The sequence below is a fragment of the Adiantum capillus-veneris genome, chromosome 18 (genome assembly GCF_014529385.1).
Source record: "Adiantum capillus-veneris isolate H3 chromosome 18, ASM1452938v2, whole genome shotgun sequence".
Classification (NCBI taxonomy): Eukaryota; Viridiplantae; Streptophyta; class Polypodiopsida; order Polypodiales; family Pteridaceae; genus Adiantum; species Adiantum capillus-veneris.
The window spans coordinates 97,494,466-97,566,554 of NC_140948.1; positions in this window are offsets into that span (position 1 = coordinate 97,494,466).

Genomic DNA, 72,089 nt, shown 5'->3' on the forward strand with positions numbered 1-72,089 from the left:
GCACTGCGGGACTTGCTATGAGACTGATCCCTCTTTCCACCTTTGTACTTTTCTTTGGTCCTTCCCCTGACAACTAAGGCTGTTCCTTTGCCTTTGTCCATTGTCTTTCTGTTGGTTTCTTTAGTAAGCAGACTGCCTTCTACACCTGCTATGGTCAAACCATCTGGAGGTGCAAAATTACTCAAAGTTGTGCGAAAAGTGTCCCAACTTTCCGGCAATGTGATCAACAGGAACATAGCTCTAACAGGTTCATCAAACTTGACACCTTGAGCTGACAACTGACTGTAGATGGTGTTGAATTCATTCAGATGATTGGACATAGGTGTCCCTTCTTTCATCTTCAAGTCAACAAGCTTCTTAAGCCAGTATACCTGTGAAGCTGCACTCTACTTCTCATAAAGATCACTCAGCTTTGTCCATGCTTGATAAGCCGACATCTCGTCTGCTACATTGAAGTAAACGCTTTCTACCAAAGTCAGCATAATGGTAGAAAGTGCCAATTCATCCATTTTGCTCCATTCATCTTCGTCCATATCTTGTGGTTTTATCCCCTTGAGCTTTATAGGTTTTATCTGCTTCTTTTGTACCAACACATGCCAAATCTGCTTCTTCCACAATGGGAAATTGGTTCCATCCAGCTTCTTGATATTGTAAAGAGCAGTGTCCTGTGATCCAGCCATAGCTACGCTTCACAGTAGTTTACTTTCCTGGGAAAAATTCGGCAGAGTTTCTCCTGTAAACTGACCTCTGAACCAATATCAACCTGTCAAATGAACCAATAAAGCTTCAGATTCTGCAGAAATTTCGGCAGAGTCTCCTTTGTAAAATGGCTCTGGTGTACTCAAAAACAGACCAAAAAACAGCTCAAAAAACCACTATCTCTCTAACACTGTAAGCTGTGGGTAAACCTGTCCTGCACCTGTACTATCTCTCACTGTCTTGTAAGCATAGATTGCGACAATGCCTCAACGGCAGTAAAGCAAAGATGCAATCCCAACTATCTAACTCACAGTCAATACATCCTAGCTGCCTATCTAAGGGTGCTCGAGGGATCGCTCCAAGACCTATATCACCGAAAGGATCTCAACATTCGAGAATCCCCCAGCTCAATAAAACCTCACTCGACCCTCAACAAAGGCTGCAATAAATCTGACAGTACATAGACTTCCCACAAAGTCATACATCCACGAATTCCCCACTGTATGCTGTAGTCGTTGCGGCGGTTGTTTGCTTCGTGACTCACAGCCAGCAAACCCTCAACAGACATACATCATCTCTGACAATACATCCCATGTGAAAGTACCTGCAATGTCACGATGAAATTTGGAATATCAAGCAGCAAACACAAGCTACCTGATGAACGGGTGGATGTCGCCTATAGTCTGTGTGTAGGTGCGTCCGTGTCGTATGTGACACGCCTCCAAGAACTGTAAGCCGTTCTTCGTTGTGTAGATAGCCACAAATCAGCACTCTGGAAGTGCAGATATCCTCAGCACTTGCAGTCGTAGGCCGAAACCCCAAAATTGCAGAGTCGGATCTGCACCTGCCGAGACCACGTAGTCGAAAATGGCCTGCGCAGATCTTTGTCGAAGCCTAACGGTGGCCGAGATGACCTCAGAATGAAATTCTGAGAACACCAAGCCCCTCGGGCTGTCCCACAGGAATTGGGGCCGTGTCTTCGCCTATCGAATCTCACTCCAATCTGAGCAGGTGACTCTGGCTACCTGCAAATGCTGCCCCGAGCCTCGATCTGAGCTCTGATACCAGTTGAAGGAGTACGAGCGGAAGTGCGACGCGAGAGAGAGTGCGAGAAGAAGAGCACAAAGATATGGTGAACTCGCTCTATTGTAATGTGTAGAGCATAGTGAGTTCTTATTAGGTTTTTACAAAAGAATATGTGTACATACTTGGCGGCCCGCCCACTTACCTAGGCGACCACATTGGGCTTTATACCCCAACAAAGACTAGCCTAGAACTAGTATATACAAGAGGTGAGAGAAGACGGCTCTCAACCTATGCCCACTGGCTCACTCCAAACATGCTCTAGTGTAGATCAACATGCATACACTAGGGCTAGAGCTACGATGAGACTCCTGATGCAAGTATTGAGTGACGACTTGCATAGCTCCACAATGCAAAATGCCAGTGTCAGTCATTGCACGACTGACAACTCCCACTGCAAATGCACCAGTCGCATAAGCAAGATCAGGTCTTAAGACCAAAACGTCAAACATGAGAGACCCAAAAGCCGATGAAATATGCACTCTGTGTGCCAACCTATCCCTGTCAGCAACCTCAGTTCCATATGCATCCTCATCAAGAACCACCTGACTATGCATCACCATGTCAGCATCGTCTGGCAAAGGCATATCTGTTGAGAATGACTGCAAAACCAAAAAATCAGCACCACTGTAATCACACACAGATATTTGAAGGACATTGTCACCCTCAAATGTATCAGATGCATCATAGAACAATGCATAGGTCTCTTGCTCAACTGATGTCACCTCAACTGATGACTGACAAACCTGTGCATCCCCAGAGATACCACTGTCTGTGTGAACGTTGTCGTGTTGTGACACGTACATAGTGGGAACGCATGCTACAAGAGTTATCTTGTAACTTTTTAGATACATAGTTATATTTCCTATAATGTACATATGCATATTTAAGTATAATAATATGCTTTCTATCTCATCCTATTATTTTTCTCAAGGATAACCTATTCTTACTTTACCATCAGAAAATACTATGGGAAAAGCGTCAATAGCTCCGCCTCTTTAAGTTGGGGCAAAAAGAATTGATTCTTTATTTCTACTATCACATTATCATCTCACACCTTAGCTAGATCCTATATCTAGGGTAAACTCCAATATATATATATATTCTATGTATTTTTCATATTTTTCTTATATTTCTTTTTAAATAGCTACTAGGGGGGAATCAAATCCTAGTAGGACACTAGGTGGCATGATTTCAAAGATACACTTATTTTAATGCATGATTGCAAGCATGATTACAAATCTTTGTCAAGGATCAATGTCATGCTTTCATATGGCATGAGGTGTCCTTTGGAATCAAATGAAAGTCTAAGCTAAGGGGACCACAGGAAGACTTTTACTGCCAAAAATTGACCCTATTTTGATGAATTGTTTACACAAGGTTCCAATCCGAATTGGAAAACAATTTTTAAAACGAAAATCGTAGCTAATGAGCTGAATTTTTTGCCCATATTTTTACTTGTTTATTTGGAGCCACGGTTGAGGAGATATGATCAAAATACTAGACCCCAGTCTGTCCACATCATACAGGGACAGCTCATTTCCAACTTTTCCAATTTTTGTTCACACTGGCTCTTCTCTTCTTGTGTAAACCCTTGGAGGTTCCCTTCACCTATAAAAGGGGACCGCTTCTTACTTGAAAACAACTTAAGCATTCAAGCCATTGATGAGAGGAATTCTTGAGGGAGTGAGTAGTAATGCCTAATTGTACTTAGCCATTAATATAAGCCTAAGCCTACGCTTTCTCCTAGAGGAAGACTATCCATCCTTGCATGCTATCCTTGGAAGATCAACTCTAATCAAAGAAGGGCGTGGACTTGGCGTATCAATCAAAGTTGAATTCTCCCCTCTCTTCTCTCTCCATCAATAATGGTGCCGAAGGGTTTGTCAAGTAAGATGTGTTCTACATTGATGTTTTCTTGATTTCTTGTTGTTTTCTTTTTCATCTCTAACCCAACATATATATATATATATATATATATATATATATATAATCTTATCTCCTTAACCAAACCTATCTCTCTCACTCTTAGTAATTCATCCTCTCTACAAATTTTAGGTTCTCCTTGCTACAGGTACGTCTCTCCCCACAGTATCCTTATTGCCTACGGGCAAGAATAGGGCTTGGGAGGGAAACTTCTCATCTCTTCACTTCTCTCATATCTACATTCCTCACATACTATCCTAGATGAATAACCCACATGATGATCATTTCTATCGCTTTCACTCTGTACGATCTATTAGAATTAACGTATGGATTAGCTGTAAAATACACTTTCAACAACGTATAGTGTTTCTCTTCGGCCCTGAAAGGCTCAATGAAATACTTCTATCACCGGATCCCATCATACTACCTCTCATAGACTATAATTTTTCTTTTGATGTAAGCGTAGTTATCTTGCTATGAACCAAGAGGATTTGTACACACAATTAATCCCAATCACTAGACAAAATATATATATTATGGTAAGCACAAAACTACAATTCCAAAGAACAATTCGTAGCCTATTTGGTCAGCCAAGATTGAATGCCGTTAACTCATCTATTAACCCTTTCATACTACCCATGATACGATATGACCATAGCCTTGATGTTTTCATCTTTGTGTTGTTTTGACACTCTCTTTTGTGTTCTTTCTTTGTGTGTGTGAGTGCAAGAGAGAAAGAGTGTGTCTTCTTTGATTGCACTTCTTTCCAAACCCTATTCTTCATGGCATCTATGGTTTAACTCCTTCATATAGTTTTTGATGAGTTCTCTCACAAACTCTCACAGCCATAAGCCCGGTGCTTTCCTGGCAAGACCGCAAATTTCTCGACAACGTCACCACAAGACAAATGCACAACATGCTCTCCATGCAGCACATTCGCAAAAGAGACACGCCTCGTCTCTCACTCCAAACATGGCTGCAAACACACAGAGACTACACCACCTCGTGTGTCAAAAATAAGTAAAGGGTATACCAGACCACTCCTAGCACCTCTGGCTATCACCAGTGATCCCCTATGCATTCGAAATGACCACTCTCCAAGCAGTACACGATGTCCACTGCTCTGCAACTGACACACTAAAACGAGACTCTGACTGAGTCCTGGTACATAATAGTATATCTCGTAGTGTAAGCAATGCATCGCTAGGTAAAGACATGAATACATCTCCAACACCCTCTATGTCATATGCTGATTGATACATCTCCAACACCCTCTATGTCATATGTCGAACCATCAGCAGACAATGTGCTATCCCAAGACACAAAGTAGTTTGAAGGCAAGTTAGACTCAAAAGTGACATGGCCATTATATGCATAGTCTCTAGCATATGTCCTCATAGTAGCACCATGCATCTGTCTCTTTCGCTGCCTCATATGCCTAAAGCAACGACACATAATATGCCCATTGTGGCCGTAGTGTCAACATGTCAGTTGCGATTGTGAGCAAGAATCGCCTCTAACCTAAAGTGTCTCCATATCCATGCCAAAACTATGGCAAACAATGCTTGAGATCACAAGACTCTCCCACCCGACAGTAAACCACTGTCTCAAGCAAAGAAGGTGAGCAAACGGTTAAGCTCACTAGCCTCTACAATAGGCATACATTTCTGGCAAAATTTTGCCAGAGTCTCCCTTATAACTGGAGTAAAAACTCAATAGTAAATCGTAATGGAGACAAAAACAAATGCCTAAATGGCCAATCCGGAAATGTACTCGTTCGTAATCACCTCACAAAGTCATACACAGAGCCAAACGGATCTAGCCCTCCGGGAGTATCACTCAACAGCGCCTCAAATGACATACATATCTGAGTGAAAAAGTGCAGCCAAAATGTGTCAATGAATGAATAATGTGCCAGAAAACCATAGCATACACCACTCCTCACTCCTACAAGAGTGGGTACAAGAACACCAAACTGTGTCCATACAGATAAAACCTGTCAATGTGAGAGCTAAGCTCGATCACAAACTATGGCAAGTAAATGCCAGCCACTATCCCATGAACACATACACAAAGCAAAAGCTCAAGACACCTGCTGTGTCGAAACTGGTATGCAAGCAAAAACATTGCAGAAGATGTCCTCAACTGCAAATGGAAACACCTGTGGGAGCACTAAACTCAACTTGTAAGCTGGGAATCAAAACTAGAAGCTCCAAATGGCCGAGCACTCACAGCTCAAGACCTAAAATGCAGAGCAAAATACGCTCGCGATGCACCACCCAAAAGGGAATACACTGCACGCAAATCCTGAGTGCTATAAGCAATCGCAATCTCGATCGCACCAACGATGCGCACAAAACTGATGGGAAAATTTTGCCAGAAACGGCTACAAAACCAGTAACCAAAGTGAATGCATGCTCAAAACCATGAGCAACCAAAGCTCATCAAACCTCACTCCAAATGCATGCACCAATCTCCACACTTTGCATACATCATTACAAACACCTGCAAATCTAGTACACAAATACCTGCTGACTGCGAAAAAACATGCTCAAGGCATACATTGCTGAGCTCAAAATGTAATCACATGAGTCTCCCTGAGCATCAAACCACATGAGGCATACATCGTAGCCTCCCACTTGTGAGGAAACTTGCAGCATACCACTTTCACATCGGAGAGCAAACCATGTGTGTAATCCTCGACACACAATAAACAACTGCTGCTGCAAAAAATTCAATGCCCAGAATTTCAAAATTTTGATATGACCAACGTGTTTGGAGCGTGCGAAAACCCCAAGGTTGACTTCTGGATCACATGTATCTGAGTCCGGGTGTGAAAGATATGCCAAAAACCTCTATTTCGGCCCAAAAACACAGCATAAACTGCCAAAAGAGGGCTGAAAAATGTAGCTCCTGAACCATAATGACTCGAATGGCTTCAAAAGGGGGGTAAAACGCCAAGATATCCTGTTTACATTTTTGAAAGTGTGCGCATACGTGGAAAAGATTTCGAAAATGAAACCAGCTTTGATACCAGTTGTGAGTGCGCGCGAAAGCGGTGCGCATGCACAGAGAGTGCGAAGGGGAGAGAGAGAGAGAGAGAGAGAGAGAGAGAGAGAGAGAGAGAGAGAGAGAGAGAGAGAGAGCACGACATAGGATGTGGGCGGAGCTCCCAAATCTCACTGTGTGAGCACCATGTGAGAATGTGAGTGAGATCTCCTTATTCTTTGTATGTATAAAGAATAAGGAGATAAATGTGGGCGGCCGGACACAGGCAAAGCACGGTGAGGCACACCGCCTTTACCTAACAGAGAGGATATCCTGACATTTAGCCTTGGACCTCCATTGAATCAATTTCAAAGTAACAACACGTTTTTGTTTCTCTTTCTTAAAAAGATTTACACAATAATATTTTCTAAATTGCAATCTATTCTACAACAAAATAAAAATATGCACATCAAATGATCTATGATAATCAACAAAAGGCAGGATGACAGGGTTTGGTGACGCAAGAATTTCTCCTACTCTTTGGGCACCAAATATGAACACCATACATTGTTGAAAATGGATTTTCCTACTGATTGCAATGTTTATTCTAATGTGTGGAGTGAAATGAAAGGGAAAACCCTGTATTCTTGGACCATTATCCATGGCCTATACATGTCCTAATGCTTAAAATAACACAAAGATATAGACATCTAAGCTAATATCGTACCTAATGAGAGGAAAAATAAAAGGATTTACCGAAGTGTTTATCTCAGCCAACCTAAGAGGACCTAAAATCCTACGGATTACATGTTGAAATTGCAACTTAGTACTAACAATTGTGTATCTTTTGCCTTGCAATGGGAATAAAAAGATCATACAAACTCTCGTGATTCATGCAAGCTACTTGATTACTCTAAAGGCTTTGTATTCACAACAACATACACCAGTCCTCCTCTGTGGGGGCACCAAAATTGAGGCGGTCTGGGGCGGGCAACAAGAGAGGCGACCTCTAAACACCCCTCAAGGCTCCCGTGCTGCCCAATTGGGGCTGGGGCAACCACACACAAGGAACAACAAAAAACCCATAGCCAAACAAGTGAAGGGGCACCACCTAGTTATGGTATGCGAACTAGGATGCAAGGGAGATTTTGTCACACCCAAGAAGATGCGCCACAAAACACACACAAGCAATCTGACACCAAGACACACACCAAATGGAGCAGAGGGAGCTAGAGCAAAGGGAAAAGAGAGAGAGAGAGGAATGGAACTTGCATAATACCTTGTTTGTGACTTGCAAATGGAGATGGTTTGTTATGATGCTATCGTAGAGATTGTACAAAACTAATTCATGCTTAGTAAATGCTAAACATTGCCAACACACGCACACTGTCTTAGGGTGTGGGAGACCTCTGACCACAACGCCCTCTTACAATGGACACAAAATTGGCAATGAAAACACACTAAAACACTTTCTAAACAAGATCAAATGATAGAAACTTAAAATACACAAGTCACCTTAAATTCACCAAACCGTATTGCACAAGTGGAAGGACGAAGATTTGAACATTGAATCATGCCTTTGATGCACCAAACCTCAATTTATTGATGAAGGAACATATACAACAGTGGTTTTGAAAGTTATGAACTCACGTTCTCTTACTTGCAATGTGTAGCTTGAAAGCTTCTCTCACACCAAAAGTGAAGCTCACAAAATGGTTGCTATGCCTACGTCTCTCCTCACACATAGAGTGTTGGGGTGCTATGTGAGATATTGGAGGTCGTTCTACAAGAAGGAGAGGGGCCTATTTATAGGCTAGAGACCCCTCATTAAGATTATTGGAAATCCTAATTAACAAGCTAACAAATCAGGATTATGATTTTTTTTTAATATCAAAACATTGTGGACCTTCTTTGTCTGCTTAAGTAATGGATGTGGGCTCAAGAGAATGCATTATTGATGGTAGATAAGATGAAAGTAAAGTTTAGAGAGAGAGAGAGAGAGAGAGAGAGAGAGAGAGAGAGAGAGAGAGTTTTATTATATGTACATATCTTGAGGGAAGGTGCTTTTTAGAGTTGGGTTTTTGGGTAATTGTGTTAGTAGGTTAGTAGTCACTTTTAGCAATTACTAGAAAAAGTTAGTAATATATTTACAACGGGTAAAATGACTTGAAGGATGAGAAAAGAGGGGTGAATGAGATGGGTGTACCTTTGAGATGGTGAATCCTTGAATCTTGGACTCACCCGTGCGTAAATTTTTGAAAGTGACCACTGTTCTTCTTCTTCTTCTTTTCATGCTGCCACCATACTTGAATCACCAGAAAGGCACTGAGGGTTTTGTTGATAAAAACCCCCATTTTGTAGAGATTAAGTATGGTTAGGTTGCTGATTTTTTCTTGAAAGGGTAGAATAAAATTGTAATATGGGAGTAATAGAGAGAGATATGGAGATGGCGGATGTAGGTAGAGCTTCAGAAGAGAGCTATGGGTGTGAGAGGGAAGGCTAATGGTGAAGAAGATGAAAGAAGCCATGAAAGTTGTAGGCTTGAGTGAGGGAAGGAGAAGATGATACATAAATATAACATATGGATATGATGGAAAAAGAAAAGGTTAATATATCTAAATAATTCATTGAATTTAAAATAGTGTTAGCTATATATATATATATATATATATATATATATATATATATATATAATATGAAAATATAGGGAATCAAATGAAGAGGGCTCTCATTAGTTTTTATTGATGTATATTTATTTACAAAAGGTAAGAAAAAATACTTGTAAAAAATAGGAATTTAGTGAAAGACAATGACCGATGGTGAGAGGTATTTTTGAAGTTTTTTCCTGGAGTGGATTCACACCAAAAATAAGAGAAACTTGCATGAAATGATTTTTTATAGAATACATAGGTAAGAAAGATCATGGTAATGGTGAGTAAATGTATATACCATATTTAGATAAATAACACACACCTAAACAGAAATATTTAAATAAATACCAAAATAAATATAATAAAAATCCTTATATTTAGGCCCTATATACAATGAAATACTTATACACAAAAGAGCCATAATATACTTTGGCTTTTATTTTCATTTATTTTTTTGGCTCAACTAGCCCAGTGACTAGCTAAGTGAGAGTTTTTAAGGAGATACTACTATGAGAATAATGGAACCTTATTGATGGTCTATTCCCTTAATGTTTTGGTTGTTTAAAATTGGTTCATAATTTTTCTTAAAACTACAAAATAATCCTTTTTTTTTCCAAAAAGAGAAGAAGCCTGTAGAAGCCCTCTATATGGATCTCAAGACATAACTCACTTCATCTCCATACATGTTGAAAAACCATATTTACAACCTCTTTCTATTGCTAGCTCTCTTGTTTTGAGATATATTAGCAGCTTAGATACTTAGAACTTATCTATGAGTCAACTTTGTCCAAGGAAAGGAAGTCTTTTATCTTGCATATGATTTCCTTTATTGATTGGATCGAAATCCTTGCAGCACTTGATTTAGAAGCCTGAAGAAGGATGCAAAATGATCTCTAAAATTATTAATCAACTCCTTGTCTTAGCCCAAAATTACAATTAACTTATCTTCTATAGGAGCTAAACTTGCCAATAATTAGGTGGGCTTACTTTGGCTTTTGTCTCTACAATGATCACCCTATAGTCCCAAAATTAGGACTCTTTTTGCAGGCATATAGTTCCTTACAGCCATCAAAGAGCTCCAAAAAAAACTATGCACTCTTAGTGAATCTACTCTTTTGGAAATGATCCCTAAAGTCTCTAAAGTCTTCTCATTTCTCCCTCAATTTGCCTTATGCACACGTGCGAGATGTTTGATATGTGCCTCATTGGCTTTTTTTACCCGAGGACCCAAATTTTTGATAGCTTTTTGTACAATCCGAACAAATATATTCCAAGCACTAGGTTTATTCATCCCCACATCTTTCTTTAGCTTTCCCAACGCTTTCTTGGTGATGCTTCTGAAGAGAGGGTCTTTGAACAAGTGTGTCCTTGTAACAAGAAGCTTTTTCTCTCCTCTCGGGGATTGCCCCCCCCCTTTTTCTTTCTTGAGTTGTAAGTGTACTGGCATGTGATCGGAGAGGGTTTTTGTTGAGATCACCTTCATCTCTAGCGTCGATGAGATCCAGTCAGCTTGATGAGAGCAGTAGCATCTATCCATACGGGAGGCAGTGCAAGCACACTGAAGGCTTGTGTAGGTGAATCCAGGCATGCTGTTCCATGGGCCCACTTCCCACAAGTCAATCATAGCCCACTTCTCACATAATCTCAGCCATTTAGACTTTTCTGAGCCAGCAAGTAGACTGGCGGCGCCTATTTTGTCCTTGCTTTTCTCGACCATATTGAAATCTCCAACCATCAGCCACTCCCCTTCGATCAGAGTATCCCTAAGCTACATCACAGTTTAGCTCTATCCTTTGCATTGCAGGGGCTGTAAACATTTACTATGGTAATAGGTTGATTGTCCCATCTGATTCTAACACCAAGGACTCTTCAGGAGGGGTGGTTTAGAACCATCTTTGGCTCCAAATCTCTGTCAATAATGAACAAGACACCACTGAAACCGTCGCTTCCTTCCCCATAAAAGATAAGTTTTTTTCCTACAGCCTGTTTTCTCTTACACAGGGCATCCAAATGGTGTTCTTGGATGGCCGTGCAATTGACTACCTTCTCTTTCTTCATTTCCTCCCAGAAGAGAGTGCCCTTCTTCTGGGTTTTTAGTCCCTTCACATTCCAAGATTGAATAAAGAGAGTATCCATCATTGGGAAAGGGGGACAAATTCTTCTGCCTCCAGGAACTCCTCACCAGAGTTTCCATTCAGGTTGTCTTCTTCCATTGGCTCCTTTTCTGCTAGAACCTGCATGGTATCCATCTTGGAAGTGAAAAGGTCCTCTTGATTTGTCTTCCCCAAAACTTCGAATATATTGTTATACAAGACAGGAGGCTTTGGGGAATCCGGCGGGAGACCTATGATTTGTCCCAAGGCTCGAGCCTTTGCTTTGAACCGCTTACATGAAATATGAGATACTTGTTGCTAGCCCTCATCTTTTGACCTAATAGTTGGAGACATCACGATCTTCTGCATTACTGGGGTGGCCGTTCTTTGCTGAGCGGTGGATGAAAAGCAGTAGCTTTGGGTGGTCTTGCCCTTACCCCGGTTGCCATGATCTTGTTTCTCCACATCTTTATTTGAGTTGATTTTATTTTTCCCACCCTCTGCCTTGCCAAGATCTTCAGTAGGCTTCTTTGTTGGAACTATTGCATTCGTGCCACACTGTGGGGTAACCTGTGATTTGCTTCTCTCCTCTGTAGGCTTTAGCACCTCAGCGGGACACGCCCTCGCATAATGCCCGAATTTGTTGCATTTGAAGCAGGCCCTGAAGAAGGTGTTAAAGTTAAGAGGAATGATCTTTAGCCCTGCGTCAACATTCACCACCAAGTTCTTTGGTTGTGGCTTCCTCAGATCCCACCAGATACAGGCCTTGTTTGCTGCTACCCCCGAGGCTCTGGCAGATGGGACAAACAATGAATCACCAAGCCAAGCTGCGAGGTCCTTCAAGTTCTTCCTAAGCCATACTGGGAGGTTGCCAAACTCCACCCATACTGGGGAGAGATCCTTGAATGCCTCATTAGATTCAAACAGAGGATCCCAAGGGAGCACACCGACACACGATTGAAGAACAGCGAGCTTTTCGCCAAAACCTTCTCAACCATTACACTGTCGTTGAACTGAACTGGCATGAATCTTTTTGCTATATACTGGGTGAATATTACTGAGTTGTGTTGATTCAACACCAGTGGACTACAAAGCCAATTACAGAGCTCAATTCTATTGGGAACTCTCCCCATAAACTCGAAGACTAGAGTGGAATTTGCAACCTCCGCAAGTTGTTTTTTCACTATGGCAGGGGGAACAACCACCGTAACGGCATCTTCCACCTCGACACACTGCGGGAGCACCTTCTTAAGTGCTTGGAAAGCTCTATCCCTTTTGGCCACTTCAGAGCATCCTCCTGCGACGTCGAATCCTCGCGCCACCTTTTGTTCAATGACAGTGCACCCAGGATTGCCGCTAAGTCTTTTTCCACCCACATCTTTCTTTGTTTCAGTTACTCCTTACCCAAATTAGTAAGGGAGCTTTGATCGCTATCTTTGGCGCCCGGTTTCACAAGGTCGCCGGTCGGCTCGATAGCCTTGAGAGCGTCGGACCGTTCTTTGCCTGACACTGCTTCGGCATAGGACGGCTTAGAGGAGCTCGCCATGGCGCGGTAACAAGCCTCACCGACGCCAAGTTACACAAAGGGTTACAAAAAGATGATACACTCGGATAATAATCACCAACAATAATATTCACTCGAATAATAATCACCAAAGATAATAATCACTCGGGTAATAATCACCAAAGATAATGAAAGGCAAAAAGGCTTTAAAGAGAAAATAAAGGCTCTCCCTCAAGCTTTTCCTTCTTAGACAATAATCGCAAGTCTCCTTAGACAATAATCGGACTTTAGATTAGACAATAATTGCCATTCCTCCTTAGACAATAATCACGCTTTGGAGCTTCACAAAAAAAAAAGAAGGTTTCAACGCACCTCAGATGGGACGTAGGCCTCGCGAAAACCTCAGAAACTCCTACGTTCTTAAGCAACAGAGTAGAAGCACGCCACCATATTTACGTTACAATACCTTTCAAAGGCATAAAAAATAATAAAACTCAATGTCCCTCTTTAAACACATTGGTACACAAATGTCAACACTCTCTCGCAAGGGCCTACAAAATAATTCAAAATTATCATTAGCTTGTCATGTGGCGTTGATGGAGAAGCTTTTTCCAATGGTCCAGATTTTGCACCCAAAAATCAACTAGTCACTAAGGACTCCTTGTGTAGTCCAAAAAAAAATCATTACTAAGGACTCCACACTAGGAGGGTTAACTATTTTCAAGACCCCCCTCCTTCCTCCGCTAATTGCACCTCTTTGAGGTGCAGTTGGATGTGCAAAATGTACCCCCCTTGGCACTAAGTAACACCCATCTTTAATGCGAGAGGGAGTAATTGGATCGACAGTTTGGGTTGGGGGGACGGGATCTCGAGGAGCACTAAACACGGCCGTGCAAAAAACGAGGTACAACAAACCTGACCAGCAAAAAAAAAGAGACGTGACTTCAAGATTTGAACTAGTGACCTTGCAGTCCGAGTTTGAAGTATCCCCTCCCATTACATCAAGCCTTAAAGTTGACTCCCTCCCTTAGATTTTGGTTAAATATATACGACTCCTAGTCTACATTTATCGAGCTTCAAATTACACTCAGCCTATAAAAGTTGGGCGTCAATCGATTTTTGAATTGTGCAGTTCAAATGACGCTTAACATTGTACGATACTATGTCACTACAATCTAACAAGTGACACCTCTACACATGCATGCATTCATAATAAACATTTGAAACATGAAAGAGCTCATATTCAAAATTGCATAGTATTTTGAAGTATCTAACCTTGAGATAATAAAAATACACAAGTTACAACACATTATATATATATATATATATAATAATATATATATACATACATATATATATATATACACACACACACACACACACACACACACACACACGACACCCTACTCCTTATACTTGGGATTCTAATGACACCTTGCCCCTAGTAAGAAAGCTTCACGGTGAAGCCTTTGCTGACCGTTCTAGCCTTCATTTGATGCCCAAAATGCCAATGACGTCCAAAATGGCCTCCAAATTTAAGGCCTGCATGATGATGATTTACATGTGTGCATGAGCTCGAATCACATGAAAATGTCCCTTCAATCAATCCTTATGTCTTACCCCTCCAGAGTCCCATTTACATCATTAACATGTGTGCATGAGCTACAATCACGTCAAAATGTCCCTTCAATCAAAGCTTACATCTTACACCTCCCGTGTGAGTCCGCCTAAAGAGCATGATCTACATTGCACATGTGAAGATTGACTCATGGACCAGTGAAATTAAGATAGGTTGCTGATTGTGTATCTTGAAGAATAAATGCTCATAACAAGACATGATGAGCATTGTCATTTGGAGAAAGGACTCAACAAAGTTTGAAACGACTAAATTTTTAATTGGGTGCTTGCCGCATGGAGAAAGTTTGAAACGATTTGAATTTTGAGGCTTTCATGTTCTAGAAAGGAGGGAGCAAATGGCTGATGGGACTTCTGGTCATTTATGTCCACCGTCTTTTATCAAAAGCATGGCCATCCATTTTCTTTCTTCCAACACACACACGCCTACACAAGCAATGGGACACACACTTTTGTTGTCTTTTCATAATTTGACGTGTTGCAACCTTGCCATTATTAAAAGACCAGTGTAGAAGAATGTGTCTCAACTTAATATCGTGCCGTTTTCAATTTCAAAAATGCCGGTTGAGAGCAAGTGCAAAAGGAGAAATTCCGCCCCAAAATATGTTTAAAAAAAAAACCTACTTTTTAAAAATATCCTCTTGGCAAATTCAAGAAAAGGAATTTTGTATGTTTGGGAAAATGGTTTTTCCCGGAGACACTGCAACCTCTCCTCCCCGAACTTGTCACTTGCAATACAATCCTAAGAATGCTCATCTCATGATCATGACCTTGAGGGGTGGTTTTCAATTAATAAGTAGATTCTTTTCTTCGATTGGGATTGCATTAGTTCATTTTAGTTCAGACACCTGGTTGTCACTAAAAGAAACTTTGAAAAGTAAATCATGCATCCCATGACAATTGTAAAGCCTACAATCAAGGCAATGGGTGGCATTTTTTCTTTGATATAAGTGAGGAGTAGAGATGTGCTCCTATTCTGTTTGTATGTGAGATGCGAGGGTGTGTATCCTCTCTCGCTCGCTCGCTCATGATTATATGGGGCTACTACTGCATCTCCAGTTTGGCATGCTACAAAGCACTCTCACTCGTTATGATCTCTTCCCTTTGTTTTACTACAAACATAAGCTCTTGTGACTACTACTCTCTTGCACTCCTAATTCCTCATGAGTGTGAGCTTTTCTTTCACTCTCATTGCACTATGTTGTCCTTGTCTTTCACCTCAATTGCCTACTTATTGATAATAGTTCAACAATGACATCATCCTCCTCTTCATCTTGACAGGCATGTAGGTGCTCCACAAGTGTTTGGCAAGCCAAAGTACTAGTGTATCTGGTGGCCTAGTCCTTCAAGTTACTTTTCATGTTTTTGACCAACATCTATATCTCCTCTAGATTTAGAGATATGTTTCCTTCTAAGTCAGTGATGTCTACTAGCGATTGGTATGTGAGTCTATCCAGAATGGATTGTTTTACCAACATCTATAACTCCTTCAGAGTCAGAGATATGTTTCATTTAAGTTAGAGGTAAAAAGTTTTAATTCCTCAGTCTCCCGCTCCATTGCTTTGATGGTTTTCTTGTAGTGCTCATTGTTTCTTGCTCTTGCATCAGCTTTAGCACTTCATATTGCCACTAGTCTGCATCCCTTTTTTGTTGTTCGGGATGTTTCCTTAGATGGTCAATTTCAGAACTATTGTTAGCTGCTCAGCTAACAAAAGGACATCATTCTTATTTTTACCCTCATTGATTGTATCACAGATTTATGTATTAATGAAAAATCCCGTAAAAGTCCAAAGTTGTTGTATTATCATTGACTATCAAAGAGTGTAAAGGGACCAAGGGCTTCCAATTTTGTAATTATGTGCAATCTCTTAGCCTTATCATTGAACCCAAATAGCTAGGAATCCATTCTTTAGATCTTGGCTAAGGTATAAAAGCCAATTTTTGTAACTTTTGACCTAAGTTTTAGATAATGAAATTGAGTGTACGCTACAATTGAGTACTGTGAGTTCTATGTTTCTTTCCATTGTTCGTGTCTCCCTCGTGTGGTGTTGCAATTGAGTGTATAAGCTAGGGTCCATTGAAACATGGAGAGAAGGATACTCCACCATTTGTCCAAGGTAAGCTCCATTGAAACATGAGGAGAAGCAAGGTGCACCATGTCTCCAAGATGCTAGGCTCCATCGAAAAACATTAAACCCACGATATGTCGTAGATGAGGGGTTTACATTCAAGGTCCACACTTGTCCAAGCTATTATTGCTAGTAGCCTGAGTGGTTTGGTCTCAAGATTCACCACTTTTCCACTCTATGTCATTATATTAAAAATATGCGCGTGTTAAGGTCCACCACTTGTCCAACCTATAAGGCTACATCTTAAAGGTTATTCTTTATTACCACTTGGAGTGACCATGATAGGTTTTACATGGGGGTTTGGTTCCAAGGTCCACCACTTGTCCAAGCTAACTGTATTGAAACATAGAGAGAAACAAAGGTCCACCACTTGTCCAAGCTAGGGTCCATTGAAACATGGAGAGAAGGATGCTCCACCATTTGTCCAAGATAGGATCCATTGAAACATGACGAGAAGCAAGCTGCACCATGTCTCCAAGATGCTAGGCTCCATCCAAATACATTAAACCCACGATATTTCATAGATGAGGGGTTTACATTCAAGGTCCACCACTTGTCCATGCTATTATTGCTAGTAGCCTGAGTGGTTTGGTCTCAAGATTCACCACTTTTATTAAGAATATGTGGGTGTTAAGGTCCACCACTTGTCCAACCTATAAGGCTACATCTTAAAGGTTATTCTTTCTTACTACTTGGAGTGACCATGATAGGTTTTACATGGGGGTTTGGTTCCAAGGTCCACCACTTGTCCAAGCTAACTCTATTGAAACATAGAGAGAATCAAAGGTCCACCACTTGTCCAAGCTAGGCTCCATTGAAACATGGAGAGAAGGATGCTCCACCATTTGTCCAAGCCAGGTTTGATTGAAACATGAGGAGAATCAAGGTGCACCATGTCTCCAAGATGCTAGGCTCCATCGAAAAACATTAAACCCACGATATGTCGTAGATGAGGGGTTTACAGTCAAGGTCCACCACTTGTCCAAGCTATTATTGCTAGTAGCTTGAGTGGTTTGGTCTCAAGATTCACCACTTTTCCACTCTATGTCATTAAATTAAGAATATGCGCGTGTTAAGGTCCACCACTTGTCCAACCTATAAGGCTACATCTTAAAGGTTATTCTTTATTACCACTTAGAGTGACCATGATAGGTTTTACATGGGGGTTTGGTTCCAAGTTCCACCACTTGTCCAAGCTAACTCTATTGAAACATAGAGAGAAGCAAAGGTCCACCACTTGTCCAAGCTAGGGTCCATTGAAACATGGAGAGAAGGATGCTCCACCATTTGTCGAAGCTAACTCTATTGAAACATGGGGGGTTTACGTTCAAGGTCCACCACTTGTCCCAGCTATTAGTGCTAGTAGCATGAGTGGTTTTGTCTCAAGATTCACCACTTTTTCACTCTATGTCATTATATTAAGAATATTAGGGTGTTAAGGTCCACCACTTGTCCAACCTATAAGGCTATATCTTAAAGGTTATTCTTTGTCACCACTTGGAGTGACCATGATAGGTTTTAAATGGGGGTTTGGTTCCAAGGTCCACCACTTGTCCAAGCTAACTCTATTGAATAATAGAGAGAAGTAAAGGTCCACCACTTGTCCAAGCTAGGGTCCATTGAAACATGGAGAGAAGGATGCTCCACCATTTGTCCAACATAGGCTCCATTGAAACATGAAGAGAAGCAAGATGCACGATGTCTCCAAGATGCTAGGCTCCATCGAAATACCTTAAACCCACGATATTTCGTAGATGGGGGGTTTACTTTCAAGGTCCACCACTTGTCCAAGCTATTATCGCTAGTAGCATGGTTTGGTCTCAAGATTCACCAGTTTTCCACTCTATGTCATTATATGAAGAATATCTGGGTGTTAAGGTCCACCACTTGTCCAACCTATAAGGCTATATTCTAAATGATATTTTTTTTGACCACTTGGAATGTGCATGATATGTTTTACATGGGGTTTTATTCCAAGGTCCACCACTTGTCCAAGCTAGATCTATTACATATATATTATACATACAATATTCAACTAGATTCCCTACCTATCATGTCCAGTAGCATGGATGCTCTAGCTTGAAGGTCCACCACTTGTCCAACCTATACTCTCTTATGTAAGGGAGATCTCGCTATAAATTCAAAACCTTCCCGCCTAAATTTAAAATATCCCTCCCAAATCTTAAATATCCCGCCTAAATTTTAAACTATCCCGCCCAAATTTTAAAATTCAAATTTTTTTATAAAAATTTAAATTTTACTACTTAAATTTAAAATATTCCACGCAAAATTGATTTTAAATTCAAGTTTACCACAAAAAGATATCATTATACCACCTAAATTCAAATATGCAAACCTCAAATCATTATATTGTACATAAATTCAAACAAATTCAAATTAACAAGCCTAAACTGATATTAGTTTGCATAGATATGAATTTATCACACCTAAATTATGTCACCATGTTAGAGAGAGTGGTTAGAGAATTTGAACAAGGTCCACCACTTGTCCAACCTAGATACCAAGAAGGATTGAGTGTACAAGGTATTGTTTGGAGGTCCTTATAGTCCATTGGTCTCAAGGTCCACCACTTGTGGTAAGGGTCACCAAAAAGTGTATATATTCATCCAAAGAAATACACGTATTTTTGGTCTACATATCCTAGTTTAAACCATTTATGTCCATTAGGTGTATCACTAAACAACACTACTATTTTTTAGAAACAGAAGTTACAATCATATCTACAAATGGATTAGAGGAAAATCAGCTCAGCATACATCCAGAACTCGCTACAAGAATCGACTTTAACAGATCACGCAAGTAAGTCTTCCATTCAATTTTACTAGTATTACAATGTGTTAGTTATTTGTGATATTTATGTATGTATATATACTATGTGTGCATATCATAATTAAGTGTAATTGTGTATCTGCATTATGTATGAGTATTACAATGAAATAACACAAATATACATACATACACATAGATAACACAGACGCACACATACATGAGCATGTATTTTCAAGAGAGAGATAGCAAATACAGAGATAGATAGATAGAGAGAGAGAGAGAGAGAGAGAGATAAATAACTGTTTTTTAGAGAGAGGAGAGAGAAAGATAACAGATTTCACTGTGTTTATGTATGTGGAAGAGAGGAAGACGATGTATGGAAATATGTGCACGTATTTTCAAGAGAGAGACAACAAGATAACAGATTTCATTGTGGTTATGTATCTGGAAGTGAGGAAGACGATGTGTGGGAATATGTGCATGTATTTTCAAGAGAGAGACAGCAAGATAACAGATTTCACTGTGGTTATGTATGTGGAAGAGAGGAAGACGATGTGTGGGAATATGTGTATGTGTGCGGGGATATTTAGCCTCTGTAGTAGACTGAGTAACACAATCTTGTAATCTAGAACGCCATGATACTGCTCCACCAGCCAATGTAAAGACATACCCTGACGTAGACCTTCGGTTGTCTAAGTCACCTACATAATCTGAGTCTATAAAACCCTTTACACTTAGCTCCTGACTCCCATAGCATATGCGCATACTCTTTGTAGCTTTCATGTATCTCAATATTCCTTTCACTGCCTCCCAATGTTTCTTGCCTGGGTTTGACATGTATCGACTTACTACTCCCACTGCAAATGCAATGTCTGGGCGAGTAGCAATCATTGCATACATCAAACTACCCACTGCAGACGCATATGGAATCTTATCCATTTCAGCCTGTTCTTCCTCAGACCAGGAAAATCTTGTTTGCTAAGTTTCACATATGGTGGCAATGGAACACTCAATGCCTTTCCCTTCTCCCTATTGAAACGTTGCAAAACCTTGTCAATATACTCTGTTTGAGATAACCAAATCAACTTCTTTGATCTGTCTCTCTCAATGCGCATACCAAGTATATGACTTGCCTCACCCATGTCTTTCATGTCAAACGATTTTGCCATCTTTGACTTCAAAGCTGAAATTTCTTCCAAGTGCTTGCCAGCAATCAACATGTCATCCACATACAAAATAAGGATCAGCCAACTGCCATCCTTAGCCTTCTTTGTATATAGACAGTGATCGAACTCACTACGTTTGTAGCCTTGAGAAAGCATAAAATTGTGGAACTTATGGTACCATGCCCTCGGTGATTGTTTTAAGCCATAAAGACTCTTTAACAACTGGCACACCAAATCTTCCTTGCCTTTCTCAACAAACCCTTTTGGCTGCTGCATGTAAATTTCCACATCTAAATCACCATGCAAGAACGCTGTCTTGACATCCATTTGGTGCAACACCAAATCTAATATGGCAACCAATGCAAGAAAGCATCTCAATGTAGTCATCTTGACCACCGGAGAGAAGACTTCATCAAAGTAAATGCCTTGTTCTTGCTTAAAGCCCTTGGAAACAAGCCTTGCTTTGTACTTTGGCTGACTATCATGAGCGGTGATCTTATACCTATAAACCCATTTACAAGGTAGAGCCTTTTTACCATGTGGTAATTTAACTAGCTTCCATGTCTGGTTTTTATGCAGAGCTGTCATCTCTGACTGCATGGCCAATTGCCAATTCCCGGAGTCCTTCATTTGCACTGCTTCCTTGTAACATGAAGGCTCATTGCAATCAGTCAACATGACATAGTTCATAGATGGAAAAAACCTATCAGGAGGTCGCGTGATACGTTCAGATCTATGCAAAATAGGTGGCTCAGGCTCAGCCACAACCTGTGGCTCCACTCTATCCTGTCCTTGCTCCTCTTGAGCCCTGAAATTTTGTCTTGCACGTGCAGGTCCATCTTCTTGGAAGACAACTCTTCTAATCTCCTCAACCCTCTCTGGTTTAGAATGATATTTGGCTTCATTAAAGTGAACATCATTGTTGTGGATAACCTTTTTGGATTCGGGATCCCAAAGTCTGTACCCCATCTCACCAGAATTACCATAGCCTAGAAAGATGCACTTTCTACTCTTTGGCTCAAGTTTGTTCCTAAATTCCTTTGGAACATGAGTATATGCCTCACAGCCAAAGACTCTAAGATGCTTGTATGAGGGCATTTTACCTGACCATACCATCTCTGCCACCACTGAATCCTTCTGCAAAACCTTGCTAGGAGATTTATTTATAAGATGAACAGTTGTTGACCTTCTCTTGTATGGTCCTATTCATCCTCTCAGCAACACCATTTTGAGGAGGATTGTAAGGAGCAGTAAGTTCACGTTTTATACCTTTTGACTCACAAAAGTCCTGAAAGGCCTTTGAAACATACTCTCCACCATTGTCAGTGCGTAAGCATTTAAGCTTCTTGCCACTCTGATTCTCCATAAGTGTCACAAACGTTTTGAAAACACTAAACGCTTCATCCTTGTGCTTGAGAAAGTAAACCCATACTTTCCTCGAGTAATCATCTATAAATGTCATAAAGTAAGAAGCTCCCCCTAGAGATAGGTTAGGCATAGGTCCACACAAATCACTATGAACAAGTGCCAACTGTGTATCTCTTCTACTGCTTCTATGCTTATGTGGGTGCTGTGTTTGCTTACCATACAGACAATGTTCACAGAATTCAAAATCATTAAATGACAAGCCAAGCAAATAACCAGAGCGAGACAAGATTTCCATTCCTTTCTTGGACATATGTCCTAACCGGCTATGCCACAAAGAAATGTTTGGCTGCTCGGTTACATTGATTACATTTTTAGAGACATCTGATACATAAATCATGTAAAGTCCTCCAGACTTTACTCCATGTGCTACTGTCATAGAACCCTTGGATATCTTCCACATATTCTGTCCAAAAGTGGTGATGTAGGCAGCATCATCAAGTAAACCTGTGCTGATCAAGCTCTTTGTAATTGCGGGAACATGTCTCACATTCTTCAGCATGAAAGAAGAGCCATTCTGAACCTTCAATTGAACATCTCCAACACCTAAGATCTCACATGTCTGCCCATTGCCTAGCCGAACATGATCTTTAGTGGTCACATAAGAGGTAAACCACTCCTTGTTTGGAGACACATGAAGTGATGCCCCTGAGTCTATAATCCAGTCACTCAGTGCATTTCCATCAGATGCTGTAAGAAGAGCTGAGTCCATTGTATTTTTCAAGAAGTAGATATCTCCTGACACTAGACTGTCATCCTCTGCAACAGTGTTTGTCACATTTATTTCTTGAATCTTCACTGAGGACTTGTTCTTCTCACCATGGTCTTCTGCTTTCTCTTTGCCTTTTTCTGCTTTCCATTCTCTACAGTCTCTTTTCATGTGACCCTTCTTGCCACAATGGTAGCATTCTATGTCACTCTTGCCTTTAGCACTGCGGGACTTGCTATGAGACTGATCCCTCTTTCCACCTTTGTACTTTTCTTTGGTCCTTCCCCTGACAACTAAGGCTGTTCCTTTGCCTTTGTCCATTGTCTTTCTGTTGGTTTCTTTAGTAAGCAGACTGCCTTCTACACCTGCTATGGTCAAACCATCTGGAGGTGCAAAATTACTCAAAGTTGTGCGAAAAGTGTCCCAACTTTCCGGCAATGTGATCAACAGGAACATAGCTCTAACAGGTTCATCAAACTTGACACCTTGAGCTGACAACTGACTGTAGATGGTGTTGAATTCATTCAGATGATTGGACATAGGTGTCCCTTCTTTCATCTTCAAGTCAACAAGCTTCTTAAGCCAGTATACCTGTGAAGCTGCACTCTACTTCTCATAAAGATCACTCAGCTTTGTCCATGCTTGATAAGCCGACATCTCGTCTGCTACATTGAAGTAAACGCTTTCTACCAAAGTCAGCATAATGGTAGAAAGTGCCAATTCATCCATTTTGCTCCATTCATCTTCGTCCATATCTTGTGGTTTTATCCCCTTGAGCTTTATAGGTTTTATCTGCTTCTTTTGTACCAACACATGCCAAATCTGCTTCTTCCACAATGGGAAATTGGTTCCATCCAGCTTCTTGATATTGTAAAGAGCAGTGTCCTGTGATCCAGCCATAGCTACGCTTCACAGTAGTTTACTTTCCTGGGAAAAATTCGGCAGAGTTTCTCCTGTAAACTGACCTCTGAACCAATATCAACCTGTCAAATGAACCAATAAAGCTTCAGATTCTGCAGAAATTTCGGCAGAGTCTCCTTTGTAAAATGGCTCTGGTGTACTCAAAAACAGACCAAAAAACAGCTCAAAAAACCACTATCTCTCTAACACTGTAAGCTGTGGGTAAACCTGTCCTGCACCTGTACTATCTCTCACTGTCTTGTAAGCATAGATTGCGACAATGCCTCAACGGCAGTAAAGCAAAGATGCAATCCCAACTATCTAACTCACAGTCAATACATCCTAGCTGCCTATCTAAGGGTGCTCGAGGGATCGCTCCAAGACCTATATCACCGAAAGGATCTCAACATTCGAGAATCCCCCAGCTCAATAAAACCTCACTCGACCCTCAACAAAGGCTGCAATAAATCTGACAGTACATAGACTTCCCACAAAGTCATACATCCACGAATTCCCCACTGTATGCTGTAGTCGTTGCGGCGGTTGTTTGCTTCGTGACTCACAGCCAGCAAACCCTCAACAGACATACATCATCTCTGACAATACATCCCATGTGAAAGTACCTGCAATGTCACGATGAAATTTGGAATATCAAGCAGCAAACACAAGCTACCTGATGAACGGGTGGATGTCGCCTATAGTCTGTGTGTAGGTGCGTCCGTGTCGTATGTGACACGCCTCCAAGAACTGTAAGCCGTTCTTCGTTGTGTAGATAGCCACAAATCAGCACTCTGGAAGTGCAGATATCCTCAGCACTTGCAGTCGTAGGCCGAAACCCCAAAATTGCAGAGTCGGATCTGCACCTGCCGAGACCACGTAGTCGAAAATGGCCTGCGCAGATCTTTGTCGAAGCCTAACGGTGGCCGAGATGACCTCAGAATGAAATTCTGAGAACACCAAGCCCCTCGGGCTGTCCCACAGGAATTGGGGCCGTGTCTTCGCCTATCGAATCTCACTCCAATCTGAGCAGGTGACTCTGGCTACCTGCAAATGCTGCCCCGAGCCTCGATCTGAGCTCTGATACCAGTTGAAGGAGTACGAGCGGAAGTGCGACGCGAGAGAGAGTGCGAGAAGAAGAGCACAAAGATATGGTGAACTCGCTCTATTGTAATGTGTAGAGCATAGTGAGTTCTTATTAGGTTTTTACAAAAGAATATGTGTACATACTTGGCGGCCCGCCCACTTACCTAGGCGACCACATTGGGCTTTATACCCCAACAAAGACTAGCCTAGAACTAGTATATACAAGAGGTGAGAGAAGACGGCTCTCAACCTATGCCCACTGGCTCACTCCAAACATGCTCTAGTGTAGATCAACATGCATACACTAGGGCTAGAGCTACGATGAGACTCCTGATGCAAGTATTGAGTGACGACTTGCATAGCTCCACAATGCAAAATGCCAGTGTCAGTCATTGCACGACTGACAACTCCCACTGCAAATGCACCAGTCGCATAAGCAAGATCAGGTCTTAAGACCAAAACGTCAAACATGAGAGACCCAAAAGCCGATGAAATATGCACTCTGTGTGCCAGCCTATCCCTGTCAGCAACCTCAGTTCCATATGCATCCTCATCAAGAACCACCTGACTATGCATCACCATGTCAGCATCGTCTGGCAAAGGCATATCTGTTGAGAATGACTGCAAAACCAAAAAATCAGCACCACTGTAATCACACACAGATATTTGAAGGACATTGTCACCCTCAAATGTATCAGATGCATCATAGAACAATGCATAGGTCTCTTGCTCAACTGATGTCACCTCAACTGATGACTGACAAACCTGTGCATCCCCAGAGATACCACTGTCTGTGTGAACGTTGTCGTGTTGTGACACGTACATAGTGGGAACGCATGCTACAAGAGTTATCTTGTAACTTTTTAGATACATAGTTATATTTCCTATAATGTACATATGCATATTTAAGTATAATAATATGCTTTCTATCTCATCCTATTATTTTTCTCAAGGATAACCTATTCTTACTTTACCATCAGAAAATACTATGGGAAAAGCGTCAATAGCTCCGCCTCTTTAAGTTGGGGCAAAAAGAATTGATTCTTTATTTCTACTATCACATTATCATCTCACACCTTAGCTAGATCCTATATCTAGGGTAAACTCCAATATATATATATATTCTATGTATTTTTCATATTTTTCTTATATTTCTTTTTAAATAGCTACTAGGGGGGAATCAAATCCTAGTAGGACACTAGGTGGCATGATTTCAAAGATACACTTATTTTAATGCATGATTGCAAGCATGATTACAAATCTTTGTCAAGGATCAATGTCATGCTTTCATATGGCATGAGGTGTCCTTTGGAATCAAATGAAAGTCTAAGCTAAGGGGACCACAGGAAGACTTTTACTGCCAAAAATTGACCCTATTTTGATGAATTGTTTACACAAGGTTCCAATCCGAATTGGAAAACAATTTTTAAAACGAAAATCGTAGCTAATGAGCTGAATTTTTTGCCCATATTTTTACTTGTTTATTTGGAGCCACGGTTGAGGAGATATGATCAAAATACTAGACCCCAGTCTGTCCACATCATACAGGGACAGCTCATTTCCAACTTTTCCAATTTTTGTTCACACTGGCTCTTCTCTTCTTGTGTAAACCCTTGGAGGTTCCCTTCACCTATAAAAGGGGACCGCTTCTTACTTGAAAACAACTTAAGCATTCAAGCCATTGATGAGAGGAATTCTTGAGGGAGTGAGTAGTAATGCCTAATTGTACTTAGCCATTAATATAAGCCTAAGCCTACGCTTTCTCCTAGAGGAAGACTATCCATCCTTGCATGCTATCCTTGGAAGATCAACTCTAATCAAAGAAGGGCGTGGACTTGGCGTATCAATCAAAGTTGAATTCTCCCCTCTCTTCTCTCTCCATCAATAATGGTGCCGAAGGGTTTGTCAAGTAAGATGTGTTCTACATTGATGTTTTCTTGATTTCTTGTTGTTTTCTTTTTCATCTCTAACCCAACATATATATATATATATATATATATATATATATAATCTTATCTCCTTAACCAAACCTATCTCTCTCACTCTTAGTAATTCATCCTCTCTACAAATTTTAGGTTCTCCTTGCTACAGGTACGTCTCTCCCCGCAGTATCCTTATTGCCTACGGGCAAGAATAGGGCTTGGGAGGGAAACTTCTCATCTCTTCACTTCTCTCATATCTACATTCCTCACATACTATCCTAGATGAATAACCCACATGATGATCATTTCTATCGCTTTCACTCTGTACGATCTATTAGAATTAACGTATGGATTATCTGTAAAATACACTTTCAACAACGTATAGTGTTTCTCTTCGGCCCTGAAAGGCTCAATGAAATACTTCTATCACCGGATCCCATCATACTACCTCTCATAGACTATAATTTTTCTTTTGATGTAAGCGTAGTTATCTTGCTATGAACCAAGAGGATTTGTACACACAATTAATCCCAATCACTAGACAAAATATATATATTATGGTAAGCACAAAACTACAATTCCAAAGAACAATTCGTAGCCTATTTGGTCAGCCAAGATTGAATGCCGTTAACTCATCTATTAACCCTTTCATACTACCCATGATACGATATGACCATAGCCTTGATGTTTTCATCTTTGTGTTGTTTTGACACTCTCTTTTGTGTTCTTTCTTTGTGTGTGTGAGTGCAAGAGAGAAAGAGTGTGTCTTCTTTGATTGCACTTCTTTCCAAACCCTATTCTTCATGGCATCTATGGTTTAACTCCTTCATATAGTTTTTGATGAGTTCTCTCACAAACTCTCACAGCCATAAGCCCGGTGCTTTCCTGGCAAGACCGCAAATTTCTCGACAACGTCACCACAAGACAAATGCACAACATGCTCTCCATGCAGCACATTCGCAAAAGAGACACGCCTCGTCTCTCACTCCAAACATGGCTGCAAACACACAGAGACTACACCACCTCGTGTGTCAAAAATAAGTAAAGGGTATACCAGACCACTCCTAGCACCTCTGGCTATCACCAGTGATCCCCTATGCATTCGAAATGACCACTCTCCAAGCAGTACACGATGTCCACTGCTCTGCAACTGACACACTAAAACGAGACTCTGACTGAGTCCTGGTACATAATAGTATATCTCGTAGTGTAAGCAATGCATCGCTAGGTAAAGACATGAATACATCTCCAACACCCTCTATGTCATATGCTGATTGATACATCTCCAACACCCTCTATGTCATATGTCGAACCATCAGCAGACAATGTGCTATCCCAAGACACAAAGTAGTTTGAAGGCAAGTTAGACTCAAAAGTGACATGGCCATTATATGCATAGTCTCTAGCATATGTCCTCATAGTAGCACCATGCATCTGTCTCTTTCGCTGCCTCATATGCCTAAAGCAACGACACATAATATGCCCATTGTGGCCGTAGTGTCAACATGTCAGTTGCGATTGTGAGCAAGAATCGCCTCTAACCTGAAGTGTCTCCATATCCATGCCAAAACTATGGCAAACAATGCTTGAGATCACAAGACTCTCCCACCCGACAGTAAACCACTGTCTCAAGCAAAGAAGGTGAGCAAACGGTCAAGCTCACTAGCCTCTACAATAGGCATACATTTCTGGCAAAATTTTGCCAGAGTCGCCCTTATAACTGGAGTAAAAACTCAATAGTAAATCGTAATGGAGACAAAAACAAATGCCTAAATGGCCAATCCGGAAATGTACTCGTTCGTAATCACCTCACAAAGTCATACACAGAGCCAAACGGATCTAGCCCTCCGGGAGTATCACTCAACAGCGCCTCAAATGACATACATATCTGAGTGAAAAAGTGCAGCCAAAATGTGTCAATGAATGAATAATGTGCCAGAAAACCATAGCATACACCACTCCTCACTCCTACAAGAGTGGGTACAAGAACACCAAACTGTGTCCATACAGATAAAACCTGTCAATGTGAGAGCTAAGCTCGATCACAAACTATGGCAAGTAAATGCCAGCCACTATCCCATGAACACATACACAAAGCAAAAGCTCAAGACACCTGCTGTGTCGAAACTGGTATGCAAGCAAAAACATTGCAGAAGATGTCCTCAACTGCAAATGGAAACACCTGTGGGAGCACTAAACTCAACTTGTAAGCTGGGAATCAAAACTAGAAGCTCCAAATGGCCGAGCACTCACAGCTCAAGACCTAAAATGCAGAGCAAAATACGCTCGCGATGCACCACCCAAAAGGGAATACACTGCACGCAAATCCTGAGTGCTATAAGCAATCGCAATCTCGATCGCACCAACGATGCGCACAAAACTGATGGGAAAATTTTGCCAGAAACGGCTACAAAACCAGTAACCAAAGTGAATGCATGCTCAAAACCATGAGCAACCAAAGCTCATCAAACCTCACTCCAAATGCATGCACCAATCTCCACACTTTGCATACATCATTACAAACACCTGCAAATCTAGTACACAAATACCTGCTGACTGCGAAAAAACATGCTCAAGGCATACATTGCTGAGCTCAAAATGTAATCACATGAGTCTCCCTGAGCATCAAACCACATGAGGCATACATCGTAGCCTCCCACTTGTGAGGAAACTTGCAGCATACCACTTTCACATCGGAGAGCAAACCATGTGTGTAATCCTCGACACACAATAAACAACTGCTGCTGCAAAAAATTCAATGCCCAGAATTTCAAAATTTTGATATGACCAACGTGTTTGGAGCGTGCGAAAACCCCAAGGTTGACTTCTGGATCACATGTATCTGAGTCCGGGTGTGAAAGATATGCCAAAAACCTCTATTTCGGCCCAAAAACACAGCATAAACTGCCAAAAGAGGGCTGAAAAATGTAGCTCCTGAACCATAATGACTCGAATGGCTTCAAAAGGGGGGTAAAACGCCAAGATATCCTGTTTACATTTTTGAAAGTGTGCGCATACGTGGAAAAGATTTCGAAAATGAAACCAGCTTTGATACCAGTTGTGAGTGCGCGCGGAAGCGGTGCGCATGCACAGAGAGTGCGAAGGGGAGAGAGAGAGAGAGAGAGAGAGAGAGAGAGAGAGAGAGAGAGAGAGAGAGAGAGAGAGAGAGAGAGAGAGAGAGAGAGAGCACGACACAGGATGTGGGCGGAGCTCCCAAATCTCACTGTGTGAGCACCATGTGAGAATGTGAGTGAGATCTCCTTATTCTTTGTATGTATAAAGAATAAGGAGATAAATGTGGGCGGCCGGACACAGGCAAAGCACGGTGAGGCACACCGCCTTTACCTAACAGAGAGGATATCCTGACATTTAGCCTTGGACCTCCATTGAATCAATTTCAAAGTAACAACACGTTTTTGTTTCTCTTTCTTAAAAAGATTTACACAATAATATTTTCTAAATTGCAATCTATTCTACAACAAAATAAAAATATGCACATCAAATGATCTATGATAATCAACAAAAGGCAGGATGACAGGGTTTGGTGACGCAAGAATTTCTCCTACTCTTTGGGCACCAAATATGAACACCATACATTGTTGAAAATGGATTTTCCTACTGATTGCAATGTTTATTCTAATGTGTGGAGTGAAATGAAAGGGAAAACCCTGTATTCTTGGACCATTATCCATGGCCTATACATGTCCTAATGCTTAAAATAACACAAAGATATAGACATCTAAGCTAATATCGTACCTAATGAGAGGAAAAATAAAAGGATTTACCGAAGTGTTTATCTCAGCCAACCTAAGAGGACCTAAAATCCTACGGATTACATGTTGAAATTGCAACTTAGTACTAACAATTGTGTATCTTTTGCCTTGCAATGGGAATAAAAAGATCATACAAACTCTCGTGATTCATGCAAGCTACTTGATTACTCTAAAGGCTTTGTATTCACAACAACATACACCAGTCCTCCTCTGTGGGGGCACCAAAATTGAGGCGGTCTGGGGCGGGCAACAAGAGAGGCGACCTCTAAACACCCCTCAAGGCTCCCGTGCTGCCCAATTGGGGCTGGGGCAACCACACACAAGGAACAACAAAAAACCCATAGCCAAACAAGTGAAGGGGCACCACCTAGTTATGGTATGCGAACTAGGATGCAAGGGAGATTTTGTCACACCCAAGAAGATGCGCCACAAAACACACACAAGCAATCTGACACCAAGACACACACCAAATGGAGCAGAGGGAGCTAGAGCAAAGGGAAAAGAGAGAGAGAGAGGAATGGAACTTGCATAATACCTTGTTTGTGACTTGCAAATGGAGATGGTTTGTTATGATGCTATCGTAGAGATTGTACAAAACTAATTCATGCTTAGTAAATGCTAAACATTGCCAACACACGCACACTGTCTTAGGGTGTGGGAGACCTCTGACCACAACGCCCTCTTACAATGGACACAAAATTGGCAATGAAAACACACTAAAACACTTTCTAAACAAGATCAAATGATAGAAACTTAAAATACACAAGTCACCTTAAATTCACCAAACCGTATTGCACAAGTGGAAGGACGAAGATTTGAACATTGAATCATGCCTTTGATGCACCAAACCTCAATTTATTGATGAAGGAACATATACAACAGTGGTTTTGAAAGTTATGAACTCACGTTCTCTTACTTGCAATGTGTAGCTTGAAAGCTTCTCTCACACCAAAAGTGAAGCTCACAAAATGGTTGCTATGCCTACGTCTCTCCTCACACATAGAGTGTTGGGGTGCTATGTGAGATATTGGAGGTCGTTCTACAAGAAGGAGAGGGGCCTATTTATAGGCTAGAGACCCCTCATTAAGATTATTGGAAATCCTAATTAACAAGCTAACAAATCAGGATTATGATTTTTTTTTAATATCAAAACATTGTGGACCTTCTTTGTCTGCTTAAGTAATGGATGTGGGCTCAAGAGAATGCATTATTGATGGTAGATAAGATGAAAGTAAAGTTTAGAGAGAGAGAGAGAGAGAGAGAGAGAGAGAGAGAGAGAGAGAGAGAGAGTTTTATTATATGTACATATCTTGAGGGAAGGTGCTTTTTAGAGTTGGGTTTTTGGGTAATTGTGTTAGTAGGTTAGTAGTCACTTTTAGCAATTACTAGAAAAAGTTAGTAATATATTTACAACGGGTAAAATGACTTGAAGGATGAGAAAAGAGGGGTGAATGAGATGGGTGTACCTTTGAGATGGTGAATCCTTGAATCTTGGACTCACCCGTGCGTAAATTTTTGAAAGTGACCACTGTTCTTCTTCTTCTTCTTTTCATGCTGCCACCATACTTGAATCACCAGAAAGGCACTGAGGGTTTTGTTGATAAAAACCCCCATTTTGTAGAGATTAAGTATGGTTAGGTTGCTGATTTTTTCTTGAAAGGGTAGAATAAAATTGTAATATGGGAGTAATAGAGAGAGATATGGAGATGGCGGATGTAGGTAGAGCTTCAGAAGAGAGCTATGGGTGTGAGAGGGAAGGCTAATGGTGAAGAAGATGAAAGAAGCCATGAAAGTTGTAGGCTTGAGTGAGGGAAGGAGAAGATGATACATAAATATAACATATGGATATGATGGAAAAAGAAAAGGTTAATATATCTAAATAATTCATTGAATTTAAAATAGTGTTAGCTATATATATATATATATATATATATATATATATATATATATATAATATGAAAATATAGGGAATCAAATGAAGAGGGCTCTCATTAGTTTTTATTGATGTATATTTATTTACAAAAGGTAAGAAAAAATACTTGTAAAAAATAGGAATTTAGTGAAAGACAATGACCGATGGTGAGAGGTATTTTTGAAGTTTTTTCCTGGAGTGGATTCACACCAAAAATAAGAGAAACTTGCATGAAATGATTTTTTATAGAATACATAGGTAAGAAAGATCATGGTAATGGTGAGTAAATGTATATACCATATTTAGATAAATAACACACACCTAAACAGAAATATTTAAATAAATACCAAAATAAATATAATAAAAATCCTTATATTTAGGCCCTATATACAATGAAATACTTATACACAAAAGAGCCATAATATACTTTGGCTTTTATTTTCATTTATTTTTTTGGCTCAACTAGCCCAGTGACTAGCTAAGTGAGAGTTTTTAAGGAGATACTACTATGAGAATAATGGAACCTTATTGATGGTCTATTCCCTTAATGTTTTGGTTGTTTAAAATTGGTTCATAATTTTTCTTAAAACTACAAAATAATCCTTTTTTTTTCCAAAAAGAGAAGAAGCCTGTAGAAGCCCTCTATATGGATCTCAAGACATAACTCACTTCATCTCCATACATGTTGAAAAACCATATTTACAACCTCTTTCTATTGCTAGCTCTCTTGTTTTGAGATATATTAGCAGCTTAGATACTTAGAACTTATCTATGAGTCAACTTTGTCCAAGGAAAGGAAGTCTTTTATCTTGCATATGATTTCCTTTATTGATTGGATCGAAATCCTTGCAGCACTTGATTTAGAAGCCTGAAGAAGGATGCAAAATGATCTCTAAAATTATTAATCAACTCCTTGTCTTAGCCCAAAATTACAATTAACTTATCTTCTATAGGAGCTAAACTTGCCAATAATTAGGTGGGCTTACTTTGGCTTTTGTCTCTACAATGATCACCCTATAGTCCCAAAATTAGGACTCTTTTTGCAGGCATATAGTTCCTTACAGCCATCAAAGAGCTCCAAAAAAAACTATGCACTCTTAGTGAATCTACTCTTTTGGAAATGATCCCTAAAGTCTCTAAAGTCTTCTCATTTCTCCCTCAATTTGCCTTATGCACACGTGCGAGATGTTTGATATGTGCCTCATTGGCTTTTTTTACCCGAGGACCCAAATTTTTGATAGCTTTTTGTACAATCCGAACAAATATATTCCAAGCACTAGGTTTATTCATCCCCACATCTTTCTTTAGCTTTCCCAACGCTTTCTTGGTGATGCTTCTGAAGAGAGGGTCTTTGAACAAGTGTGTCCTTGTAACAAGAAGCTTTTTCTCTCCTCTCGGGGATTGCCCCCCCCCTTTTTCTTTCTTGAGTTGTAAGTGTACTGGCATGTGATCGGAGAGGGTTTTTGTTGAGATCACCTTCATCTCTAGCGTCGATGAGATCCAGTCAGCTTGATGAGAGCAGTAGCATCTATCCATACGGGAGGCAGTGCAAGCACACTGAAGGCTTGTGTAGGTGAATCCAGGCATGCTGTTCCATGGGCCCACTTCCCACAAGTCAATCATAGCCCACTTCTCACATAATCTCAGCCATTTAGACTTTTCTGAGCCAGCAAGTAGACTGGCGGCGCCTATTTTGTCCTTGCTTTTCTCGACCATATTGAAATCTCCAACCATCAGCCACTCCCCTTCGATCAGAGTATCCCTAAGCTACATCACAGTTTAGCTCTATCCTTTGCATTGCAGGGGCTGTAAACATTTACTATGGTAATAGGTTGATTGTCCCATCTGATTCTAACACCAAGGACTCTTCAGGAGGGGTGGTTTAGAACCATCTTTGGCTCCAAATCTCTGTCAATAATGAACAAGACACCACTGAAACCGTCGCTTCCTTCCCCATAAAAGATAAGTTTTTTTCCTACAGCCTGTTTTCTCTTACACAGGGCATCCAAATGGTGTTCTTGGATGGCCGTGCAATTGACTACCTTCTCTTTCTTCATTTCCTCCCAGAAGAGAGTGCCCTTCTTCTGGGTTTTTAGTCCCTTCACATTCCAAGATTGAATAAAGAGAGTATCCATCATTGGGAAAGGGGGACAAATTCTTCTGCCTCCAGGAACTCCTCACCAGAGTTTCCATTCAGGTTGTCTTCTTCCATTGGCTCCTTTTCTGCTAGAACCTGCATGGTATCCATCTTGGAAGTGAAAAGGTCCTCTTGATTTGTCTTCCCCAAAACTTCGAATATATTGTTATACAAGACAGGAGGCTTTGGGGAATCCGGCGGGAGACCTATGATTTGTCCCAAGGCTCGAGCCTTTGCTTTGAACCGCTTACATGAAATATGAGATACTTGTTGCTAGCCCTCATCTTTTGACCTAATAGTTGGAGACATCACGATCTTCTGCATTACTGGGGTGGCCGTTCTTTGCTGAGCGGTGGATGAAAAGCAGTAGCTTTGGGTGGTCTTGCCCTTACCCCGGTTGCCATGATCTTGTTTCTCCACATCTTTATTTGAGTTGATTTTATTTTTCCCACCCTCTGCCTTGCCAAGATCTTCAGTAGGCTTCTTTGTTGGAACTATTGCATTCGTGCCACACTGTGGGGTAACCTGTGATTTGCTTCTCTCCTCTGTAGGCTTTAGCACCTCAGCGGGACACGCCCTCGCATAATGCCCGAATTTGTTGCATTTGAAGCAGGCCCTGAAGAAGGTGTTAAAGTTAAGAGGAATGATCTTTAGCCCTGCGTCAACATTCACCACCAAGTTCTTTGGTTGTGGCTTCCTCAGATCCCACCAGATACAGGCCTTGTTTGCTGCTACCCCCGAGGCTCTGGCAGATGGGACAAACAATGAATCACCAAGCCAAGCTGCGAGGTCCTTCAAGTTCTTCCTAAGCCATACTGGGAGGTTGCCAAACTCCACCCATACTGGGGAGAGATCCTTGAATGCCTCATTAGATTCAAACAGAGGATCCCAAGGGAGCACACCGACACACGATTGAAGAACAGCGAGCTTTTCGCCAAAACCTTCTCAACCATTACACTGTCGTTGAACTGAACTGGCATGAATCTTTTTGCTATATACTGGGTGAATATTACTGAGTTGTGTTGATTCAACACCAGTGGACTACAAAGCCAATTACAGAGCTCAATTCTATTGGGAACTCTCCCCATAAACTCGAAGACTAGAGTGGAATTTGCAACCTCCGCAAGTTGTTTTTTCACTATGGCAGGGGGAACAACCACCGTAACGGCATCTTCCACCTCGACACACTGCGGGAGCACCTTCTTAAGTGCTTGGAAAGCTCTATCCCTTTTGGCCACTTCAGAGCATCCTCCTGCGATGTCGAATCCTCGCGCCACCTTTTGTTCAATGACAGTGCACCCAGGATTGCCGCTAAGTCTTTTTCCACCCACATCTTTCTTTGTTTCAGTTACTCCTTACCCAAATTAGTAAGGGAGCTTTGATCGCTATCTTTGGCGCCCGGTTTCACAAGGTCGCCGGTCGGCTCGATAGCCTTGAGAGCGTCGGACCGTTCTTTGCCTGACACTGCTTCGGCATAGGACGGCTTAGAGGAGCTCGCCATGGCGCGGTAACAAGCCTCACCGACGCCAAGTTACACAAAGGGTTACAAAAAGATGATACACTCGGATAATAATCACCAACAATAATATTCACTCGAATAATAATCACCAAAGATAATAATCACTCGGGTAATAATCACCAAAGATAATGAAAGGCAAAAAGGCTTTAAAGAGAAAATAAAGGCTCTCCCTCAAGCTTTTCCTTCTTAGACAATAATCGCAAGTCTCCTTAGACAATAATCGGACTTTAGATTAGACAATAATTGCCATTCCTCCTTAGACAATAATCACGCTTTGGAGCTTCACAAAAAAAAAAGAAGGTTTCAACGCACCTCAGATGGGACGTAGGCCTCGCGAAAACCTCAGAAACTCCTACGTTCTTAAGCAACAGAGTAGAAGCACGCCACCATATTTACGTTACAATACCTTTCAAAGGCATAAAAAATAATAAAACTCAATGTCCCTCTTTAAACACATTGGTACACAAATGTCAACACTCTCTCGCAAGGGCCTACAAAATAATTCAAAATTATCATTAGCTTGTCATGTGGCGTTGATGGAGAAGCTTTTTCCAATGGTCCAGATTTTGCACCCAAAAATCAACTAGTCACTAAGGACTCCTTGTGTAGTCCAAAAAAAAATCATTACTAAGGACTCCACACTAGGAGGGTTAACTATTTTCAAGACCCCCCTCCTTCCTCCGCTAATTGCACCTCTTTGAGGTGCAGTTGGATGTGCAAAATGTACCCCCCTTGGCACTAAGTAACACCCATCTTTAATGCGAGAGGGAGTAATTGGATCGACAGTTTGGGTTGGGGGGACGGGATCTCGAGGAGCACTAAACACGGCCGTGCAAAAAACGAGGTACAACAAACCTGACCAGCAAAAAAAAAGAGACGTGACTTCAAGATTTGAACTAGTGACCTTGCAGTCCGAGTTTGAAGTATCCCCTCCCATTACATCAAGCCTTAAAGTTGACTCCCTCCCTTAGATTTTGGTTAAATATATACGACTCCTAGTCTACATTTATCGAGCTTCAAATTACACTCAGCCTATAAAAGTTGGGCGTCAATCGATTTTTGAATTGTGCAGTTCAAATGACGCTTAACATTGTACGATACTATGTCACTACAATCTAACAAGTGACACCTCTACACATGCATGCATTCATAATAAACATTTGAAACATGAAAGAGCTCATATTCAAAATTGCATAGTATTTTGAAGTATCTAACCTTGAGATAATAAAAATACACAAGTTACAACACATTATATATATATATATATATAATAATATATATATACATACATATATATATATATACACACACACACACACACACACACACACACACACGACACCCTACTCCTTATACTTGGGATTCTAATGACACCTTGCCCCTAGTAAGAAAGCTTCACGGTGAAGCCTTTGCTGACCGTTCTAGCCTTCATTTGATGCCCAAAATGCCAATGACGTCCAAAATGGCCTCCAAATTTAAGGCCTGCATGATGATGATTTACATGTGTGCATGAGCTCGAATCACATGAAAATGTCCCTTCAATCAATCCTTATGTCTTACCCCTCCAGAGTCCCATTTACATCATTAACATGTGTGCATGAGCTACAATCACGTCAAAATGTCCCTTCAATCAAAGCTTACATCTTACACCTCCCGTGTGAGTCCGCCTAAAGAGCATGATCTACATTGCACATGTGAAGATTGACTCATGGACCAGTGAAATTAAGATAGGTTGCTGATTGTGTATCTTGAAGAATAAATGCTCATAACAAGACATGATGAGCATTGTCATTTGGAGAAAGGACTCAACAAAGTTTGAAACGACTAAATTTTTAATTGGGTGCTTGCCGCATGGAGAAAGTTTGAAACGATTTGAATTTTGAGGCTTTCATGTTCTAGAAAGGAGGGAGCAAATGGCTGATGGGACTTCTGGTCATTTATGTCCACCGTCTTTTATCAAAAGCATGGCCATCCATTTTCTTTCTTCCAACACACACACGCCTACACAAGCAATGGGACACACACTTTTGTTGTCTTTTCATAATTTGACGTGTTGCAACCTTGCCATTATTAAAAGACCAGTGTAGAAGAATGTGTCTCAACTTAATATCGTGCCGTTTTCAATTTCAAAAATGCCGGTTGAGAGCAAGTGCAAAAGGAGAAATTCCGCCCCAAAATATGTTTAAAAAAAAAACCTACTTTTTAAAAATATCCTCTTGGCAAATTCAAGAAAAGGAATTTTGTATGTTTGGGAAAATGGTTTTTCCCGGAGACACTGCAACCTCTCCTCCCCGAACTTGTCACTTGCAATACAATCCTAAGAATGCTCATCTCATGATCATGACCTTGAGGGGTGGTTTTCAATTAATAAGCAGATTCTTTTCTTCGATTGGGATTGCATTAGTTCATTTTAGTTCAGACACCTGGTTGTCACTAAAAGAAACTTTGAAAAGTAAATCATGCATCCCATGACAATTGTAAAGCCTACAATCAAGGCAATGGGTGGCATTTTTTCTTTGATATAAGTGAGGAGTAGAGATGTGCTCCTATTCTGTTTGTATGTGAGATGCGAGGGTGTGTATCCTCTCTCGCTCGCTCGCTCATGATTATATGGGGCTACTACTGCATCTCCAGTTTGGCATGCTACAAAGCACTCTCACTCGTTATGATCTCTTCCCTTTGTTTTACTACAAACATAAGCTCTTGTGACTACTACTCTCTTGCACTCCTAATTCCTCATGAGTGTGAGCTTTTCTTTCACTCTCATTGCACTATGTTGTCCTTGTCTTTCACCTCAATTGCCTACTTATTGATAATAGTTCAACAATGACATCATCCTCCTCTTCATCTTGACAGGCATGTAGGTGCTCCACAAGTGTTTGGCAAGCCAAAGTACTAGTGTATCTGGTGGCCTAGTCCTTCAAGTTACTTTTCATGTTTTTGACCAACATCTATATCTCCTCTAGATTTAGAGATATGTTTCCTTCTAAGTCAGTGATGTCTACTAGCGATTGGTATGTGAGTCTATCCAGAATGGATTGTTTTACCAACATCTATAACTCCTTCAGAGTCAGAGATATGTTTCATTTAAGTTAGAGGTAAAAAGTTTTAATTCCTCAGTCTCCCGCTCCATTGCTTTGATGGTTTTCTTGTAGTGCTCATTGTTTCTTGCTCTTGCATCAGCTTTAGCACTTCATATTGCCACTAGTCTGCATCCCTTTTTTGTTGTTCGGGATGTTTCCTTAGATGGTCAATTTCAGAACTATTGTTAGCTGCTCAGCTAACAAAAGGACATCATTCTTATTTTTACCCTCATTGATTGTATCACAGATTTATGTATTAATGAAAAATCCCGTAAAAGTCCAAAGTTGTTGTATTATCATTGACTATCAAAGAGTGTAAAGGGACCAAGGGCTTCCAATTTTGTAATTATGTGCAATCTCTTAGCCTTATCATTGAACCCAAATAGCTAGGAATCCATTCTTTAGATCTTGGCTAAGGTATAAAAGCCAATTTTTGTAACTTTTGACCTAAGTTTTAGATAATGAAATTGAGTGTACGCTACAATTGAGTACTGTGAGTTCTATGTTTCTTTCCATTGTTCGTGTCTCCCTCGTGTGGTGTTGCATTGTGAATCCATGCATACCAACGCGCTTGCAGGTGAAAGCTCTCTCTTTCTATGTAAGTTGAAGTTGTGTTGTTAGGCGTGCCCATCTACGAGCTATTTCCACTCCCTATGCACAATACACACATCTAAGCAGATTTTTGACCATAAGAATACATAGCACGTCCTATGGAATCTATAGAGTACTTCAAGGACTGAAATTGACCTACGCAAAATAAGTTGTTTATCTTAGGCATGATTTTTCCCGAGTGTTAGAAATGACATTTGAGCATAGCTACGTCCCACGGATTGACATTTTATGTATATGGTTCTCACTTTTCTAGCATCGATATGGTGAGGCTTGGCAGTCAGCCGACATTTTGGCGCCGTTTGTGCACGTCTGTCGCACGTGTCAATGCAAGGGACTTGCCTATACACTGTGTGTGAGCCACAAATGACTGCAAGCACACAACTAAACTAATTTAGCAAGCTCAAGAGAGCAAGGGTGTGTCACTCACCGCCCTACGCTCGCTTTCGTGGAGGATTCCTCGCCGCAAAGAAGGAGTTACCATCGTGCTGCGCTCAACCGCCTCGCCATCGCCGTGCTGTCGTCGCAATGCTCGATCACACACACACACACACACACACACACACACACTTTTTTTGGTAAATCGATTGATTAATTTACTAGTGGAAAACCTCAAAGCGAGGAAAACCCACCGAAAAGATCATATACAAGGGGAGGAGCACAGAACTCCTCATCTGTACACACACTCTCTCTCTCTCACGCATACACACACACACAAGGAGATGAAGAGGAAAAAGATGGAGATGGATCAAGATCACTCTTCAATTGCACAAATGAAAGAATGAATGATTTTTAGGTTTAGGTGACTTTTATATGAGATCATCCCATTCACACTTGGGCGCCCATACTTAGCCAACTAACCCTTGAATGTTCCTGTTAGAGTGCGCCTCTCATCGACGATCACTCTTACCCTTTTCCTATTGGACCGACAAGCCCGGCCCATGACTACTAGAAGTGGACACCAGAGGTTAATATGCCCCCCTTCTTGATGTAGATTCCATCCTCGGAATATAACAGTGCATCATCGAAATCCACGATAGAAGTGCCTGTGTCAGAAGAAAAACAACATTGTGAAAGCTCAAAGGCAGTATGTACAGGTGTGCAATAAGTGAGATGCATACATGATATTCTAGGAAATGCAAAAAAAAATTCATGAATTGTAACATTGCCAACTAGAACAAGCGTAGTACCTGAATAAAATGCAATTGAGTTAGGGTCTATTAGGTCGACTCTAAGAGAAGTAGACAAGAACTAGGACTAAAGTAAGTACTACATTGACCAACGTTAATTAAAAAATATCGACTAAAGAGTAGTTAACCTTAGGAATGCTCGTCGGGGTCTAAGGACTAGTGGTCTTGTCACTTATACCACTTAAGTGTGATCCACATAAAATACAAGGAAGTTTGTGCTATTTGCTTTCTCTTTCTTTTTCTCTTTTTTTTTTCCCCTTTGTTTTCTTTTTTGTTGTTGTCATAGTTGCTACAAGTAGCTAGGGGACTCGAGGTCTCAAATACCAGTAGCTGGGAGACTCAAGGTCTCAAATACCAGCATGAGCATAAACTAGCCGGGAGACTCGAGGTCTCAAATACCAGCTTAACACATGAACTTCCATAACACAAGTCACACTTAGGTGGAATAAACTAGAGAGAACTATATCCTTATATCTTAAAACATTACTAAAGTTACTACAATTAATAGACTATTTAGGAATTAAAGTCATCAATTAAGAGGCCTAGTTTAGCCTAAGGTTCTGATACCTACTTAAAGCCAACTAATAGACCAATCTCAAAGAGAAGAACAAGGTACTAGAGGTTTGAAAAAATTATAGCATCTAAATTGGCAATGTCACAACTTTATAAATTTTATTCATTTTAGAATTCAAATGACAAGATGCAAACATGTAAATGTAGAAGCATAGATAAAAGAAAGTAGTACACCTGATATAATGGAGAACATCTGTTGTAACATGTAAACATCCATGGTTGTTGTCTTTCAAAGGCATCCTTATGTAGTCACAAACTGCACAATAGTCACCACCAAACATCCACCTTTTAGAGGCACATCAGTGGGAAAAGGTACCAACGCTTATTGAACACAATTAAAAAACATAAGGAATCCTAACCTAATTATTTGCACTCCCCCTAGAGAGTCAAGGGAGTAGGATATTGTAGAGATTGGGGAGGAATCCTAAGGCTAAACCCCTATCGTTGTCATCGACAAAATCAAAGTCATCATCCGTGAGACCATATGTGCCATCCGTGTAATCATGTAAATCTTCTTCTTCATTAGAGGCACCAATGTTTACTAAGAGGGTCACTAGACGTCTATAGTCATCTTGGTCAAAAGAGTATGCTTGTGAAGTGGGAGAAACACTCTCTACTAAGTATGGATCAGTCGTGGTCAAGAGACGTATCAGCCATTCTAACTCCTCGAAATTCCTCTCACATGCTAGCGTACCTACCAAATCCCATTCATAGGCAAGCACCAGAAAGACCATGTGAAACACTTGTGAAAAGTAACAAGGGTACCTCTCACCCAAGGCAGGAGTGGATGACTCTAGCATACTAGCCATATCTGTACACACACATAAATGATGGTTAGAGTGCAATTATTATAAGGGTCGTGTTCTTGTACATAATGTGTTTTTATGATTTTGTGTTATGTATAGAACTTGTAAGTTTCCACACTATTTTTTGGTGGCTCTTGCTCTTTTACTTTTTTATCTTGTTTTTGTGAGTATAAGGCTTTATATATACATTCTCTAGGATTGAAGATTGAGAGGTCAGGGAGGAAGGTTGAGAGGGAAGCAAGTGAATGATGGATGTTAGCAAACACTCTCCCCTTCCTTGGGTAGATCATACTTTTTGGAAAGATGTCGTCACCTTTTGAAACCAATTGTTCCAAGTTGTTATGGGTGAAGGCTTTAACCAATAGTTTTCGATCGCCCTATGTGTTTCATCTAGTTGCAAGGGTGGTAAGGTACTCTCCCATGATTTTATTTGCAACGTTGTAGTAGGTGGTGAACTTACAACGGGAGGTGCAAACTCTTCCTTGTTTGTATAGATATGCACAATGGTGCATGGAGATTGTGTCAAAGCTTCTATTTCCGTATAGGAACTACATGAAGAGCAAGAAGCTTCATTTGACTTCCCTATTCTTGGGTTAGGTAGAACAAATCATTCTTTCTTTGGTACCCAAACTAGCTCTGGATCGGGTGTGTAGCATTCCATGATTTTTTCATTTCCGCGATCTTCAATTCATTTTGGAGCCACAGGATTGGGCTCACATGGGCCAGGTGACAAGTAAGAGCACAATTTACGTTTTGGTACCTATATTTTATCATTTCCTTCATAATAGCCTTGGGCTTCCAATAGTTTTTTAGGAATCCAATGCAGCATTTCTTTACAATTCTTGGGGCGAGTGGGACATCTCTTACCGGGCTCCTGTCTTTTAGCACTAGCTATGGTCGCTAAAGAAGCTTTAGGGACCCACTTGTATGTTTTCTTTGTTATATTGAGATGGGTCTTGTGTGTCTCAAGCTTTATTTCAACTACATTAGTTGAAGCTCTAGAGAGTTGGACTATGGGGAAATATGGTTCAACCTCTTGGACATGCAATGTTTTGGGTTTTATTTCCTTAAGAGGTAATATCTCAGGGACTATGGCTTGAGTGGCAGCGCTAAGAGTTGGTTTCTGTGTTGTGATACCCCTTGTCCCACAATCAATAGTGCATCTGGTGGCTATCATCCACGTGTGTCCTAGGTTTATATCACCCTCCATAGTTTCAATAGGCATGACCAAAAAGTCTTGAGCTACCACCCCATTGTCATAACTGACAAAAGAGTGCTAGATTCTGAAAACCGCAGTTTTTTTCTTGTTGACACCCTTGACTTGGATAATACTTTCAGATAGAGGTAGCTTCCCTAACTGACACCACACCCCACATGATAGCAGATTATATTTAGCACCCGTGTCCAATAAGGTGTTATATAGCACTTTTCCATAGGTGCTGTTTAGCTCAATAGGGTATCGTAGACGTGTGTCAGATTCCAACCGATCCTCGTCGATTTCAACGTGGAATGCATGTGTAACTCCAAGGTTAGCCTCTCGTTGGCACGTAGCTCCTCTTGGCTTAAAGGATCATAGTATCTTTTAAATCTGCTCCCATTGAGGAATCCAATGGTTTCAACTCCATCAAGAGTCTCCACACGAATGGTTCCTTGTTGGGTGATCTCACATACTCTATATGGTCCTTTCCCGTATATTTCAACTTTTTCTTTTCATTACGCACTCCATACATAAGGACTTTATCACCAACATTGATATCTTTGTTCTTTAGATGACGGTCAAACCATTTCTTCCTCCTATCTTTCTCCACAAGTGCATTTTGCACAGCTTATTGTCTATCTTCATCTAGCCTTTCAAGGATATATAATCGCTCAACTAAGGGGTTACCATCCCAACCTTCTTGAGAAGATACTCGAAGACTAGGAACGACAAACTCCCATGGCATAAACGCTTCTTGGCCATACACCATCTTAAATGGTGTGCAGTTAATGGCAGCTTTGTATGCAGTACGATAAGCCCATAGAGCTGATTTAAGCTTTAAATCCCAATCTGAGCGATGAAATTCCACTGTTTTGGTCAAGATAGAGATTAAGGTCTTGTTGGTGCTCTCAGCTTGGCCATTTTCTTGTGGAGAATAAGGTGTGGACTTATGGTGAGTTATCATAAAGTTGGTAGTGAGTTCTTTTATTACTCCATTTATAAAATGAGTACCATTGTCACTCACAATCTCAAAGGGACAACCAAATCTTCTAATAATGTTCTCAAAGAGAAACTTGGCAGTTGACCTTGCATCGGCCTTACGTGTCTCCCTGGCTTCTGCCTACTTTGTCACATAGTCAATGGCAACGATAATATATCGAGATCGAGATTGAGTGCTACGGGTTGTTGGACTAATTGGGCCTACAAAGTACAAACCCCATTTTTCAAATGGTTGAGTCACGTTAACAGGATGTAAGGGCATCTTATCCTTTCGTTTGTGATCTTGTAACGTTGGCATTCATCACATTGATTTGCAAAAGTGATGCATCCTTGAATAAGGTAGGCCACCAATAGCCTGATTGCAACACCTTTCTAGCTGTTAGTTCCCTTGAGAAATGTCTTCCGGCTATACCCATGTGGACTTCTTGCAGTATGTATAAATACTCATCTTCACGGGCACAATGTCTAAGAATATCATCCTTCCCTAGCCTGTAGAGAGTTCTTACAATGAGAGAGTAAGGTTCACATTCTTTTAACAATTTTTTAGCTATGTCCTTACGAAGCTCTTTGGGTGGAAAATCATTAACTAGAAAGTTCACAATATTCTCACTCCATTCAGGTATGGTTTCGACTAGGAATAGAGAAGTATCGGGCAACTCATTATCGACTCCAGTAGGGGCTTCAACATTGGGTATGCGAGACAAATGATCCACCATGACATGTCTTTTACCAGGTCCCACCACAACGGTAAAATCAAACTCAAGGCGAATTAACAACCATCGTGTAATTCTTGCCATGGAACAAAGCTTATTTACTAGATACAACAAGGCTTGATGATCAACATAGAAAGCAAACTTGTTGGCCAGAAGGTAGTAGCAAAATTTCTTCACTGCATAAATCATACCTAAACCTTCTCGCTCTGTAGTGGTGTAATTTCTCTTGGCATCATTCAATTGATGACTTGCAAAGCTAATAGGGTAGTCCAATTTATGTTCTCCTGGTTGAGCTAGAACACACCCAATAGCAAAGTTCGATGCATCAATATGCACATGGAAATCACGTTCCAATCGGGCACTCATAGAATAAAAGTGCTAGTCAAGGTCTTTTTCAATGACTCATAAGCATGGTCACACTCCGCGGTACATTGGAACTCAATACAAAGGACAAGCTATCTCGACAAAGTTTAAAATAAACCATCAGTAATAACCAACATAGCCCATGAACCTTTGAACTCCTTTATAGTTTGTAGGTGATGGCAATTTAGCAATGGATTTAATTTTGCTCTCATCTGTGGAAATCCCATTTTTGGACACTATATGCCCTAAAATGACTCCATGTTTAACCCAAAACTGGCATTTGAAAGGGTTTAAGGAGATGCGATACAATCTGCACTTCTCAAACACTTTTCCTAAGCATGATATATGTTCTTTCCACGAGGAATAAACACAAAGGTCATCTAAGAAAGCTTCACAAAACTCCCTCAAATATTCTCCAAAAGCAGTGTTTATTAATCTTTGAAAGGTAGTAGGGGCATTGGTTAAGCCAAAAGTCATACGAAATGTGAACACACCAAATTTGGTTATAAAAGCTGTTTTAGTCGTCAACGCAATTGTGATTTGATTGTAGCCAGAGTACCCATCTAAAAAGCTATAAGCTTCCTTCCTTGCAACTCTTTCAAGCACATGTTCTAAATATGGCAAGGGGTAATGGTCCCTCCTAGTGGCGGTGTGAGCGGGATGAAAACACACACAGCACCTCTATAACGACCCGACACACACTCTTGGGAAGATACACACACACACACTATGGGGCACCACTCGACTTAGACAACACACCTGGCCGAGACAGGGAACACACCTCTGGAGTGAGAGGAGAGAGACTATCCACTTGCCCACTCCACTCCACACACACACACACACACACACACATACACACACCCAAAAAACTCAGCTCAAAAGAGGAGAATTTCTGATGTTTAGATACAATTGAGCTTGGGCCAACACCAATGGGGCAAATAGCTCACACAATATGGGTAAAATAAGCCAGATACAATCACAAACTAGAGCAGAAACTTCGCTCCTAGGAGAAACTTACACAGAAAAACAGCAGGAAAAGAGTGAGGAATTTGGCAAAATGGACAGTGCCATCGCGTCCGGAACGGCCCAAAACCCCAGTCTACAATGTCAAAGTGCTCAAATCCGACCTTGGATGAGCAGTTTACGGCCAAAACAGGCTCCAAAAACACCAAAAACACACCTGCGGCTGTTCCTCCTCTCTTCTCCACGTTTTTTCTGGTCTTCTCTTTGTTTTTTCAGTTCCCACACTTAGATTTATTACTTGGGCACCCTTGGCCTTTTGGATGACCTCAAACGGACCCCGAACAGGCCAAAAACTGACCTCGCAGTGCATAGTTGTCACCTTTTTGCATCATTCGCACACTTGGTACTCATTTCTTTTCAATAATGCGTCTCGCCACCACGTGAAGTGGCCCCAAAGTATGGTCCTCATGATGACCTTTCTGCATAATTACCACAAGAAAACATCCACGTTGTGTTCGTACTCATCCGCGTGCAAGTATTGACCCCATTCGACGTCCTGACGACACTAGATGCCATCTGACGCACCTGCTTACCTCATGTCATCAGCCCGCGGATAGCTTCCTCGAGAAGTTTTAAGCGCTACCAACTCCTCATTATTGTAGAAAAAACACACTGGTACTGGTAATAGTGAAGATCGATGCACTATGTACACCCTGTCCTACCTGTACACATGTGGGCCCCACGTAACCACAGGGCTCTCGAAAATGGGGAATCCTTTATTTGATGCACCATGCATGTATATGTACATATGCGCGATCCCTTGCTCCAAAAAACTCCTGACAGCGGCATTGACCTTCTTGAGATCCACGCACACTCTGAGTTTTCCATTCTTTTTTGGCACAATCACTATTGGAGACACCCATTTTGAGTGCTCAATAGGGTATATGAATCCGCATTTCACAAGCTTTTCAATCTCTTCTTGAACGATTTTTGCATATTTAGGATTCATTGGGTAGGGTCGTTGCTAAACTGGTTTAACCATGCTATTCATGGGGATTGTGTGTTGCACCACGGAAGGTGGAACACCTTTCATATCATGATATGTCTAGGAAAATATATCCCTAAATTCCTTGAGAAGTTCTTTAAGTACACACTCCTCAGTATCTGTCAGATCTTGGGTAATGAAAACAGGTTTGGACTCTTCTCCTGGGTCTGCTAACTCTATTTCATTAACTATCACTGGACCGTCATAGACTCCATTGCTCCCATCGACAGGTTTTCTTTGAGACTTTGTATACACAACCTTACGATCCTCTGTGGTATAGGATTTGAAATGTTCAGGTGAAGGGTGTAAGTTTGTGGGGTCCTGTTGTTCTGTGGACTGTGATTTCACTTTCGATTCCTTTTGTTGTTGAGCTAACTCTCGATTTTGTCGTCTTCTTACGGTACAACTCAACTTTGGCTTCTCTGTAGCGTCTAGTTGTGTGATGTCAACGGGTTGTGGACTACACCACATAACGCTTTGAAGGTATTCACCCCAGTTATCTACCAACTTCTTTCGATGAGCATCACATGCCCCTATATAATTAAGCCATTCCACGGTATAATTTTTTTCATTTATTCTAGCACGCACATTTGCTTGATATCGTCGCCCCTTATATCTCTTACTCTTCTTGTCTAATTTTTTATTACGGCCGATCTCTAGTGAAGAGTCACTAGATGAATCGCTACTTGTGTCTTCTGCTCCCTTGGATAGATTGTCATCTAGGGTACCACTGGGCCCTGAATGGTTTGTCCCCACATTTTCAGTAAGATTTAACTCAGATTCTTCGTCCTCAGAGTCAATTTCAATTGATGATTTTGACCCCAAATTGTGTGGGCTATAGTCTTGTGAGGTGCTACTGGCCCTCCAATGCCATTCAAACCTTCATCTTGTAGGTCATCAAAAGCTATATGCATTGCTTCTAGCATATTTAAGGGTACGAGTGGTGGCATTCCATCCCCCTTAGGTGTTACCCAAGTCGTCCCCCTATTTCCTCAAGTGTCTATGGTTGCTGCTAGGTGGACCCAATCCACATTGTCTGACTCAATCATCCCAGGTAGTACATCCATATAAGGAGAATCTTCCCCAATATCAGTGTCCGCTTTACACGTGTAACAATACTGCAATGGGGCCGAGTGAACTGTGGTGTCAAATCTATGATCAATTATAAACCTGTGTCCTAGGGGATGTGCTAGACTAGTTACAAGATCCACTCGAATGAGAGAATCTTGGAACTGCAGATAGACATGGTTTTTAGACGAGTCATGCACCATTTTTGCTTCCCTCATGAAAGGACGTCCTAAGTTCATCTTCGATGCCATAGTGTGCTTGGAGAAATCCATAACAATGAAGGTAGTTCTTATTTTATGTCCAAAGATCTTGATCTTGAGATCTTCTAACATCCCGATAGGTTTAATCTTGAGACCTTCTAACATCCCAATAGGTTTAACAATAGACCCATTGGCCATCTTCACTACTATGGTTGTGGTCACAAGGTGAGGTCTTCCCATAGTTTCCCAGCAATTTTTAGTCACAATGCTAACCCCAGCGCCACCATCAAGGACCTTCACAGTTAATCCCTTAGTAGTAATTGGTATGGTTGCATTGGATTCATCACCCTCAAAGTATTGTCCCAACTTGTTAACAGGTATTTCTACCGCAAGGTTCTCATCTAGGTTGGGTTGTGGATCTAGGTGTTCCTCCTCTATTGGCATCTCCCCAGCTCCATCCATCTGTGCAAATTGTGGTAGCCCAAACTTCAGTTCTCCATTGAGGAAGGCTCGAAGAGCTGAGACTAGCTCAGGGTCTTTATATAGTTTGGACATGATGGTGGTTCTAACTTTTGAAGACATGAAATCCATCAATTTGGCAATGTTTAACGGTACCTTTTGAGCTTCAGTCCCTTGACGTGGGGAAGATGGGATCTCCATTTCTTTGATAGGATCAGGTAGTCCCTCTGTAAACATTCTTTCCATCAAGAAGTGAGTACGCACACTTTCCATGACTTTAAGTCACTTTCTTCTTGGATGACACTAGGTATGGCTAAGGGTCTATGGACTTGGTGAGGTTGTTGTTGCATAGGGAACACGGTGTCTGTAATCTGAATCTGCCTAGGTGCTGGTTCTAGATCCCTTTGGGTATCTTCTACCAAACTCCTTAATTGCTTGACTCGCTCGATCTCCTCTGTAGGGTTTGGATAAGTTCCTATCTTCTTCTTGGATCCTGGCCATTGTGGCTCATGAAGATCTTCCTTGTTGGTTTCTATCTTAGTGATCGTTTTGGTCTCCATGATTTCACCTGAATGAGAATCCTCTTCAGTTTCGGTCATATATACGGGGTCGTCACCAATCCCTATGTCGGTTTTTGAACTGGGGTTTGATTTCGCTTCTTTTTGCGATCTCTTCGTATGTGTTTTCTTCTTTTTTTGAGATTGGGAAATTGATGCCGTGTCTGTTTCCTCAAGAATATAATTTTGTTTTTGGAGCATCGATCGTGTGAGTACGTTTACTGGTACCACATGTGTACTTTGTGATGGCTCCTTGGTAACCTCAATCTAAGTTTAATGGCGTGATCTTCGGTGCATTTGGATTATTTGGACATTAGGCAATCAAATGATCTATGCCACATCAATTACACATGGGTATCGGCATTGTAGATGTGCTCGCTTGATTGGTTTGCATTAGTGTAGCGTTCTTTTGTAGCCTAATAGGACACTCGGCCACATGATGTGGACCTCCACACTCATAGCATTGAAGAGGTGGTCTCTTAGCAGTGTAATTGATATTTTGGCCTCTTGCAGCAAGAGCTGCTACTTGATAGACAGGTTTGACTTGTCCCCAATAGTCCTCCATGTAGTATTGTGGAATTTCTTCAAGCGCATCCATCCCATAGGCAATATTAGGGTCTATATCTTCCTCACAACCTTCCAAACAAGCAATGGATGACTCACAACCCACTTGATTCACAGAAGTGGTTCTTGGATGTGGTGGTTGCAGTCCTCGCATTGGAGGTGGTAAGGGTGTTGTTTGAAAAACATTTTGGGCCCTAGGGACCATGTGTTGTGATGTTTGTTCAAGAGGTGGGGCCGGCATCAATGCAAGTACTCGAGGTGTGTCTGTACATGCTAAGATTGGTCTATTGGCCATTGCGCGCTTAAATACTATGCAATCCTTAGCTTGATGACCACACCTCCCACAGGCATTGCAGTTCCCATTGAATTTTACTCTAAAAGTAGGGCATTCACTGGTACTATGCGGTCCATAGCATACTGAGCACCATTGTTGCTCCCTTCTTGGATACATATGATTGTTTGGTAGAGCATGATTGTCTCTAAGACTTTCTTGAATGGCCTTGGTGAGATCTTCTAAAGTCATCTTAGATATCTTTGGCTCCTTAGCAATAGGCTTTAGGGTCATTGGTTGATGCCCCAATGCTTGCGAGCTAATAGATTTAGGCTCAATAGACACTCTTTCTCCTTGAATCATTAAATTATCCTCCAATTGGATCGCATTGGTGGTGACTACTTCCCAAGTGGTGATACCTCTAATGACTAGGCCATTGTAGATATCCTCATGTCGTAATCCCCTAGTGAATCTATCAAGCAATTGATTATTATTGAAGCGTCATTTGGATTACAACAAGAATTCAATTGCTTCAAGCGACTAATAAAGTCTCTCACCGACTCTCCTTCCTCTCGTGGGGCTTTCTGGAGCTGAGAGGCTACACCCCAAAGCACTCCCTCTCATATGCATTCTTTTAAGAACAGTATCCTAAGAGTAGGGTAATTTGTTTTTTCTTCCACCCTTAGGGTTCTATACCAATCCCCAACCTTTTTACTTAAGGTTAGGCTTAAAGCATTACTCTTATGCAGGTCATTGTGTTCTCCTAAAGAATCGCATATTTGTTCAAACACTTTGATATTGTTGCTCACATCCCCGTCTTCACTAAATTTTTGTGTGTGCTTGGCTATTTGTACTGCCTTACTTCTAGGTTCTCTATCAGGCATGTTACACATATTCTCAACAATAGATCGACCAATATCTTGAGCAAATATTGCCAAGTCACCTAAGTGAGCAGGAACCGTGGGTGGAGGTGCTCCAGAGACTACATGTGGAGTAGGTATTGGCATTGGGCTTGGCGCATAGGAAGCCCTTGGATTACACATTTGGTACGGTGTTGTGCCATGTGGTGGTCCAAAGTTCATATGTGTGGCCCTAGGCATAGCAGACGTCGGATGTGACATGCTAATGCTAGCCAGTATGGTCCCATGGAAATAAGAGCTTGGGTGTTGTGGTTGTGGAGCATAGGTAGTTGAAACAACGGGAGGGGTAGGGACTACATGAGTATGAGGACCTATAGATATATACGATTGGTACACACTTGTAGGTACTGCTGCAGGCATTGAGCTACCGTGTAGTGGTGCTTTACTAACAAATGAGGTCCATGGCTTGTTTCTTGGCATGCCCATCATTGGGGTAGGCATGGTAGCCATGGCATCATCAAGGGAAATATGAGCTAGACTTGGAAAAGTAAAGCTATCACTGGTGGGCTCAGATTGCATTGAGACCCCTGGCGAAACAACATATGGGGGATCCATCGGACTTACCGAGGGAGTCTCCATTTGCGATAAGGTTGGTTGTTTAGCCTTCCCTATATCCAAGAATCTCATGAGACCCGTTGAAGGCATGTGGAGCCCCTTGTTCTGTCTCTCTAGCTCAATAGCCCTATGGATGACCTCACAAACTCTTTGTTGTTGATCCTCCACACTAGTATCACCTGTTGTGGATTGTAGGACATCTAACCAACCCACGTGATACGTGTGACCTGTGTATAGGTCGGTTAGAGTTTCCATTTGTAGTTCGTACTCCCAGTTCTCATTTAGGAACGCTCCATCTGGGCTTGAGGTGCTAGGGGTGTCCTTTGAACTAGATGCAATGTGGCTCTCTATGGGTTGACCCTTAGTGGGTGCTAAGTCAGGAGCACTCGATTGCTCTCCTAGCAAGGATATTGACATAGGAGCTTTTGCTTTTAACTCTCTTTGTTGCTCTGCCTTGCGTAAGCTCTCAATTTTCTTTTCCCTAGCCACAATGATATATCGCTTAACCTCTTGCACTTCGGCAAGGCTTCTGCCATCAAGTAATATAACCTCAGAGGGAAATAGCTTGGAAGAGTCAAGGGGTGCAGTGAATGGAGTATTCACGTGCACACTCTCTAAGAGCATAGGGTCTACGTTGGACATGAATGGAAAATTTACTTCCCCACCCCTCTCATTTACATCGTTAGCTTCATGTTCGGAGCGAGTGGCTCTACTAAAGGTTTCCTTCAAGCGGCTAAGCATGCTTGGCCCGGACCGTGGACCCATGGCATGCATGTCTTGGCTTGAGCTATCGGGATTAGGCATTGGGAAACCCTCCATGACGTCATAGTCAGAGGAAGAGTCACTAGCCGCTATGTTTGGGTCTTGGTTTGTACTACCTTGGGTCTTCGCCGAGGGCCCAGAACCTAAGGTAGGTGGATATCGAGAACTCGCGTAAGTCGAAATGCTCTCTAGTTGCTCGGCCTCTACAAAATGACCAGAGTGCAGATGCATGTGCCTTTGGCACCCTACAAGCGTCAGCAAATAACCTTGAAGGTTAACCGCTTACTTTTTTAGGCGTCCGTTTTTTATGTTTTTTAATATTTTTTAATGATCTGTTTTTGGATTAGAGCATGTGATAACTCGAAACGAGCGTATTGCTCAAGGGGTTGTGGTGTGCTTTACAACACAGTGTTCGGTTACCCGAAGCTCCATTGGTCCTCAAAAAGGTTGATTTTTACCTACACGTGAGACTAAAATACGTAATTGTAAAAGGGGACTGAGGCCTGAGCCTGAGCGTGAGCTTGGGCTTGGGTCTGGGGGATATTCTCGATCTTGGTCCTACCTTTAAATTTTTAAATAAATTTTTCTAATTTTTTTTAAAATTTTTAATTTTACATTTTTTTTGGGATAAGGTTGCCCCGGTTGCGCTGTGCATGCAAGCACACACACACCTAACCTACCTACAACTAATAAAGCTACTGTTACACACTAACACACTACTACAGTAACTCATTAGCTAACAGATCTACTTATTGTACTTTACACAGAACTAACATTATGCATCTACTACCTTAATTCTAACACCTTATCACAGAGAAAAAACACAGTACCTTTCAGTACCTTAGTAACAAAACAATACACAGCAGCAAAACAAACTCCTTCTCAACACACACACACCTTCCTTCTCTACCTTTCCTATATTTCAAAATGCACCACAAAGCAGCATAGAGTGCTACTCAAGCTTAATGCAAGGCGTTTCCTCGACAACGACGCCAAAAATGTGCGTGTCTGTTGCACGTGTCAATGCAAGGGACTTGCCGATACACTGTGTGTGAGACACAAATGGCGGCAAGACACAACCAGACTAATCTAGCAAGCTCAAGAGAGCAAGGGTGTGTCACTCACCACCCTACACTCGCCTTCATGGAGGATTCCTTGCCACAAAGAAGATGGAGCTACCACCGTGCTGTGCTCAACCGCCTCGCCGTCGCCGTGCTGTCGTTGCAATGCTCGATCACACACACACACACACACACACTCTCTCTCTCTCTCTCTCTCTCTCTCTCTCTCTCTCTCTCTCTCTCACGCATATACACACACACACACAAGGAGATGAAGAAGAAGAAGATGGAGATGGAGCAAGAGCACTCTGCAATTGCACAAATGAAAGAATGAATGATGTTTAGGTTTATGTGAATTTTATATGAGCTCGCCCCATTCACACTTGGGTGCCTATACTTAGCTAACTAACCCTTGAATGTTCCTGTTAGAGTGCACCTCTCATCGACGATCACTCTTACCCTTTTCCTATTGGACCGACAAGCCCCGCCCATGACTACTAGAAGTTGATGCCAATGGTTAACACCGTTGTCAGGGACGAGGCAACCTAGACTAGAGAAAAACCCAAAGCATTTAATTGAAATTCTATTACTCCCTTTAGTTTTGGCTAGAGTAATACATTTTTTTGACTTTATCATGACTGAGAGGTGCTTGAGAGTAGGGATACATTGTAAGGACCTCCGGAGCATTAATGTAGTAGGACGACTTAGGTGAAGGATCCTTGAGACTAGCTAGTGGTCGGTAAGGATATCACCTAAGTAGAAAGTAAAGATTTGAGACTGAAAGTTGAATTTTTCACTTTTGTACTCTTTTTTCATGCTCAACAGGAGTAGGGTAAGTAGAAAACCATCATGACTGCATCTGATTTGAGGTGCATTGAAGAAGATAAAAAAATTATCAAATCTCTCTTAGGCACGCCTAAGATAGACAGAGGGTTTCTAGGACTGAAACTGATAAACTGAACTGGCAAGGTGATAGACCAACTTGAGTAGACTACTCCCTTTGATTTTGGAAACATTTGGTTCACTAAAAGGCCTAGTTAAGACCAAAATTGAAAAAAACCACTGACTTTTGAGACAATTAACAATGGAAAAGTCAATTTTGGCTAAAACTTGAAACCAAGGTGTGGATAAATCCTAAAACTCGTGAGAAAATCAATCTATGAATAAAAATTATAAAATTTCAAAATCTGGTAGAGTTTTATTTTAGACACACCGAAGATAGAAGTCCATCTAGAGATGGTAATTTGCCAAACTTTTCACTCACACGATTTCATTAGACCCTAACATAGCTCCTAAGCAAGTTTGGTGGGACCTCTCTCACCCTCAAGCATATCTTGACTTTCTTCAAAACCAACAAGTACAAAGCCCATATTTACTTGGATCCTAACTAGGAGTTTGTAGTAAGGATAGATGACCATACCGTCGAGTTTGAAGAGGAGGTTAGGGCAAACAAACAAGACAACTTCTATATGGACCAAAATGGGGTGCAATACCTCAAGATATAGGATCTTGATTTAGTAGACAAATGGGGATTGGAAGTAGATACTCTAATTCCTAATAAGGCTATGAAAGAAGGACCTCCTAAAGTAGAATTAGAAGAGTATGACTTGATAGATACCAAACCTTTGAAACGCATACCCACTGACAACCCTAAGCTTGGAGTCTACTGTCAGGAAGCCAATAGTGTCACAAATCTGATCTGGACTACCCATGCCAAACCAGGACAATTGATGCCCTTGAAGATAGTGTGTATTTTCAAGATGAAGGAGAAGGGCTTAACAGAACTACCAGTCCATCTCTTTAGGAATTGTTATAACAAAATTTTTGTTATGATGACTCCAAAGGAGATTGAACATACCAAATGTCAGGGACATTCAATCCGAGAAGTGATTATGGGAACGGTATATAAAATTGAACAGAATGTAGGCTCACATGATAGAGCCTATGATAGCATGATCAATCAAAGAGGAAGCACAGCCAGGGGCAACCACCTCAATGATGGAACTAGGGGAAGAAATGTAGAAACCACCTATAGCAAAGAAAGAATGGGTGACACTAGGACAAGGAGAGGTCCACATGAGTCACATCTACCAAACAGCTCGTTTGAAGGTTTAATGGGAGAAGCACACTAGGACAAGGAGAGGTCCACATGAGTCACATCTACTAAACAATTGGTTTGAAGGTTTTAACTTGGTTCCAAACCATACCTCCTGGGTCAATAAATGACTTACCCACTTTGTCAATGAGATTTGTTGCTACTTGCTCGAAAATGGGAATCAAGCATAGTACATCAACACAAATCTATAGTTTAAAGAAAAAACAAGGAGATATTGTCATAGATAGTGTCAGTTGGATGAGACAATATATATATAGATGTTCAAAAAACCAAAAATTAGGCAAAAAAGGATGAAATTGCAACTAGCAGATGGACACATTGAGAAATTGATGGGATTACTAGAGAATGTGGTAGTCAACTCTTGTGGAATTGACTACCAACACACTTTTGCCATTGTAGATTTTGAAAAGAAACTCAACTATGAAATTATCTTGGGAAGACTGTTCATGAGATAGATACAATTAACCCAAGATTAGCGGAATGATTATATCTACCTAAAACAAGTAGGAGCAATAACCCAAGTAAATCTGCAAGACCACTCCTACAAGGATGTCCTGAGGACACCTATACATGAATTGGAATTTGAAACCTTAGCAGAGACTAAAATGCCAACGTGGATACACAAACATTCCAATTTGGATGTATGGGGATTCTGAATTGGGTAGTTTATGAAGAGGAGATTGCATTTTAGATAGAAAAGTGAATGATGCAGATTACATTCTTGAACCATTCCCTGAGAATTTGTTTGAACCTTTTGAGTGGACCCAAATTTTGGCCACAATTGATGTGTGCGTTAACAAATCTACACCTATACACTTTTGCAACAAGGAGGGCTATGATATAGTCCTAATCTAGATGGTATTTATCAAAATGATCGAGGATCCATAGGTCTTCTCTGATGTTAACCCTCACGGCACACAGACACCCTATGATCTATAAACGTTGTATTATTTAGAGTCAGGTACCGGGCTTGTCGGACCAATAGGAACAGGGTAAGGGTGATCGCCGATGACAGGCGCACTCTAACTGGAATATTCAAGGAGTTAGTTGGCTAAGTATGGGCGCCCAAGTGTGAATGGGGTGAGCTCATATAAAAGCCACTAAACCTAATTTTTACTCATTCTCTCATTGTGCAATAGAAGCTGCTCTTGCTCCATCTCCACCTTCTCCTTCACCATCTCCTTGTGTGTGTGTGTGTGTACGTGTGAGAGAGAGGGAGTGTGAGAGTGTGTGTGTGTGTGATCGAGCGTTGCGGCGGCACGACGGCGGCGAGGCGGTTGAGCGCGGCGTCTCCCTCTTCTTCGCGGCGCGGGAATCCTTCATTCGCAACTACGCAGGAAGGTGAGTGACACACCATTCTTCCTTGTGAGCTTGTTTGTTGTATGACTGTGTGCTAGGAGCCTTTGTGGCTCGCACACGACGCGTAGCAAGTCCCTAGCCTTGACATTTTTGGCACCGCTGCCGGGGAGCTGCTGCGCGTGAAGCTCCAATGGCGACCTGTAAATTGTATTGAAGCTATTTTTTATGTAGGAAAGGCGCGGCTTAAGTTTGATTATTGTTGTTATGCAAAAACAGTAGAGAAAGACAGAATGTTGTTGACTGCATTGAAGTTTTCTGTGTTCTGTTAAGCTCTGTTTTGCTAGTTCTATTAAGCTCAGATTTCAGCTTACACAGTTAGCATTTCTTGCGTTTCTGTGTTTTCTGCATCTTTTGTGTTTTCTGGTTATTGCACAGTTAGGCGCACAATTAGTTAATTAAGCAGGTTAGTAATTAGGTGAACCACTGATTAGCAGGTCAGTAGGTAGGTGGGACAGTAAATAGTTAGGTGAGGTCAACGCGCACCAAAACGCGTACCAAATAATATCCCATAAAAAAATAAAAAAAATTTTAAAAATTTAAAAATAAAAAAATAAAAAAATATAAAAATAATAAAAAAAAATTGGAAAAAAAAAATCAAAAATATTTAAGCGTGAGTGAGGGGGAGGTTATAAAAAAACGTGAGCGAGGGGGAGGTTATAAAAAAAATCGAAAATATTTAAGCGTGAGTGACCGGGGGGATCACTAAAATTTTGATCGAGATCGGGATCATTTGCCCAAGCCCAAGCCCAAGCCCAAGCCCAAGCCCAAGCCCAGGCCCAGGCCTCAGTCCTCAGTCTTATACTAGACTCACTCTTATATATATACCCTACCCCCTCAAGAGGGAATGAGAGCATGTGGGACAAGTCCTCCACTCTCCTCCCTTCTCTTCCCACTTGCACCCTTAGACTTGCTATTTGGAGCCTAGTTCCCCAGCTAGGAAAAGATTGTTTCGGGCTTTTCAAGAGCAAAATAGAACCAAACGGTGGGCTGTAAAGCACAGCGCGTCCCTCCTAGCGATACGCTCGTTTCGAGCTATCACACGGCCCGTTCCATGACACGCTCTAAACAATCTAGCAAAAAAACAAACAAAAAACACGCAAAAAACTAGTCACAAGGCCTCCTAGAGCAGCTTTTTGACACCTTAGGGTATCAAAAGCACATGCACTTACGCTCTGGGCGGGTGCTAGAACACGAGCATATTGAGGGTGCCTCTGTTCATACGGACACCCATTACCCATCCACGATAAGCTCTAGACCCTCAGCGGGGACACAAGGTAGCACCACCCAAGACCCTAAAATAGCCACTAGTGATTCCTCCTCCGACTCAGAAATCATGGAAGCATACCCTACCCAAAACACTGAGAGAGAAGGCCATGCACCTCCCGAAGCTCCACAGCCTAGTACTAGTATGTTTAGCCGTTTCATGGAAACATTAGGTAGAGCTACTCGCTCGGAACCTGATGCAAATGAAGCACACGAAGGGGGTGGGGAAGTGGACTCTCCTTTCACATCGCACGTGGACCCCACACCCCCAAAGAGTGTCCATGTGGATATCCTGCCAACTTCTGACCAAGAAGGCCCTGTTGAGCTGCCTCCTTCAGAAGTTCCCTCTAGAGTACCGTTGGTGACAAGTAAAACCACGGGGAGCAACATTGCTTCTACCTCACAAGAAACCGTTAACACGTCGACTCTAGAAGGATTGTTCATTAATGATCATTGGACATACGACCTCCACACTGAGGTGTTGACGGATCTACACTCTGGCCACGCCTACCATGTAGGATGGATAGAGATTGTACAATCCACCTCTAGTGCCACGAGCATCGAAGATCAACAGAAAATGATCTGTAATGTTATCCATGGCATTATTCAATCAGAAAGGCAAAACCGAGGGGTAAATATACTCTCAACTGGCCCCATGAGATTTCTGGATACGAGCAAGGCTCAACAGCCTACTCTATCACAAATGGAGACTCCTCTAATGAGCCCCATGGACCCATCTTACGTCATTTCACCTGGGGTCTCTATGCAATCTGAGCCTCCGAGCGACAACTTTAGCTTCCCTAACTTGGCTCAACCCTCTATTAAGGAAAACACAGTGCTCACTCCAGGGATAAGCCTGACAGAGAATGTACCGATGACATCTACGGTTAGCGCAGTGCCACTACCTAGTGTTGTAGTACCTAATATGGGGCCTCGACCGTATGTGCCTCTAGCCCCTTATGCACACATGGCCCCCACACCTCCAATTGTACCACTTGTTTATGCTCCTCGAGTGCCGCTCCCTAGCCCTTATCCGAGTGGACCTATGCCCGGTTATGTTCCATATCCTGCATCATCCACACATATGCCAAGACCGGTACCCGTCCCTCTCCCACATATGATTCCAAGAGTACCTCCACCGGCCCTGCCTCCTCACATAGGTGACTTGGCAGCGTTTGCTCAAACCATAGGTCGATCTATCGCGGAAAATATGCGTCATGCATCTGATAGAGAGCCTAGAAGTAAGGCAGTACAAATTACCAAACTCACGCAAAAATTCAATGGGGACGAAGATGCTAGAAAACACATTGAAGTGTTTGAACAAGTATGTGATTCCTTAGGGGAACGCAACGAACTACATAAGTGAAATGCCTTAAGCTTGACATTAAGTGGGAAGGCTGGAGATTGGTATAGAACCCTAAGGGTGGACGAGAAAACAATCTACCCTACCCTTCGAAGGTTGTTTCTAAAGGAGTACATACGAGAAGGTGTGCTTTGGGGTGTAGCATCTTAGCTACAGAAGGCCAAACGTAAGGAAGGAGAGTCAGTAAGGGACTTCATTAGTCGTCTAGAGCACTTAAACTCTCGCTGCCCTGTAAATGAGCGCTTCAACAATAACCAATTGCTTGATCGATTCATTCGAGGGTTGAGGAATGAAGGAATCTATAATGGACTAGTGATTAGAGGTATCACAACCTGGGAAGATGTCACTGCCAATGCAATCCAATTAGAGGACAACTTGATGATAGCAGGCATGAGGGTGTCTACTGACACGAGATCCACTAGCTCACAAGCCATTGAGTATGAACCCATGACTGCAAAGCCCATTGCCAATGAGCCTAAGGTATTTGAGACATTCTTGACAGACCTCACCAAGGCAATCCAAGAGTCTCTTAAGGATAATCGACCCCCTCAAAATAGTCACATGTATCCAAGAAGGGAGCAACAATGGTGTTCCATTTGCTTAGGTCCACATAGCACTAGTGAGTGCCCTACGTTTAGAGTAAAATTTAATGGAACTTGCAACGCATGTGGTAGGTATGGTCACCAAGCTAAGGATTGTTTAATGATCAAACGTATGATGGCAAATAGACCACCTGTAGCCTGGATGGATGCGCCTCGAGCTCCTGTATTGATACCTGCTCCACCTGTTGAGCAACTACCGCATCACATGGTCCCTAGATCTCAAAATGTTGTACAAGCTACACCACTACCACCTCCTGTGCTAGGACCGCAGCCCCCGCATCCAAGAGTCGCCCCTATGAACCAAGTGGGTTGCGAGCCATCTAATGCTTATGCAGATGGCTGTGAGGAGGAAATAGACACTAGTATTGCCTACGGACTTGATACATTGGAAGAGTGTCCTATATACTACATGGAAGATTGTTGGGGAAAAGTCAAGCCGGTTTATCAAGCTGCTGCTCTCGCATCCAGAGGTCAAAATATCAACACCCAGGCTAGGAGGCCACCTCTTCAATGCTACGAGTGTGGTGGACCACATCGGGCAGCAGAGTGCCCTAGTAGGCTGCAAAAGAATGCTGCACAGATGCAAATGAATCAAGGGAGAACGTCTGCAATGCCAATACTCACATGTAATCGTTGTGGCATAGATCACTTGATTACCCAATGCCCCTATAACCCAAATGCGCCTAAAATCACACCCCTAAATTTGGTCGAAATTGCTAATGTGACATCGCCAATACCACCCGTCGCACCCGCTTATGCGATTACATGGTCCATGCTTCAAGGGCCAGGCCATATCCTCGAAGAGAGAGATACCGCGTCAGTTATCCAAGCAAAGAAAAAGAAGACACGAAGGAAGAGGTCGCAGAATACGGGAAATTCAAAGCCAAGTTCCAAAACAAACATAGGAACAGGAGATGACCCCGTGTATATGAATGACCTCGAGGATGATTCAGATTCAATCGAGACAATGGAGACTAGAACCAATACCACAAAGGGAAAGACCGACAAAGAAAACCGTAACATGGAACCAAATGAAAACCGAATAAGAGAAAACCATAAAGAGCCTCTGAAAACACCACAAGTGTTTCCAAATCCAATCCAAGACCCCCAAGATAAACCGCAGGGGCAAAAAGGGAAGAATCGTAAAAAGAAGATTGGGACGTACCCAAACCCAGTAGACGAAATTGAGCAGGTGAAACATCTAAGAGGTTTAGTGGAGGAGACTCAAAGGAAACTAGAACCAGAACCCATGCATGTCAAAATTCATGACACAGTGTTTCCCACGCAAGTTCATCCACCCCACATGAACCATAGACCGTTAGCCATATCTAGTATCATCCAAGAAGGGAGTGAGGACGGGACATCAGAAAGTGAGCATAGACCTTTCTTGTTGGAAAGGATGTTTAACGAAGGAATACCTGATCCCATTGAGGAATATGAGATTCCATCCTCACCAGTTCCTAGTCAAGGACCTACACCCTGCAAAATGCCAATGAATGTTGCCAAACTAGTGGACTTCATGTCTTCAGAGGTCCGAACCACGATCATAGCAAAGCTGTATGGAGATCCTGAGTTATTCCTTGCACTTCGAGCATTCCTTAACGGAGAGCTACGAATGGGATTACCGCAGTTTGCGCAACCAAATAGGCCTAACTCGATTATGATTGATGAGGAAAATCATGTGCAATCACTTGACTTAGATGGACACGAGTCTCTGATCGAGGTACCCATTAACGAATTAGGGCAGTATTATGAAGGCGACGAGTCTAATGCGACCCTACCCATCACTACCAAGGGATTAACTATAAAGGGAATTCTTGATGGTGGTGCGGGAGTTAGCATCGTTACAAAAGATTGTTGGGAATCCATGGGAAAACCCCGCCTCAGTGTTACTATCATTGTGGTAAAGATGGCAAATGGTACCATAGCCAAACCTATGGGGATGCTCAAGGATCTTAAGATCAAAGTTCTAGGACACAAGGTACGACATACGTTCATTGTAATGGATTTCTCTAAACACCTTATGTCATATGAAATGATTTTAGGACGACCATTCATGAGGGAAGCACAAATGGTTCACGATTGGTCTAAAAATCATGTCTATTTGCAATTCCAAGACTCTGTCCTTAGAGTGGATTTGGTGACTTGTAAGGTACACCCCTTAGGGATTAAAACCATTATTGATCATCGCTCTGACACCACAGTTCACTCGGCCCCACTACAATATTGTTACACTTGTAAGAAGGATACAGACATTGGCCAAGATTCTCCTTACATGGATGTGTTACCGGGTATGACGGAATCAGACAACGTAGATTGGGTACACCTAGCTGCAACCATAGATACCTGGGGAAATAGAGGAACCACTTGGGTCACACCAGAGGGGGAAGAGGTACCACAAATTGCACCTCTGAACATGATAAGTGCCATACATGCATCTTCTAAGGGCAAGGCAATTGTAGACCAATCTGATAGTGACACCGATAGCTCAATAGAAGACTTTGACCAACATGACTCAGACACGGACTCTCAGAGTGAAACGGATTCTGAATCTCATGAATTAGAGAGTGGAGCAAGTTCAGAGTCAAAACATTCGGAAGGACCGAGCACATCAACCGATGATAGCTCCTCCGAGAGTGAAGAGGACACCAACGAGGACTCCTTTAGTGAGCCAGATCTAAATGCAAATCAAAATCAGGTCTCAAATAAGAAAAAGAAAAACTTTAAGAGGCGTCGATATCGAGCCAATGTACGTGCTAGGATAAAAAAGAAGAGATCCTCAGCAGAATGGCTTAGTTATATAGGAGCATGTGATGCTCATCGTAAATTGGTAGACGATTGGGGTGAATATCTCCAAAATGTTATGTGGTGTAGACCACGACCCCATGACATAGCCCAATTAGAGATCATAGACAAGCCAAAGTTGAGCCGCACTGCAAGGAGGCGTCAAAACCAAGAGTTAGCTCAACAACACAAGAAAGCAGAAATAGAAGCACAGACCAAAGCACAACCAGAATCCACAGACTTGCATCCTGCACCAGAACATTTCAAATCTTACACCACAGGGGAAGCAAATTGTGTACACAAAATCCCAAAGAATACCTATCGATGGGAATAATGGAATCTATGATGGTCCGGCAATAGTTAAAGAAATAGAATTAGCCGACCCCGGTGAAGAATCAAAACCTGTTTTTATTGCCCAAGACCTCACAGAAGTTGAAGAGGCGGTCCTCAAAGAGCTTCTCAAGGAATTCAAGGACATATTCGCTTGGACATACCATGATATGAAAGGTGTTCCACCTTCTGTGGTCCAACATACAATCCCTATGATTAGCATTGCGAAGCCCGTACAACAAAGACCCTACCCGATGAATCCTAAGTACGCAAGGATCATTCAAGAAGAACTAGAAAAGCTTATCAAATGTGGGTTCATATATCCTATTGAACACTCTGAATGGGTGTCTCCAATAGTTATCGTGCCAAAAAAGAATGGGAAACTCAGGGTGTGCGTGGACCTCAAAAAAGTTAATGCAGCTACTAGAAGAGACCATTACCCCCTACCATATTCCGAACATGTACTCGAAAGAGCTGCAGGCAAGGAAGCTTATAGCTTTCAAGATGGGTACTCAGGCTACAACCAAATCACGATAGCGCTAGAGGACCAAGCTAAAACTGCCTTCATCACAGAATTTGGTGTGTTTGCATTTCGTGTGATGGCTTTTGGCTTAACAAATGCCCCTGCTACATTCCAACGATTAATAAACACTGCTTTTAAAGAATATTTGAGAGAGTTTTGTGAAGCTTTCTTAGACGACCTTTGTGTTTACTCTTCTTGCAAAGAACATCTATCATGTTTGCGGAAGGTGTTTGACAAGTGTAGGTTATATCGTATCTCATTGAACCCATTCAAATGCCAATTTTGGGTCAAGCATGGAGTTATTTTAGGGCATATAGTATCTAAGAATGGTATCTCAACCGATGAGAGAAAAATTAAAGTGATTCTAGAGTTACCACCACAAACCAATACAAGGGATTTCAAAGGTTCATGGGACACGTGGGTTATTATCGACGGTTTATTTTATTTTTCGCTGAGATAGCACGTCCTTTGTACAAGCTTCTCATTGAATTTAAATGGACTGAAGAGTGTGACCAGGCCTATGAACAATTGAAGAAAACACTAGCAAGTGCTCCGATTTTAAGGACACCTAACTGGGATGTCATTTTCCATGTGCATATTGATGCATCAAACTTTGCTATTGGGTGTGTTCTCACTCAACCAGGAGAACATAAATTGGACTATCCCATTAGCTTTGCAAGCCGTCAATTGAACGATGCTGAAAGGAACTACACCACTACAGAGCGAGAAGGTTTGGCAATGGTTTATGCAGTAAAGAAATTTCGCTACCACCTTCTGGCAAACAAGTTTGTATTTTATGTGGATCATCAAGCGTTGCTGTATCTAGTAAACAAGCCATGCTCCACAGGAAGAATCACACGATGGTTGTTAATTCTTCTGGAGTTTGATTTCACGATTGTAGTGAGACTCAGTAAAAGGCACGTCATGGCTGATCATTTGTCTCGCATACCCAATGGTGAAGCCCCTACAGGAGTTGATGATGAATTACCCGATACTTCCCTATTCATAGTTGAGACTATGCCTGAATGGAGTGAGAACATTGTTAACTTTTTAGTTAATGGTTTTTCACCCAAGGAACTTCGTAAGCATATCGCTCGAAGGCTAGTAAAAGAATGTGAACCCTATTGTTTGATTGCCGGAACTCTGTATAGACTAGGCAAGGACGATATTCTTAGGCGTTGTGCCCGCGAGGATGAATATTTGTATATCTTGCAAGAAGCACATATGGGCATAGCAGGAGGACATTTTTCAGGAGACCTGACTGCTAGAAAGGTGCTGCAATCAGGCTATTGGTGGCCAACTTTATTTAAGGATGCATCACTTTTTACAAAAGGGTGTGATGAGTGCCAACGTTACAAGACCACACAGCGCAAAGACAGAATGCCCTTACATCCTATTAAAGTAACCCAACCATTTGAAAAATGGGGCTTAGACTTTGTAGGTCCAATTAGTCCCGCAGCTCGCAACACTCAATCTCGATATATTCTAGTTGCTACGGACTATGTAACAAAGTGGGCTGAAGCTAAGGCTTCACAAAAAGCTGACGCGAGGACAACAGCTAAGTTTCTTTTTTGAGAACATTATCACAAGATTTGGTTGCCCTTTTGAAATTGTTAGTGATAATGGTACCCATTTTATAAATGAGGTAATAAGAGAGCTTACCACGACCTTTATGATATCCCACCATAAGTCTACACCTTATTACCCGCAAGCTAATGGACAAGCCGAGAGCACCAACAAGACTCTAATCTCTATTTTAACCAAGATGGTAGAAGCTCATCGCACTGATTGGGATTTGAAGTTGACATCTGCTCTATGGGCTTATCGTACTGCTTATAAAGTGGCTATTAATTGTACGCCATTCAAAATGGTATACGGCCAAGAAGCGGTCATGCCTTGGGAGTTTGTCATTCCTAGTCTTAGGGTAGCTTCGCAAGAAGGATGGAATGGTAACCCCTTAACCAAGCGTTTGTATATCTTAGAAAAACTAGACGAAGAGAGACAGTTGGCTGTGAAAAATGCTCTTGTGAAAAAGGATAGGAGAAAGAAGTGGTTTGATCGCCATGTGAAGGACAAGGATATCAAAGTTGGTGATAAAGTCCTTATGTATGGAGTACGTAAAGAGAAGAAAAAGTTGAAATATGCTGGTAAAGGACCATATAGAGTATGCGAAATTACCCCGCAAGGTACCCTTCGTGTGGAAACTCTTGATGGAGTTGAAACCATTGGATTCCTCAATGGGAGTAAATTCAAAAGATATTATGATCCTTTAAGCCAAGAAGAACTACGGGCCATTCATCAAAAGAAGGCCGCCAAAGCACAAACCAAGTTAAAGACGATATAAGCTCAAGCTGAGTCTAAGGAGCGACAACAACGTATAAGACAAAAACGAGAGGCTAACCTTGGAGTCACAAATGCATTCCACGTGGAAATCGAAGAGGATTGGTTGGACTCTGACACACCTCTACGATACCCTATTGAGTTAAATAGTGCCTATGGAAAAGTGCTATATAACGCCTTATTGGACACGGGTGCTAAATATAATCTTCTATCCTATGGGGTGTGGTGTCAGTTAGGGAAGCCACCTCTATCTGAGAGTATTGTCCAAATCAAGGGTTTCAACACGAAAAAAACTACGGTTTTTGGAATCTGGCACACTTCTGTTAGTTATGACAATGGAATTGTAGCGCAAGACTTTTTGGTCATGCCTACTGGAACTATGGAGGGTAATATAAACCTAGGACGCACGTGGATGATAGCCACCAAATGCACTATTGATTGGGGGACTGGGGGTGTCACAACGCAAAAACCAACTCTTATCCCTACCACTCAAGCCATAGTCCCTGAGATATTGCCTAAGGAAATAAAACCCAAGACATTGCATGTCCAGGAGGTTGAACCATACGTCCCCATAGCCCAACTCTCTAGATCTTCAACTGATGTAGTTGAAAGAAAGCTTGAGACACACAAGAACCATCCTAATATAACAAAGAAAGCATACAAGTGGGTCACTAAAGCTTCTTTAGTAACCATGGATGATGCTAAAAAACGGAAGCCTCGTAAGAAACGTCCCACTCGCTCCAAGAAATGTAAGAAAATGTGGCGCTGGATTCCTAAACGACTATTAAAAGCCCAAGGATACTATGATGGAAATGAGCAAATTTGGGTACCTAAACGTAAAATCTGTCCTTCCCTATCGACAACAAACCCATATGAGTCAAACAGTGTAACGCTAAAGCCAATGGCAGACCGTGGGAAGGGAAAGATCACAGAATGCTACACACCTAGTCTAGAGCTAGTTTGGGCTCCAAGGCAAACCCAATTTATTCCACCTAGCTCAGGAAGGGGGGAGTTCCATGAAGCTTCTAGCTCCTCATGTAATACATCCATAGAGGTAAAAGCTTCTACATAGCCTCCATCTATAGTAATGGACCTCAATGAAGCTACAAAAGAATCCACACCTCCCAGTGTTCAAGAATCACCTGATAAACCACTTCAAGTTAGATCCTGGGAGAGTACCTTACCACCCTTGCAACTTGACGAGGCACCTAGGGTAATAGAAAACTACTGGCAAAAATCCTCACCTATTACCAACTGGAACAATTGGTTTCAAAGGGTGACAAGCTCATTTCAAACGGTATGATCTACCCAAGGAAGGGGGGGAGTGTTTGTGGACATCCATCATTCACTTGCTTCCCTCTCAACCTTTCTCCCTGACCTCTTAATCTCCGATCTTAGGGAATGTATATATAAAGCCTTATACTCACAAAAACAAGATAAAAAAGTAAAAGAGCAAGAGCCATCACACAAATCATAAAAACAAATTATGCACAAAAACACGACCCTTGTAATATTTGCACTCTAACCATCATCTATTTGCGTGTACAGATATGGCTAGTACGCTAGAGTCATCCACTCCTGCCTTGGGTGAGAGGTACCCTCGTTACTTTTCACAAATATTTCACATGGTCTTTCCAGTGCTTGCATGTGAATGGGATTTGATAGGTACGCTAGCATGTGAGAGGAATTTTGAGGAGTTAGAATGGCTGATACGTCTCTTGACCACGTCTGATCCATACTTAGTAGAGAGCGTTTCTCCCATTGCACAAGCCTACCCTTTTGACCAAGATGACTATAGGCGTCTAGTGACCTTTTTAGTAAACATGGGCACCTATGATGAAGAAGAAAATTTACATGACTACACGGATGGCACATATGGTCTCATGGATGATGACTTTGTTTATCTCGACGACGAGGATAGGGGTTTAGCCTTAGGGTTTCCCCCCAACCTCTACAATATCCTATTCCCTTGACTCTTTAGGGGGAGTGCAAATAATTAGGTTAGGGTTCCTTATAATTTTTGTTGTGTTCAATAAGTGTTGGTACCTTTTCCCACTAATGTGCCTTCTGGAGGTATTCCTTTTGTTTCCTAGTGTGTACAAGAGCGTGTTGCTATTGATAGGATTTGGACCTTCATGGAACCTTTCTCTCGTTCACACTTCAAATCAAGCGCGACCATCAACACAAATAGGTGTTTTATGTCCATTAGCATTGCCCTTATCTTTTTGCATCCATGTTTGTCTGCTTTGATTGTGATTGGTAGCATAATATTCAGCGCATTTGCTTAGTATCAAACATTTAATTCAATGTAATGTTTTGTCATAATCACTTGTCTAGGTTTAAAAATCAAGTAGTCCGACTAAGCTAGTTTGACCAAGCTAGGTATTAGAAATCTTCTCTTAATACCATGGGGAATGCCTTCCTAATAAGCAATGGTTACTTAGGTTCTTAATCCGATTTAGGCAGCATTGTGTGAAATGTACTAGAGCTTTCTAGTGGGCTTAACCCTATTGACCTTTAGCTTAAGTATTATAAAGGGAGTTTACTAATGTGATGAGCCTGGGGAGGGTAACAGTGTTATATGACCCCCCAAAGTTACAAAATTAATATGCTGAAAATGAACAAACAAAAAATCAAAGTGCCACAATGTAAAATTTTAAGCTGGAAGAGAAATCCCTGCTTAAATTGGTACTTCACTCACATGTATCGCCTATGGTACTAGAGCCCTAGAGGTTCCCAGTGTGGGCGCTTTTCCTTGAAAAGCAAAAAACCCAAGGCATACAAAATAAGCATACACATCAAAATTGAATCAATGTGAAAAGACTTTGGGGGGTCAAAGAAAAGGTAATCACTCAGGCGATGATTTCATGAGAAATTCCTTTTATCGTAGCTTAACTACAAGGTCTTCTAGGTATAGCCTCTAGTCAGCCCTCGAACATCAAATACTTGGCTCTCGCGATTAAACAACTTAATTGACCAGAAAAAATTGAGAAGTTACCCATGGTATTAATAGTTGAGCTCTAGTGCCTTTTGACCGTTAAATTAGCGACCCCGGACTTGTTTAATTTTTTACCTTTACATCTGTTTATGCATTTGATTATATTGAAATTTAATGTTTATCGTTGACAAATTGTCTAAAATTCTGTTACCAATCACTTTGTCTGTCTATTGCATATGAGAATGCAATTACTGTGGCAATGTTGTTTGATTTTGCAGTGATTGAAGAAGGCTACACACATCCATGTCGACTACTCTTCCATCTTGACGAACGAGCTTCAACTGGATAGCTTCCGAGGACGGAATCTACATCAGGAAGGGGGGCATGTTAACCTTCACGGCACACGGACACCCTATGATCTATAAACGTTGTATTATTTAGAGTCAGGTACCGGGCTTGTCGGACCAATAGGAACAGGGTAAGGGTGATCGCCGATGACAGGCTCACTCTAACTGGAATATTCAAGGAGTTAGTTGGCTAAGTATGGGCGCCCAAGTGTGAATGGGGTGAGCTCATGTAAAAGCCACTAAACCTAATTTTTACTCATTCTCTCATTGTGCAATAGAAGCTGCTCTTGCTCCATCTCCACCTTCTCCTTCACCATCTCCTTGTGTGTGTGTGTGTGTGTGTGTGTGTGTGTGTGTGTGTGTGTACGTGTGAGAGAGAGGGAGTGTGAGAGTGTGTGTGTGTGTGATCGAGCGTTGCGGCGGCACGACAGCGGCGAGGCGGTTGAGCGCGGCGTAGCGGCGTCTCCCTCTTCTTCGTGGCGCGGGAATCCTTCATTCGCAACTACGCAGGAAGGTGAGTGACACACCATTCTTCCTTGTGAGCTTTTCTGTTGTATGACTGTGTGCTAGGAGCCTTTGTGGCTCGCACACGACGCGTAGCAAGTCCCTAGCCTTGACATCTGATCACTACTATGATGCCATGGATGATTAAGAAGAAGATATGATTACTAAAGGGGAATCAGACTCGGAAAAAGAGCACATAAGAGTCAAACTTCTACTCAGGGAAGGAGAGGAATTTTTTTTTTGAATTTCCAAACCAACATCAAAGATGCCAACAAAGGTATTGCAAGAAACGAGACAATAACTTAAAAAATAAAACACCAAAACCTACACTAGAAAACAAAACTCAATTCTTGATGAAAGTAGATGCAACGGACTGTGTAAAAGATAAGATAACGAGAAGATATACAGTCACAAAATATTCAAAAGCATCAAAACAAAACAAAACAAAAGTGACGTAAGCCTGATAAGACCAAAGGAAAGGAACCTTGATGAAAAAAATTGAACTCAAAGAAAAATACAAAGAGCTAAAACGGACCTTGAAAGAAGTCTGGACCACGGAGATGGGGTCAGATAGTGGCAAACCAGGAGCAATCAGTGTTCCATCTCATTATAAAAAATACACTTTGCAAGATTTAAGGATAATTATTGATCAACCCTTGCAACAAAAGAGCCAGGAAAATTCTATGAAGGACCCGAGAACGCCAAGCAAATTGACCTTGCAAAGCCTGGAGAAGAGTCAAGACCTACATACATAGCTACGGATCTTATGCAAGAAGAAGAAGAGATTCTCATGATAACATTAAAGGAGTATAGAGATTTCTTTGCATGGTCTTGCAAAGATCTTAGGGGGGTGGATCCTATCATCTGCCAGTATACTATCACTACACTACAAGAGGTTATGTGCACTTGTGATGGTTGTAGCAACGAAACCACACTAGGTTCTTTTATCCCCCGGCATCGCTAAAAGCGTCCAAACGGGAATTTCACTATAGGCATCACTATTAGAATCTCTAAATAATGACACTTATAGCAACGTCTATAGCAACGCAACCAGTCCTCATTTAGCGACGATAATAGCAACACTATAGAACCTTATATAGAGACGCCTATTGCAGACTTTGAAGGATGAAATACCACCTACAAGAGCCACATAACTTAGATGAGTGCTTCCAGACCACCAGTCCTCTAGAATTGGATGTTCACAGACTTACTTGTTCACAATGCTCGGGTAGTACAAAAGTGTCTCTTAGGTCGGTCCATTTTTTAGTTGAATCCACCTCAAGAAAACCTGACTTTCCTCTGCGCACAGTAGCATTGCGAACCTCCATGTTTATCTTGAACCATTGCACCTCAAACAAATCCACAAAAAATCCTCTATAATCGATCCTCAAAATCTCTTGTAGCGTGCCGAAGTAAGTGAGTTCCGCCACCATAGGATCTACATCAGAGGACCGTCATCGACTAGACTGTTCAAATTTTGCCATGATTCCACAAACTTGTGTAAAATGCTTTTTGTCGATCTGTTCCACCCTAATGTGGACCTTTACACCATGCTCCCATGTATGAATTATACTACAATCAACAAAGATTATGAGTAGCCGTCCAAACATCTAGAAA